The sequence below is a fragment of the Tiliqua scincoides genome, chromosome 4, assembly GCF_035046505.1.
Source record: "Tiliqua scincoides isolate rTilSci1 chromosome 4, rTilSci1.hap2, whole genome shotgun sequence".
NCBI lineage: Eukaryota > Metazoa > Chordata > Lepidosauria > Squamata > Scincidae > Tiliqua > Tiliqua scincoides.
Genome location: NC_089824.1, coordinates 30,019,755 through 30,091,843, shown reverse-complemented (window position 1 = coordinate 30,091,843; position 72,089 = coordinate 30,019,755). Strand labels below are relative to the sequence as shown.

General features: G+C 44.1%; 1 protein-coding gene across 1 annotated transcript; it reads right to left on the bottom strand.

Moving 5' to 3' along the window:
• Positions 1–36,358: 36,358 nt before the first annotated feature.
• TMEM64 (transmembrane protein 64) lies at positions 36,359–61,676 on the bottom strand. Its single transcript, XM_066625284.1, has 3 exons — positions 60,933–61,676; positions 43,822–43,977; positions 36,359–39,531 (listed from the first exon to the last, which is right to left on the bottom strand). Exons 1-3 carry the CDS (start codon positions 61,674–61,676, stop codon positions 39,340–39,342), a joined length of 1,092 nt encoding a protein of 363 aa, XP_066481381.1. The 3' UTR covers positions 36,359–39,339.
• Between the last annotated feature and the right edge of the window lie 10,413 nt (positions 61,677–72,089).

Genomic DNA, 72,089 nt, shown 5'->3' with positions numbered 1-72,089 from the left:
GCATATCTCCACACATTCCATGTCGGGTTTTCAGAGCCAGTTCCCGGGCTAGAGAGTTAAATCAGCAGAGCGGTCCTTAGGGACTTACAATTGCAACATGGTAAACATTTCTTTGTAACTTTACTTACTTACTTATTTACTTACAGCCCAGTCCTAAAGGTGGCGCTGCTGCCAAGTGCCTCGACACCAAAGCGGCTACCACTGCATCCTGCAGCCCCGCAGCAGCTGCCAGAAGTGTCCTTGGGGAAAGGGAACTCCCCCCTTGTAAGGGTAAGTCTTGCCTCACAAACCTTTTAGAATTCTTTGAAAAGGTCAACAGGCATGTGGATGCGGGAGAACCCACAGAAATTAAATATCTGGACTTTCAGAAGGTGTTCGACACGGTCCCTCACCAAAGGCTACTGAAAAAACTCCACAGTCAGGGAATTAGAGGGCAGGTCCTCTCATGGACTGAGAACTGGTTGAAGACCAGGAAACAGAAAGTGGGTGTCAATGGGCAATTTTTATAGTGGAGAGAGGTGAAAAGCGGTGTGCCCCAAGGATCTGTCCTGGGACCAGTGCTTTTCAACCTCTTCATAAATGACCTGGAGACAGGGGTGAGCAGTGAGGTGGCTAAGTTTGCAGACGACACCAAACTTTTCTGAGTGGTGAAGACCAGAAGTGATTGTGAGGAGCTCCAGAAGGATCTCTCCAGACTGGCAGAATGGGTAGCAAAATGGCAGATGTGCTTCAATGTCAGTAAGTGTAAAGTCATGCACATTGGGGCAAAAAATCAAAACTTCACATATAGGCTAATGGATTCTGAGCTGTCTGTGTCAGATCAGGAGAGAGATCTTGGGGTGGTGGTGGACAGGTCGATGAATGGGTCGACCCAATGTGCAGCGGCAATAAAGAAGGCCAATTCTATGCTTGGGATCATTAGAAAAGGTATTGAGAACAAAACAGCTAATATTATAATACCGTTGTACAAATCTATGGTAAGGCCACACCTGGAGTATTGCGTTCAGTTCTGGTCACCACATCTCAAAAAAGACATAGTGGAAATGGAAAAAGTGCAAAACAGAGTGACTAAGATGATTGCTGGGCTGGGGCACCTTCCTTATGAGGAAAGGCTATGGTGTTTGGGCCTTTTCAGCCTAGAAAAGAGGCGCCTGAGGGGGGACATGATTGAGACTTACAAAATTATGCAGGGGATGGACAGAGTGGATAGAGAGATGCTCTTTACACTCTCACATAACACCAGAACCAGGAAACATCCACTAAAATTGAGTGTGGGGAGAGTTGGGACAGACAAAAGAAAATATTTCTTTACTCAGCGTGTGATTGGTCTGTGGAACTCCTTGCCACAGGATGTGGTGATGGCATCTGATCTGGAGCCTTTAAAAGGGGATTGGACAAGTTTCTGGAGGAAAAATCCATTACAGGTTACAAGCCATGATGCGTATGTGCAACCTCCTGATTTTAGAAATGGGCTATGTCAGAATGCCAGATGCAAGGGAGGGCACCAGGATGAGATCTCTTGTTATCTGGTGTGCTCCCTGGGGCATTTGGTGGGCCGCTGTGAGATACAGGAAGCTGGACTAGATGGGCCTATGGCCTGATCCAGTGGGGCTGTTCTGATGTTCTTAACTACAATTCCCAGAATGCCTTGCAGGTCTTCTTGTTATCTGGTGTGCTCCCTGGGGCATTTGGTGGGCCACTGTGAGATACAGGAAGCTGGACTAGATGGGCCTATGGCCTGATCCAGTGGGGCTGTTCTTATGTTCCAACTTTCGTCCCCTTCCCCTGAGGAAAGCCCCAAGCCCCACAATGGGGCTTCTCAAGTCTGCCCTAGCTATTTTGCTGGCACCAACTTGAGAAGCTCTGTGTTGGGCCTTTCAGCCGACATGGAGTTCAGGATCCGGTGGAGTAGGGGCCACTCCCCAGCGGTCTCACTGCCATTACAAGCTCCACTGCTGCCAATGGGTCCATGTAGTGGGTGCAGAACCTAGGAAACGTATGCCAAGCGGAGCAGTTTGGGAGGGGGAATTGGAATTGGCATCAGACTCTGCTGCCATCCCCACCCCTTCCCAGGCCCAATCCAGCTCCAGTCCCTCCACCCAGTTCCACCCTCCGACCCTTCCCCTGCCCTCCCCCCACCCCAAAAAGCCTCTCTACCAGCCAGTGGGGGAAGTTACTGCTTGTCACTCCAGCGTCACATCATCCTGGCACCGATGCCCAGCACTGACTGCACTGAGCCTCTCTGACAGCTTACTGCTGGCGGTGTTGTGCCTGACTGCACGTTTGTGACAGCCATTGCTGGGGCAGTGCACTGTTCATTGGCGCTGCCCTGGTTTAGGATTGGGCCCTAAATCTGCCCCCCTTCACCTTTTCTAAAGAGTAGATAAGAGAACAGTCACCGGAAGGAAGGAAGATGGACCCTGCTCTCTTCCTTCCCTCCTCAGGAAATCAGGAGAAACTGGGAAATATTCGTGTATTTCCCAGATGCAGACATATGTAGAAACATTTGACATAGTTATAGTTTTAGGGTTTGGAGTATCTTGCAAGAGCCGTCATTAAATACATCCAATCCAAGTGGGTGCTTGGAGGTGAGACCCTGAATTCATAGCAGATACGTAGCAGAACATAGAACTGTTCTTTTAACCACTATGAAAATGAAACACGTTTACTGTGTGCTGTATTCTTTTTTCTCCAGTTCTCTTTATTAGCAGCTAAGACACCAGAGATCTCTTCAATTAATTTAAAACCTATTTTCAGTGGCCTGCCAATGACATTTGAGAAATCCCATGGTGCTCGCTGTGTTGGTGATTGACGTTATCACTTTCCAGTGTATTATTCTGTTTGTAAGCAGGAAATCCCAGAGCTTTCATGCCACAGAAATTCTCGAGACTTATGCTGCTATTCTCTTTGAGCATAAAAAATAGGTCTTTCATTGTTCCTTCATCTGATTGACATACCCATACTGAAAAGGATTACTTAAAAAAAGAAAACCCAAAGCAATGAGTCCTCTTTCTCTTGTCAGTTTTGAAAATTCCCACTGAATAAGCATCAAGAGCAACCTGTAGCCAGCATGAAATTATGAATATGGTGAAAAACGCAATGAACCCTGGAATCTATTTGGAGTGCTGGGTGCCATCTGAATGAATTCCGATGATTGCATTACATTTTCATAAACAGGTGTTTAACTATTCGGCTGCACCTTCATGCATTTTAATGGACAGCTTGTGAGATGCATTTTCAGACACCAATAAACGGGCTGCTATAATAGCAGTTTGAGCTCCCCATTAAATCATTTTTTCCTTTTCTGCAACCCAGTGTTTTAGGGTTTTAATGTTTTTTTTATGGCAAAGGGCAGAGGAAGCTTAGTGGTAAACAGGGGTGACCCACCTATGCGACTGGTGGCGTAGCTGGAGAGGGGGCGGAGAGGGGCAAGCGGCCCCTCCTTTTGGAGCCGTTCCCGGCGAGGGGAGCAAAATGGAGCCATATGGCTCCGTTTTGCTCCCCCCACCTGGAATGGCTCTGAAGGGAGGGGCCGCTTGCCTGCCCCACTGAGCCTCCCCACCAGACTGAGTGCTCTGCCCCTCTCCAGCTATGCCACTGTATGAGACCAAGTGAAGCACTTGCTTCAGGCAGCAGTTTTGGTGGGGGGTGCTCCTCTCTGTCCACCTACGTACCTCCACTGCTCTTTCTCCACTTGCGGCTCCCTGGATTGGAAAAGGAAAGGGGGGGATAGAAAGGAAATTTGGAGTGGAGTGCTGAACTAGAACACTGGAGAATGGAAGGAGCAGAGGCTGGTGCATCATCAGATGGGAGGGGGGAATTTGGAATGCTGCCACAGGTGTCAGGAGATCTTGGGCTGACCCTGGTGGTGCACAAGGTTAGACCATCCCTGAAAATACCTGAGGCAATTGTCTCAGGTGGCAGACTGACTGTGGGCATCCATCTCCATCTATCTGCCTCCACTGTTTCTCCCCCCCACACACACACACACACACACTGGATTCAAAAAGGAAGAGGGGAGCAGATTGGACAAGTGCAGAGTGGTGAACTAGAATGTCAGAGCAGAAGAAGAAGGAAGAATGGTGGAGATTGACATTGGCATGCCCGCACTGAAGAGCTCAGGATTGGTCTCTTAGGCTCCATCTAGCATGCAGGCTGGTTTAGTTGCTCTTCATTTCAGCAGCAATTTCACTTTGTATAAGGAAGAAACACAAAAACTAAGACAATGGAATCGGTGCCAGGAGCACAGTACCAGCCCCTGGATTCATGGATAATTAAATCCATGGATACCTGATCGACAAATACAGAGGCCAGTCTGTAGGTTGTGTGTGTATGTGTGTGTGTTCCATCCATTCAGTTGTGTCCAACTCATGGCAACTTTATAGGCAAGAGCTCTCCATGCTACCCTGTCAAGCATGGCTTCTTTCAATTGTTGGATGTTCATGTGTGTATCTGTTTTGATGGTATCAAACCAGCATGTTCCTTGCCTGCCCCTTCTTCTTGTTCCACTGAGGGTGCAATCCTAACCCCTTATGTCAGTGCTTTCCAGCACTGACATAAGGGTCATGCAGCTCTGAGGTAAGGGAACAAACTTTCCCTTACTTTGAGGAGGTCTCCATGAGTGACACCCAACTCCAGGATGAAGCACACGTCCCATTGGCACTGCTATGCCAGTGCTGGAAAGTACTGATATAAGGGGTTAGGATTGCGCCCTAACAATTCCAACATTACTGACTTCTCTAGTGAATTCATACACATAACATGTTTTATGTATGTTGTGTGTTGATCTTAAAATTAATATATATTAGTGCATTTTTTTGCAGTTGCATTTATTGCAGTGGCTTTTTTTAACATGGGTTAAAAAAACTAATCTGTATAAAACTGTGCCCTTCAAAGGTCAGTACAGTGTCCCCAGAGGTCTGCACCCTAGGCAGCTGCCTAGGTGTCCTAATGAGAGCACTGACCCTGGTCACATCTTTCCTCAGTTGTGGCAGGTGCAGCACATTTTCAGCTACGGAGCCCCTGACAAAAGGCAAGGAAGCAAACAAGAGAAGAACGTTCTCTGCAATCCAGAGCTTTCATTGTAGCTAGTCCCTTTTCCTGCACTACCAGTCAATCTCTGGGAGGCTTCCTACTCTGTAGGAATCCCAGGAGCCCTTGTAGCAAACAGTGTGGGAGCTTTCCTCTGAGGCTTTGCCCCTCTGAATTAGTGTGCCCATAACAGATTCCCCACTCCGCCTTTCAGAGGGGAGTTCTTCCCCATCTTCTGCACATCAGGTTTTCAATCAAGGAAGCGGGGTTCCTCTAACAGGAAACACTTTTTGATAGGATGTATTTCCCAACCCTGGCTTCTTGCGAAGATGTTTCCCAAGAATTAACTGAAGCTGGAGTCTCACTGCTGCAACCCACTGACTAAATCAATCACTGTGCAGGTATATCAGCCACCACTCAATACATGTCTCTGCTTCTTTCCAAGTGTCAGGAGAGGAAAGTAATAATGAGATAGATCTGAAGGGATGATGCGGGGGGTGGGGGGGAACCAGCAATGGTAAAACTAAGGAACAATTGGCCTGTCAAGCAGAATGGAAAAGTGTGATACAGGGCACAATCCTAACCAGGTCTACTCAGAAGTAAGTCCTATTTTGTTCAATGGGACTTACTCTCAGGAAAGTTATGATTATGGTTATGATTGCAGCATAAGAGGAAGAATATTTATGCAAGAATGAGGAGAGAAAAGAATGGACAGGAGATGTAAGACAGGAAGGTGTGGCCGTAGGCACAGTGTTCTGGTTTGACCCAGAATGAATGAAATGAGTGCAAATAATCATGGAGGGTTTGCTTATACCTAGAATTTGGAAGGCTCATGCCATGTTTCCTTGGAAAGAGAACTCACATGTTTGATTCGGAGGCGAATTCCAAATATCGCAGCAAGCACACGCTGTACTATTTAAACAGGAAGACATTTTTAACAGCCCAGCCCTATCCTCCATCCCCCAGTAGTGGAGCCGCACCAAAAACGAGTGTGCTGTATCCAGTGGAAATGAGGCAACTCATGAGGATTTAGAAGAAAAGCCTCCAAAGGGGATTTAAGCCCCCTTAAATGTCTGTAAGCCTCCTGCTTTGCAAAGAGTCTCCTCGAACCTGTGCCAGAATCTACTCTTTGAACCTGCAGGGATGCTGGTCCATGAAATTTCTAATTCCTATTGAATTATTCATTGACAAGCTCATATTTAGGTCCCATGACTCTTTATCTGGAGCAAATCCAGATATAATTGGAGATAAACTGAAGAAGGGGTATATCTGTGTGCATCCATAGTTGTTGAGAGCAACTCGTTTAATGAACAGTGTATGATGGTGGTTAACTGTGAGTGTTGCCAGACTGGGATCTGAGATGGTGAGTGAGCATAGCGCAGAGTCAAATCCTGGGGCAATGCTTAGCCTGGTTGTCTGAAATTGACAAAAGAAGGTTAACAAATGTTAACAGCCCAAGCAACTTCTTAAAAGGGGGCCTCCAACAGTGATCCTCGTGCATCCACCTGACAGGAGGGCTTAAAGGCAAGGTGATTTCTTCTGCTCTGATAGTACAATCCTATGCACATCTACTCAGAAGTGCATGCCATTGAATTCAACCAGACGTACTCCCAGATAAGCGTGCGTAGAATTGCAGCCTGAGTTAGTAACAGCCCAATCCTAATCAACTTTCCAGTATAGCCATACCAAAGGGGTGTGTGCTGCATTGGGGGGGGAGAATTAACAGAGGCCTCCTCAGGGTAAGAGAACATTTGTTCCCTTACCTCAGGGCTGCATTGGTTAGGATTGGGATGGTTAGGATTGCACTGTAAGACAATAAAGCAGCAAGGTTGGTGATTGGGGAGTGAGAGAGAGAGAGAGAGAGAAGGATTACAGTGGAAGCCAAGAGAAGGAACTGGCACTGTCGGCTTAGAAGAGACATGTAGCTGATGCTTTCAGTTGCATGATACCTAAATCTAAATGCTCAAACTTGAATATTTGAAAAAAATAAAATACTCCAAAGACACCCCAAGTCTCTTGTGTTGTCTCCTGGATAACATTGTGGCCCAGGAGCTCCTCACTGCTCAGAAAACTGAGGAGTGCAACTGAATTCTTTGCTAAGAAAACTTAGATTGTGTCTGTGCTGAATAATACTCTAAAACATAATATTATACAGTTGTTCACTAAATCATAATATTTATGATCACTAAAATCACTAAAACATAATATTATACAGTTGTTACACTGAGTGTCTCAAAACTGCACAGACAAAAAGCATCATAGTTCAGAAGCCTGGATTTGGTTTGAAAGCAAATGTCACCCAGCACAAATCTGCAGAAAAGGTGCAAGACTTGACATTGGACTTAATGAAATGCTAAGAAGCATGCCAGATGAGTGTGGATGAGTGTAATTAAGGGCGCAATCCTAACCTACTTTCCAGCACTGGCATGGCTGTGCTAGTGGGGCAGGTGCTGCATCCTACAGTTGGGGGGCAGTCAGGGAGGCCTCCTCAAGTTATGGCAATGTTTGTTCCGTTGCCTTGAAGTTGTATTGCCCTTATGTCAGTGCTGGAAAGCGGATTAGGACGGAGCCCTAAGCCAATCGTTCATTCTCATTAGCAGCAACAGGTCTTTCTGCCCCTGCCTGGGGGTGACACTTGCATTTGAGATTTCATACTGTCCTGAGGTCCCTCGCTGGCCAGTGCAGAATGGATTCGATGGAAAGTCAACTCTCAATGTTTGAGAAAATGTACAAAAATCCATTTCCATTCATTTGGCAAAGCAGATCACATGTTTCCTGTCTACTCACACGGGAGATAAATTTAACTCACTGCCTTCTCTCCACTGGACCTTACAGTGGCATTTATTTGTGAAAGGGTACCGTTTATAGATAAAGTGAAGCACTCCACTTCCAGCAACATCTGCAATTACTCTGTTGATGGTAGAGCCACTTCCATGTCGGTAACAGATGACCCCCCAAAACTCAGCAATGTTTTCTACCACCTGTAGTGTTAATGATTTCTGTCAAACCCACCGTCCAGCCTGTCTCCTTTAATTACGAGAGGCTGACTGTTAGGCTCAGTTGTAATTATGGCTGGATGGAAAGCATATTGTGCGCCATTTCGGTTCCTGGTCAGTAGCCATGGCAACGCCATGTAATATAGCTTGCAGCAAATGATGGTCATGCAAAGAGCAAAAGAAGGGGAGGAGAGAGAAAGTGGATCTTTTTTTCTTGGGGGGAAAAACCAACTTCTACTGTTTGGACTAGGTTTAAAGTTCTATCTGAACTAAAGAAGTTGTTCCTTTAATAGAAGAGTTTTATATTGCTTTTTGTTTGCTTGTTTGATTTCTTTTCCTTTGGCGCTTCGTCAAACAATATGAATGGAACACAGAGCTATTACACTGCTTGGTATTTCTAGTCCCCAAAGCTCAAAGTCCCCAAAGTTTGAACCTCAGTGGTCAACAGGAGCTGTTTTCAGCCACACATGTAGGTCTGGGCTTGATAGCATGAATCAAAACCCTCTCACAATGCTTTCTACAGTACATCCAGAATGCTCGGCAGAGAGAAAAAACTAATCTGGTATGGTTTAAGTGGGGACCTCCAACTATGGTTCCCACCCTGAGTTCCACCAATGGGACTGCAAACTGGCCTGACTACTACCAGCCCCAGATTGGTCATAAGCAAAGAGGGCTCCAAAGACATTCCTGGAGTGCCCCAACCTATTCCTTCTCAACCCCCTGAAAGGAACGGTTGTACAGGGAAAGTAGAGGCAAATCATCCCTGCAGAAGACTCTCCTGAGGGATTCAGGGTATTTATTCTTCCAAAGCCCAGTCCTATCCCCCACCACTAGCGCTGATGCAGCTACACCAAAAATTCACATACTGCATCCAGTGGGGGGTGGGAGTGAGCAGCCTGCAAGAGGTGAGTGGGGAAAAAACTTTGCACTTACCTCATAGTAGGGTGCCCTATCTCTAATGGGTCGTCTTGGACATATGCCATCTATTTTGGTGATGTATGTCTGAGGAGAGAAAAAGGGTGGGAAGAGGAGATAAAATCCAGCATGCACTATTGACTCCCAGTTCATCCCCTCTCACCTCCACTCTGCCCCAGTTCCTCCCCTCACCACTTAGAAACTCCCCCAGTCCCTTCTCCCTGCCCATGGTCCACTCCTGATACTGACTTACCAGTGCTGTGGGCTCCAGGGAAGCTGCTGCCACAGGGCAGGCACACTTGCTTTTTTCCAGCAGAGGCCCAGTGATGCTATAGCATCACATCCTGCAGCACTGTAAGCAGTGTAACCTACACTGCCAACTGTGTAAGCTGGGGTATACAGCAGCACAGCCTGATAGACTGGGCTGCCAGTTCTTGATTTTCTTCCCCCTTTTTAGTTTGGCTCCCTCTTTGGTTAAATAGATCTGATCCTCTTATTAACAGACATTCTGCTTTAGTGTCAGGGTTAGACAGAGTTTTCAACCACTCCACAGTAGTGAGGTGGGCCCTCAAACAGCTTTATCTCACAGGAAGCAACACTCTCCTCTCATGGCTCCCTCCAGCCTCTGCTAACACACTCCAGGTACGCTGGCACATAACCTGATTGTAGTAATATGGTGATTAATGAGTTAAACTTTCTGTTATGGAATGGAGCTAGAGTCCACCCTTAGACTTCTCTTTTTTGTTCTTTTCAGTTTCTATCTTGGTTGTGGTCTACTGTACAATAAAGGAAGTTACTTTTTGATTGCAATAAACACTTTTCTTCTGGGACATGGGGCATTATACAAAACCGATAACAAAAGAGAATGCCCCCTTTTACTTTGTACAAATTATTCACAGCTCTACTGTTGTCTCCTTTCCATCAGCTTCTTCTGGGATTAAATGATTCTGCTCTATCTCAGCCCTGCATGTTATGAGAGTATTCAATCACTTGTAATACTGAGACGCAACACAGATGCCCACCCGAGGAGCATGCTGTCTGGTGCGTCTGTTTGTTCTGGACTTGTCTCCTTCCAATCAAGAGGATCACTCAGAACAGAGGTCCATGAAAGGGGGGATCTCATCAGGTGGGGGAGGGTATTCTCTCAAAATAAACCCTTTCTTCAGTTATGACTCCGAACTTCCCAATTTTAACTCAAAATACAGAGGGTTGTATCCAAAGTAATGCAAGTGAAGCTCACCTGTGCAATGGGGAGTTCACATGCTTTTCAAAGGAACAAATTTGTTCTCAACTGCCTCTAGATCAAATGGGTACAAACAGCAAGATTGGAGATGCCGGTTGGGCATCTGAAAGACTTCATTGACAGTAAAGGCAGTTTGGCAGCAGAACAAATTACCAAATAGGTGATGATGGATTCTCCTTCACTGGAGAGCTTCAAGCAGAGGCTTACAGGCACCTGCTGGAGAGACCCTAGGAGGATTTCCTGCTACAGGCAGGGGGTTGGGCTAGATGACCTTGTGGGCACTTTCCAACTATTATTCTATGATTTTATGATTCTTTTGACTGCAAGTCCCTGTGATTCCTTGAAAACCTGTTCATTGGTAAGGGATCCATCAGAACAGGTCACTGGAAGCACCAGAGATTGCAGTGGAAGAGAGGACATCAGAAGCCTGTTTTGCTTCAAGCATCAAAAGACACTTGTTTTTTCCCTATGCAGCCGTCTGCATGCATAGGGAGCATGTATGCATGCATGCATATTCTGTTTCCCTATGCAGCCTCCCTATTCTGCCTTCTGCTTCAAGAATGCCCTTCTGCCTTGAGATATTTTGCCTCTGCTGCATGTTCTGATGACATAATAGCTTGCTGTAAACCTGAGCCCAAGGTGATCACCTCTTGTACAAAACACATATTTTACTGTTCTCTTTTAAGAACTGCATTACCATTTTTTGGCCACAGGCTTTTTTTCTGATTTAAACCGGAGGGATATTGCCCCACCTCCCAAATTAACATCAATTCAATCATATCTCTTTTGTGCAGCTCTGCTTTCTCTAATCCCCAAGTCATTGGGAATGTTAAAGTAACAACCCAAGTTAAAAATAGATTTTAAAAAAACAACTTAGAAGTACTCTTGCTTTTTTTGCTTTCATATAACCATTTCCGTTCTGAAATGTCAGCGGGCTGCCTGAAGTGTCACTGCTCAACTCTTTGAATGCTTTGTGAGCCATTTCTGAGATTTTTTCCTTTTCTGATGGTGCTTTAAGAATCACACTGTTTCCCTTTGCTTGTTTTAAAACCTAGAAGCCATTTTTGCATAGATCTAAGATACCGTGACCTACTTGAAGATCTCTCATTGCTCAAACCCCACCACACCTTAACTCAAGTTTTTCACAGGGTTTTAATTGCTATAGTTCATTCATAATAAATCAAACCAATTAATTCTAGCTACTCCAGATAAACACAACAAACAAAGACCTGCTGGGAACCATCCCTGAGTTTCTCTGCTTTGGAAGCACTGAGTTGACTCTGGGTACAGAGGAAGCATTTGTACATTTCTAATTCACAGGGAAAGTATAGGGGACGTAAACAAAATGCCAGCAATGTGGAAGCCATTTCAATCTGCTTTCTGTGGACTCAATCCTATCCAACTTTCCAGCACAGGTGCAACAACAAAGCAGCCCCAAGATAATGGAACAAACATTCCCTTACCTTGAGGAGGCCTCCATGACTGCCTCCCCACCAGAGGAAGCAGTGCATGCCCCATTGGCATGGCTACACCAGCATCCCAACCTGTATGTTTGCAGAGAAATTCCCCAATGTACACATTGACCTGATGCATAGTAATGGCTTGCCAGATGGAGACAGGGCAGGTTCAAGAGCAGAAGTCTTTAGTTGAAGTAGGGCATGATCTAATGGCACATAAGGCAACCATCTTGCTGAAGCTAAGTGTGTCTGGGTTTTGTCAGTTCTTGGATAGAAGCTGCCTGGTAACCCTAAGTATGCCCTCATAGATTGTAATGGAAGTCAACAACTGAATGCTGTTGGTATCCAGTCTTGGAAGACTCTGGTATCACGCTCTGAATGGTGGTTCCGGAACAGAGTGTCCTCTCCAGCGCGTGAAGCCTGGGTAAGGTAGATATGGAGGATAGACTGTTACACATACAGCAAATCCCCCCTCTCCACGTCGCTGAAATGGTCCAATGGAAAGGCAGAGGCCAATATGGTTGGTTCCAGCAGCGTTGCAGGAGTTGCCAGAGCGTGACTGTGTTCAGCCATGAACTGCCTCAGGGACTCCGGCTCTGGATTTTGCCTCAAGGTTGACTCCTGAAGCCTTTTCCATAACTGGATGTAGCCACAAGGCAGTGGAGGTTTGGGATCAGAGTTTTCCTTCTCTCAGATGAGCTGCCTTTCCAGGCTGACGAGTCCCATCTACCCGGTGGCTGTTTAGTCGCCTCTTACGACAAGTACAGCCAAACTGAGAGCCTATTCTTATCCCCAGCCATATCAATAAATAAAATAGGCAGCCCAATCTGACCTAACTTCCTTGGTACTGATGCAGCCAGTGGGCCACGTGCTGAACCCTGCTGGAGGAGTTTCGGGTTTTGGAAGCCTCTTCAAGCCTCCATTCAATTGTTCTACCATTAGGGAACCACCACCAAGAAGGCTCTATCTCCAGTCATCACCCACCTAATTTAAATAGTAGAACATCCACAGAAGGACTTCCAATGAATGTCTTAGAAAGTGAGCATGTTCAGATGTGAGCTGGCAGTCCTTTGGGAACATCGTTGTTTTGTTCAGCTACCATGACATGGCATGGCCATCATCTTCCTTGTTCCTGTGTTTCCAATGTTAATATTTCTTCTAGGGAGTGCAGATTTGCTTAATTTCCGTTACCGTATCATTATTACCTTTCTTTTATTCTACTTTCCCTGAAATAATTATTGAATAAAAAAGCCACCCACAAGGAAATGCCACATCTGTGAGGAACAGCCTGTATGCATTTAGTCAGAAGGTGAAAGATTAGTGGATGTGAAGGTCAGAGATTAAGGATTTGTCAGCAGGAAGACAATTAAATAATATTTATTTTGCCTGGAATGCTAGAAAATCCAAGGAGGATTTGCAATAGTGCCAAAATCATGAATGTTTCAGTTTATCAGGGGAATGTTTCTGATGTGTTGCACATCCAGAAGTACATTTCTAGGCACTCTATCAAAACTTTGAATTAATGTGGCAAACCTGATTTATTTACAGTTGCTGGCATGTACCACTCTCACGAAAGGTCCTGTGTTTTGACAGGGAAAACATCTCTATTCCAATGACACGCTGGCCAATTTGATCCTAAAATAGTCAAGTTGAACCTCATGGTATTCTGTTTTTATTTCTACATATTCTCTACAGCACCGGGACCCACTTTTTAGAATGAGGATCTGTTAGGACCCACTGGAAGTGATGCTATGACCAGAAATGACATCATCAAGCAGGAACATTTTTAACAATCCTAAGCCGTAATCCTTCCCACACTTACCCAAAGTTCTATTTAATATCATTGTTAAACAAATATACATAGTAGCTTGTTAAAAGTACAGGTCTGTAACATTTTCCCAAATGCAGTCACATACCATGGTAGAATCAAGTCAAATATGTTAAAAATAAAATATTGAAATGAATGGGGACCCGCCTGAAATTGGCTTGTGACCCACCTAGTGGGTCCTGACCCATAGTTTGAGAAACACTGCTCTACAGAGATTCTGCATAATATTGAGTGTTGTGGGGAAGAATCCATCCCAGCATCTCAATTTTGTTAAAGATTCTCTTTCACATGAACCCAGAGAGGATTGAAACAACTGCCACAAATGTGTGTGAAACATGTGCATCTTCTGTCATTGTGTTGGTGTTCAGAAAAGGGAACATCACTTTGCTGGAAGGACTTACATTTTTGTATCAAGAATTCCCTTATCTGCAAATTACTCTTCTGCTGTTTGAGCCCAGATGGAAGCATCTACAACTGCTTCTGACAACTGATATTAAAATTATTTTTTAATTGAACAATGTCAACCCCAAATGAGTGAGGACCAAATTACTGAAGTTACAAAGCCCTCAGCTCTACCCCACTTGGGAGCCAAGAGACCTTCCTGGGCTACTCCAATTTTATTGGAAGCTACTGGTCACATGGAAGGAGTCCATAACACTCCTCCTTCCCACACCAGGAATATCCTTCCTGGTGCAATGCAGGCCTGAAAGAAAACTACATTGTATGCTCTTCCTATATGGGCTGGAAGTTCCCAACATGAAGAAAAAATCCCTGCACTGGGCTAAGGTGCCCCTTAAAATGGTGGTGGTTGGACAGCCCAATTGGGCTGCATGTTGGCGGAATGCATGTTCCACCAGTTTTGGTTGCTGAAAAGCAGCCATAAAGCATGCTCCAGCAGCGCTGGCTGCTAGACCGCCAGAAGGAAGGCCAGAGCTTTCCCGTGCACAACATCAGAGTGTTGGCCACCTGCTAGAGCAGGTAAGCCAGCATGGGAGGTGTGGGGGGTGGCAGAATGGGACAGGGAGGGGCAGGCATGGGAGGCTGCTGGAAGTGATGGATCCAGGTCAATGGCGAGCACCAGATTCTCTTTCCCTCCAGCAGCAGCCTCCACACCCTTTCTTTGATTGGACTTGCACCAGTGAAATCACTGGTATAGAACCAAGGAGACTTACTGTGGGGTGGTCAGCTTATGGAGGGAAAAGGAGATTCAAATCCCCTTTCCCTTCTGCAGCCTCCAGCTCCACATCCCTCTGATTGTGGGATTGCGCCCTGTGTGTTCTGTACTTCTTGATTTATTTAAGTGGACCATGTGAGGAAGGAGGAATGCGAGAAGGTAGAGGGCTAGATTGCTACAGGCTGCATGGTTTGGGGGGGGGCACCAATGGGTCAGGGGCAGCATCAGCAGGGGCTTCAGGTAGGGCAGCGGATCCCCTTGGGCTGTCTCTGTTGTGGCACAAACCAAACAGGATAAATAGGGGGGGGGGAGAAAGAAATAGGCACACAGTGTTTCGGAATGAGTGAAGGGAACAAGTGCTTTGTAAGCAACATGGACCAAAACCTCACCAACTATATAAGCTATCTTGCAAGGCAGATGCTGTTTTCTGTGGATATTTTGGAAGCAGTGCAAAGGGAGATTAATGGAGAACGTTTTGTTCCACAGAGGAGTAAGGTTCAGTTCTTGTCCTGCTCGCATCTCACTGCAGTAGAGCTGAAGTTCATGCGCAGCAGAACCTGGCATGGCATGACATCCCAGAGCTGGCAATGCCTGTGTTAAATGGTAAAACTGGCAAATTATCACTTAGGTTATTTAGAAACCAAACAGTGAAGCCAAAAGAGAGCAGAGTTGCTATTTAGTGATGTAGGGTTTATGAAGCAGGATAAACACATGGGTTTTTCAACAGGGACGTCTTCTCTAAGGGCTTCAGCAGATGCTAACCTATTAGTAGGGGCTAATACCCACAAACATTCTGAATATTTGTACTTTGAACCAAAATCCACTGCTCAAACTATTCTCTTCAATAACACAACCAGACTTCAGCAGCATAGTCATTTCAGTTTTCCATACATCCTGTCTGTCCAGATGCTGCTTCAGACACTTGTCAGATAGTATCCCCAGCCATCAAGCTCTCTGTCTTGGTTTTTATTTCACATTCAAGCTACCCAGTTTACCAGCAGTGTGGTCTTCCATGTGCTGGTGGATGGCCAAAGACCCACTGGAGTAAGTAAGGCTGTGCAGTGGGTACAGCAAGGCGGGGGGGGGGGTGGAACAAGGGAGGCTAGGCAGAATGGGGCAATGACAGGGCAAGGAAGAGGGTGGATCAAGCCTGGGAGGGGCAGAATCAGCGACAGCAGCACACGCTGAATCCTGAGCCCCCGACCAGGCCTGATCCGCCTTCCCTGGTCAACGGGAATTTGTACAAGCAATTGAGCTGGCATAAGTTCGAGTTGACCCATAACGGCTGCTGGGGCTTATCCAGGGAGAAGGGCCTCCTTACCCCAAGGAAACTTCCAGCAGCCAAAATTCCACTCATGGGTTGCCGCAGAAGCCATGCTAGTGCTACTGCACTGCTGCAGGGAGAGTTGGATAGGATTGGGCCATTTGGACACACTTACCTGGGGTAAGTCCCTTTGAACCTAATGGGGCTTACTTCTTAGTAGATACACATGGGATTATACCAGTGTTTCTCAAACTGTAGGTTGGGACCCACTAGGTGGGTCGTGAGCCAATTTCAGGTGGATCCCCATTCATTTCAACATTTTATGTTTAATAGATTAGACTTGATGCTCCCATGGCATGTGACTGCATTTGGGGAAAGGTTGCAGATCTGTACTTCTAACAGGCTACTATGTATATGTTTTGAATAATGATAGTAAATAGGGCCAGCAGGTCCACCACTGATATGGTATTCTCCCTTAGACAACTGCAGGAGAAATGCAGGGAACAACGACAGCCACTCTTTATAGCCTTCATAGATCTCATGAAGGCTTTCGACCTGGTCAGCAGGGACGGCCTCTTCAAGATTCTCCCCAAGATTGGATGTCCACCCAGGCTCCTCAGCATCATCAGATCCTTCCACAGGGACATGAAGGGCACTGTTGTCTTCGATGGCTCCACATCAGACCCCTTTGATATCCGAAGCGGCGTGAAGCAGGGCTGTGTTCTTGCACCAACCTTGTTTGGGATTTTCTTCGCTGTCCTGTTGAAGCAGGCCTTTCGAACTGCAACAGAAGGCATCTATCACCGGACCAGATCAGATGGAAAGCTCTTCAACCTCTCCAGACTGAGAGCAAAGCCCAAAGTCCAGCTGAAATGTCTTCGTGACTTCCTCTTTGCCGATGATGCAGCTGTCACTACCCACTCTGCCAAAGATCTCCAGCAGCTCATGGATCATTTTAGCAAGGCCTGCCAAGATTTTGGACTGACGATCAGCCTAAAGAAAACACAGGTCATGGTTGAGGAAGTGGACTCACCTCCCTGCATTACAATCTCTGCGCATGAACTGGAGGTTGTCCATGACTTTGTGTACCTTGGCTCAATGATCTCCAACACTCTTTCTCTCGATACTGAGCTAAACAAACGCATTGGTAAAGCAGCTACCACGTTTTCCAGACTCACAAAGAGAGTCCAGTACAACAAGAAGCTGACAGGACATACCAAGATCCAGGTCTACAGAGCTTGCGTCCTGAGTACACTTCTGTACTGCAGCGAGTCATGGACTCTCCGCTCACAACAGGACAGGAAACTGAACGCTTTCCACATGCGCTGCCTCCGACGCATCCTCAGCATCACCTGGCAGGACAAAGTTCCAAACAACACAGTCCTGGAACGTGCTGGAATTCCTAGCATGTATGCACTGCTGAAACAGAGACGCCTGTGTTGGCTCGGTCATGTCATGAGAATGGATGATGGCCGGATCCCAAAGGATCTCCTCTATGGAGAACTCATGCAAGGAAAGCACTCTACAGGTAGACCACAGCTGCGATACAAGGACATCTGCAAGAGGGATCTGAAGGCCTTAGGGATGGACCTCAACAAGTGGGAAACCCTGGCCTCTGAGCGGCCTGCTTGGAGGTAGGCTGTGCAGCATAGCCTTTCTCAGACACTTGGCCAACAGTCTGAGGCAGAGGCAAAGAAGGAATGCCCATAGCCAGGGAGACAGACCAGGGACAGACTGCACTTGCTCCCGGTGTGGAAGGGATTGTCACTCCCGGATTGGCCTTTTCAGCCACACTAGACCCTGTGCCAGAACCACCTTTCAGAGCGCGATACCATAGTCTTTCGAGACTGAAGGTTGCCAATACAATATAATAGTAAATGGGGCTTACTCCTGGGTGGGTAGGATTGCAACCTGGGATTGCTGAAAATTTTCCTGCTTGATGTCATTTCTGGTCATGACTTGGGGTGAGCCTGACACCCAAGTGATCCTGGTTCCTGACAGATTCTCATTCTAAAAAATGTCTCCCAGTGCTAAAAGTTTGAGAACGCCTGGATTACATGGTAAGCTGTGATCCAGGACTTCCTTGGTTTGAATCTTGCCTCTGCTATGAATGTACTACCTGGCCTTATGCAAGCTGCTCTCTTTCAGCCCCAGCTGTAATACCTTTATAGGCTACTCGGGGCAACATCAAAATTAATACATGTGAAGCACACTCAGAAAGAACTGTTTGAATGTGAAGGAGGATTGTTGGGCAATACAACACTTCTCTGTCCATGGTATGTTTGTTATGTGATGGCTCCGTCTCTAGTACACAAGCTGCTACTTGATGCAGTAGCCATCAGGCAATAGGCTTTCTGCCAGTATGAACCAGCCTTTGATCTCTTTGATCTGAGCCAAAAAAAGTTCTGTGAAATAGCTGAGAAATCTAAAAAAGGGAGTCGACTGCTAAGAATAGGACCATCTTGTAGAGTGCTGTGCTTATTGGTTCCACTGCTGATTATGGATATGAAGACCAGTGACCCTGACACAACCTTAGCGGAGTACCTTCTTCCTGCTGCGTTCTGTTCTACTGTGCCTCCATTCCCAAGAGATGTCCTCATCACTTTATACTGAAATGTGAAGGGATTTTTTTTTAATGATTATTCTTTCTTATCTAGGGTGCAACAGACATCAGACTGTGAATAGATTGCTTGCATTTAATGAGCTGAATGTGCCATTTTTATAAAAGGAAAGGCATCTTCTAGTAAATCCACTGCAGAGAGAAACTTCTTCATGACTGTTGGAGATAAAACCTGGTATTCGAGCAGCTTGTTATCAGAATAAATGAGAGCAATTTATGCATATGTATACCTGAATAAATGAGGAAACATTAAACAAACACACACACAAAGGTACCTTGAATGTAGGGTTGTTTTTTCTTGGTGTGGGGGACCCTGTAATTCTAGTCACACTTATAGGGGAGTAAGTCCCATTGAACACAGTTAACTTTAATTTATCTGTTGATCAGCATTTCTCAACTGATGATACTCATATCACCAGTGGTACTTGAGGTGGTATTTGGTGGTATGTGTGGGCCCACTGACCCCCCACTGCTTGGCAACAAGACCAGCAACGCAACATGACAAGCAGAGGTTGGAGGCTCGGCTCAGCAGGCAGAGCTCTAGCATGTGCCTTTTTGCATACTCAAAAAAGCCCTCTCACCTGCCCTGAGCCTGTTACCAGTGTTTGTTACGTTGCATGTGGCCTCCCTATCCAGAAGTAACTGGTGATTACATCATTGACAGTTACTTCCTGTGGTACTTCCAATAGGTGGACCATGCAGAATAATACAGCAGGTGACAAATGGTGAGAAACACAGATTAATTGGTTAAAAACTAGCAAAAGAGGCACACTGGATTAATCAGGCATCCCTTTAAAAAAGAATTGTGATTTTTAATATAAGTACTAATAAAACTTTCATATATAAAACAATGCCTCTTCTGAGATAACACCTGCTGCAACATATACAAGCACCACTTTGCTGCCCACTTTGGTGGTTCGTGTGATTTGCTTTCCCTTGTATGGATTCAATAAGACTGTTTTTGCTGCCTGCATCAGACTGTAGCCATAACAGCATTATGAAGCATCTTCACTAGCAGGCTTGCTGAATCATAAGTTGTAAAATTCAGAAAGTGCTACAGAAAAAAGATAGAGCACATGCTTACCTCTGAATCCCAGTTCAATCTTTGCAATCTCCAAGTAGGGCTAGGAAACTCTGTTTGAAACCAGGCAAGTCTGAGCTAGATGGGCCAGTGGTTGGACAGCACAATCCTTCCCTAGTTCCCGGGGCTACAGCAGTACCAAAATGGCTAACGCTGTATCCTATGGGGTCAGGGAAGCTGTTGCAGTTCTCCTCAGGGTAAGGAAACAAATATTTTCTTACCCCATGTCGATCTACAGTGGCCCCAATGGGTCTACTTGGATCTGCGCCCACCTTTGAGCGGGCACAGAACCTAGGAGACCCATGTCAGGTCTCCTCTTGGAGAGAGCATAGGATATGGTGGCAGTCTGCCACTGACTCCACCCCACTCACAGGCAATTGGCAAAGTGCCTTTGGCACTTTTGCAACACCCGGAGTCAGTGGTTACAGCATACTGCTGGCACTATGGGGGTTAAGATTGGGCTCTAACTCAGTATAAGTCAGCTTCATCTACTGAGGTCTTATAAACAAATATATTCTTCTAATGGGACAGACTCTTCTTCTTTTTAGGAAGTAATTCCAATCCTGTTCTTGAGCTGTCCACTTTGAACATTTTCTGAACACAAACACAATTAACAAAGAGAAAAAAGAGAAGTACCACAAACGCATCTCGTTAATAGCCTTCTTCAACCTGTATAAAAATACTGGACAGAATGGTTTTTTAAAACGTAATGAGCCTGCCATCCTCTGGTACTAATTGTTACTGCAGGTTATGTACACATCTGGTACTCATAGAAAGCACGGTTGCAAAACTTGACTTGCAAAAGAGGCTGCTAGTATCCCAAAATTGCGCACGCCGAGAAGAGTAATGCATTTAATCCTTGCAGAACATAATGGTCCCACAGCTTTCATTTAAGTCCAATGCAGGAAATCTTCAAGACGCTAGATACATTTAGCTCCAGTTCAGATGCATACATTCCTTCCAATTATCCTTAAATAAGATAAATGAAATCAGTCATAACCACATAGTTTTTAGTTTTGGACTCTATCATTTAGAAATTTGCGAGTTTCAACTTTGATCAAGCTTTGCCGTTTTTTAATCTGCTACTATTAATTTTTGTGTCTATCGAAGGGCTGATTCACACCCTGCATTCTGACACAGTTCAGTAATCCCAAGATGGTTTTGGTCTCATCCATTTCATGGTGAATATTTCTTGTGGATAGGCCCCCAAGTGGTGACCCTTAGTATTTAAAGGCCTGGGACAGGCTTAAGAACTAAAAGGCTTTCTGATCCAACTTTCAGTCAGAACTTCAGGTTGGTTCACACAACTGTGGAAAACAATCTAATTTCTTCCATTGCACAAATGCCCACAAATTCCTCATTGGAAACACCAGGTTTTACCACAGGATAAAATATAAAAAATGCATTGCCATGAAACTTTATTAACATAAGATGGGATGCTTTCAGCTGGACTGTCTCAAGTTGTGAGAACCACAATTCCTTAAATTTAAGAGAAGTTGTAAAGGCTTACTTTAGTAAACAGGATGGCAAAGGAATTGTGTTGGTACAGCTTCATGATGGCTAGAACGTCATTAATTCTATTGTAATTTGGGGCCACTTCACATAGTTCCCACCCCCCATGTGAAGACTCTGTACCAGTGATTTCCAACCATTTTCATTCACGGCATACTGACAAAGTGCTAAAATTGTCAAGCCACACCATCAATTTTTTCTGACAATTGACAAGCCGCATGGGGCATGCCGCATGGCCAGTGGGGGGTTCACATCCCTCAACAGCCCTACTAATAAATGTTAGTAACTCCGCCAAACTCTTGTGGCACACCCGCAGACCATTTTTGGCATATCCATGTGCCGTGGCACAGTGGTTGAAAACTTGCTTCTCTAGATATACTTCACTTAACAGGAAGAACATTTTTTTGTGACTGGTGCATTGTCCTATAGGTACAACCCATCTGCCACCAATGGGTTTATGTTGCATATACAGGCTGTGTATTTAATGCATGCACAGGTTGATCACACATGACACTTACATATAAGACTTACACTTGCATGTAAGTGCAAGATGCACTCTTGCTTCCCAATATGTAGTCTAGCATCCAGGAGGATGACATAACTCAGTCCTTTGACAACTCGCAATATGTTGACGCTTTCATTTCCTTTGTCTGAAACTTTAATGATATACAACTACTGTACTGCTGTTACATTCAAATCCCAGACAGTGAAATTGCTGATCTAGTTCAGTGAAAGGGGACCCTCCACATACACCTCTTAACTTGCTGCAAAATCATTTACCAGTTCATGCTGAGACAAAACATAACAGTAAAAGCATTTCCATTTCAACATTTAAAACTCTGGGGGCTTTCCTTTTGTGGTCAGAAAAAAAGATTATGAGCTACTTCCAACAATTATTGATTTTCCTTTTTCTCCATGATGGATTCCAACTTTTAGTTCTGGCTTCTCTACAAAGTTCTGGTTTGAAATCCTTTAACCATACAAGTTGAATTTCATAGTACAGTTATATTTCATATACAGTACCAACCATGACTGACTGGGGGGTGATTATTAATGAGCCATAATTATTGCACGTGCATTTGTACATTTGGAAAGTGTATTTAAACGTTTGCTTGCCAGTAGGTCATTCTATTTGCTTACACAATCTTATTAAGTGATGCCACCATTTAATTTATTTTAGTTTCTCAGTGCCGTTTATGGCATGAACCTGTTAATGTGAAGGTGGCATTAAGTTCTGCACAAGGAAGAAAACTGCAAGATATTTTAGGTTCCCTTCTCTTCAATCACCACTTTTATCACTTATCATTTTGTCTGAAGCTCTGTGGAGCTTAAAAGTCTCTGCAGAAGAATCTGCCCAGTGTAAGTTGCCAGGTTTTTTACACAGACATTTAGTACAGCAGAAGCATAGAGTAGTAGCTGAAAACTGGCAGACTCTATCCTACCACAAAGCTCATCAAAGTGAATGATCTCATAGCTCTCTACAAGGCCATAAATTTATCAGATCCTGCACTAGCAAAGAACCCATCAGAAGGCACTTAGAATTCAGTGGGGAGCCATCAATTCGCTGTCATGTACTAAAGTGGGAAACCCATCTGGGCCACTCCTTGGCTAAAAGGTTGGTTGTAAAATGAATCATTTGGGAGGAGCTGGCAGTTTTTTCCTTTAGGGGAAAGAGTATCTGAAAGGTGCAGGTTGTTACTGGTAAATTGTGTCTTGCATTAGCTTACAGCTTTAATTTCAAGTGTATCCAATCATTCCTTTATTTGGGCATTTTGCAGTTGGTATAACTTTTAAACATTTTGTGCATGGATACAGTAATATTATTCTGTTCTTAAGCATGGGACCTTTTTTGGGGGGGAATTATTAATCTGCGTTATTCATTTATTATCATTAGACCTGCCATGGGTACCTTGTGATGAATGCCCTATTTCAGGTCTTAGTGGTATCAAAGGGTGCAACTGGGGCAAGGCTCCCTTCATTGCTGAACCCCCACAGTAACTTCAAAGAAAGGCCACTTTTTCAGAGTACTTTTTATCATCAATCCATATGAGAAGCATCTATATATTTATAAGATAAAAAGAGTTGGATTACTTCTCTTTATGTTTAGGATAGGAGCATTAATATGAAATATATTATCACAGAACCATTCATTTGGAAGAGAACCAAAAGATCATTTAGTCCAACCCGCTACCTGTAGCAGGCAATCCTTCCAAATCAGGGTGCTCCAAACCGCAGTCCACAGGCCAGATCCAGGGCCCTGCCTTTTCTCTCCCCCATGTGAGCAGAGCTTACCATTCCACTGGGGAGACTGCCATTGTTGCTGCTGATTCCCCCCCCACACACACACACACACACACTTGCTCCACCCCACCACTTTCATGTTCTGCTGCCTCAGCAGGCATTGCACCAGAATTACCTGGCAGAAGCGGCAGGGTGGAGCAAACATGGGGGGAGATCTGCGACAACAATGGTAGCCTCCCCAGCAGAACAGTAAGCTCCTATTGTGCCAGGGAGCCTGTTTGCAGCACACGGTGGTCTCCAGTTTGGAGACTGCTGTTCTAGGGCATCTCTAGCAGGTATCTGTCAAGCCTCTGCTTGAAGAGATCCAGTGAGGAAGACTCCACCAACTCCCTCGGAAAGCTGTTCCATTGCCAAACCGCTCTGACTGTCAAGAAGTTCTTCTTGATGTCCAACTGGAATCTCTTCTCTTGCAGTTTGTACTCTTTTGATCAGTTCTACTCTCAGAGGCATTTGAGAACAAATTTGTTCCTTCTTCCACATGACAGCCCTACAGGTATCTGAAGTGTGCTATCGTATCCCCTCTCAGCCTTCTCTTCTCCAGCCTAAGTTCTTTCAACCTTTCCTTGTAGGGCTTGTTCTCTAGCCCTCTGATCATACTTGTCACTCTCCTCTGAATCCACTCCAGTTTGGCTGTATCTTTCTTAAAGAGAGGTCTTTTACATATCAAACATACCCCTTCTATGTCCCCTCCAATATTTTCTTCCTGTTAGCACTCCTGTTTCAGACCATGATTTCCTACCCTGACCTTGAAATTTCATATACATTCAGATTTTGCTGTAACTCTTTATCTGGGCCAGCTGCCTGCAGGATACTGTCTTATGTCATCTTTATGAATAGGCTCCTCATACGTATTCACTGTTGTTTTTATGCTGTGTTAAGATAAAATATTAAGACGTAAGCCCTTTTTTATTTTTAAAGCCCTTTGCAGTACTTGCATTAAAATACATATAATATAAATGTGGAAATTAAAACACACACACACAATTGCACACAACAATAAAAATACCTATAAATCTCAGTAACAGAAAACCAATCATCATTCAGCCATTTAGCAACCAGTCAAACAGAATCTGAGCAACTACTACAGATTTCTGCCCAATCCCAAATGCCTGGCAGAAGAACTAGGCCTCAAAATGAAATACAACACATATACAAACCACTAATCTTTAAAATTTGGTAAAATGAATCTCAACTTTCAGGCTGCGCCATTAGCCTGTATACCAATGATTTTCAACCTTTTTCATTTCACGGCACACTGACAAGGCACTAAAATTGTCAAGGCACACTACCAGGTTTTTGACAATTGACAAAGCACACCATGCTGGCAGCAGGGGCTCACATCTCCCATTGGCCCTATTAATCAATGACCTTCCCCCAAATTCCTGTGGCACACCTGTGGACCACTCGCGGCACACCAGTGTGCCACGGCACAGTGGTTGAAAATGGCTGCTGTATACATACGGCAAGTTTGTTGCTCTCTGTATTTTAATGGATGTATTTTTAATTGCAGAACTCTCTACGTAATTCAATGAAAGGATGTCAGATTAAAGAAAACCCAAACAGCCATTTCCTCAGCTGGGCTTTTGCTCCTTCCATTTGGCAAGCTAGTTTTTTGCATTATGATATCCCAGAAGCAGGAGATGTATTAAAAAGTATCCAAATGCCAAGACTGTTGAATTCTAAAAGGTATACTTCAAAATCTTGCAAGCAAGCACAATCCTGGAGGACTGCTCAAGGACTGGCAGCAGACCAAAGCACCCCGCGCATCTGAACACAGAGGAAAGAGAGATGCTGAAATCACCCTTCCAACCTACAGACTTAAAGGCATCTAGATGTGCCTTTAATCCAAAATCTATCCACCCAACAGCCAGTTCACACATTACAGGCACCAACACATGATCAACTCAGGCATGCTTGGAACCATCAGTGAACTCACCGCTGGGCTATGTTCACATGGAGACACAACTTGAGGGGGTGCCAATAGCAGAGTGGAAGAATGCATTATTTGCATGCAGAAGGTTTCAGGTTTAATCAGAGCATCTCCTTTGGAAAGTATCAGGTAATGAGGAAGACTTGGCCTGAGATCCTGGAAAGCAGCCACCCATTAGAGGCAGACGATATTGGGCTGGTTGGACCAATGGTCTTACTCTCAGAGTATGAGGCAGTTTCTTATGTTCAGTCTGGGTGAACAAGCCCCAAGTTGGTGCTGTGAATGCTGCAGCCATTTTCACTGTAGCAAAAAATGAGAACTGCAACTGGGCTTTTTAAAAGCACTGCTCTGATGAGTCTCTTCTCAAATGTTCTTGGTCAAAATGTGTTGGTGTGAGGATAAAAGCAGGAGAAAATAACAATATGTGCCACCCTGACCATTTTGGAGGAAGGGTAGAATATGAATAAATGCAGCAGCATACCACCCCAGCCATGGAGAACAGCAGTCTGCGTTCAGTTTGTCTCAAACCAAACATACTCGTATTATGAAGAAAAAAGGTACATCCTTAATAAAGACTCATGAGAGCTCAGATCAAAAACTGTAAGAGTGTCAGAGTATGTGTGTGTGAACTAGAGTCAGAGCTATGGTACTCTATCACCTTGCCTCTAATGTTCTGTTTCTGCTGCAAGCCTGGCAGACTTGAGCTGAATGCCTTAAGGGAACCACCCACCCAGGCTACGTGAGCAGCCAGCTGCCCCAAGGGTCAATCCTTGTTCAACAAGTCCTATAAAGCCTTAGCATGACCGTCTTGTCGCCCCTGCAAGAACACTGCTGAAACATTTGCTCCCTGATAACTGTTTAGGGACTTGGCCCCTGCATCGACCACTGGCCCCCTCTGATCCTCTTCTGCTGTCTTGGGGATTGACACCTGCCTTGGAGACTGACACTTCTGAGCCACTTGTACTGACAGCCAGTTTCTCCTGGATTCTGAAATTCAGCTGCCTGGAGTATGATCTTTGCCATGGCCTGACTCCATCTACACATTATGTAAAGTGAAGTAATAAGAAAAGGTGGTATACTTGTAGACCATTTGATTTCTGAATGAATCTGGGGAGTCATGTTTTTAATCTTCCCCCATGGGAAAAAAAAAATCCTGCAGAGAGAGATCTGCACTAAGCCTTCCCTTCCATGTGCTCCTTCCATAACAGGGGGGGGGGGGTTGCACAGGAGTGAATTAAACAAATATGATGTCCCACCTGCAGTCTGAAAGTAGAACAGAATTTCTCCAAGTCAGTTTAGCAGCTCATTCTTCCTAAAGTCTTGACTGGGTCAAGGACACAATCTGGGCTACAGTGCAGAATGTACCGGCTGCTGTGTTTAGATCAGCAATTTTCAGCCTTTTTCATCTCAGGGCACACTGACAAGGTGCTAAAATTGTCAAGGCACACCATTAGCTTTTTGACAATTGACAAGGCACAACATGCTGCTAGTGGAGGGGGCTAACATCACCCAATGGCCCTAATAATAAATGGCCCTCCCCCAACTTCCTGCGGCACACCTGCAAACAATTTGTGGCACACTGTACACAGCAGGCGAAGACCCCATCCCCTGGTGTGCGACCGAGCGCGAGGGGTTTACCCTGTTGATGGAGGGCAGTCGTCGACTGAGAGAAGGACGGGAGACAGACACGGCCGCTTTGCACAGGCGGTTTACTTGAGTCAGACGTTTAACATTCATGGGACCTGTTACGTCACAGGCCCTTTTGGCTTACATGGACTTGTGCCGTCGGCACACATTAGGATAGTTCCTCAACCCCTTGAGGTTCCAGGCAGAGCTCACCAGCTGGTGCCTGTTGCCCTGGGATATGGGCTCCTGGGAGATCGGTCGCCTGCAGTACTGGTGTTCGGGGTCAGCCCAGATGTCCTCCGGAGGATCCCAGGTACCTCAGTGTTTGGACCTCAATCAGCTGGCCACTGTTGGGGAGAGTTGGCTGGGAGTCCTCCGACCTGTAGCCTTGCTTCTCCTGAGGTCACCCCAGGGGCCCAGGCGGGTCCCAGATCTGGGGGCTCCCAGTCCCAGCTCACTCTCTCAAGGACTGAGGCAGTCAAATTCCCTTTCAGGTCATGGACCGGCACAATAAGGCCAGGGTTGCTACCCCCTCTGGCCTTCCCTCCGGCACGGCTGCTGCTGCCTGGGGAGAAGCAACCTCTGCCTAGGCTGCTTATGAAGCCAGTGTCTGGCTTAGCTGGCCCCACCCTTTCCGGCCACATGGCTGTTTGATGCTCCCAGGAGGCCCTGGGCCCTACTCCCAGGGAGATACCCTGCCTGGGGGCCCAGTCCTGGCAGTACTTGAGCCTTACCCCCAGGAGGCCCCTATCCATGAGGAGACCCCTGCTCCTGAGGAAATCCTGGCCACCAGGCCGAGTCCAGGTGACACACACCAATGTGCCACGGCCCACTGGTTGAAAATAGCTGATTTAGATGGAGGCTCATGCAGACATCTTCCATGTATGGATCTACGCAACTGCGGTTTCATAAGCTGTTGGCAAATTTTGGACTTTTGTTTTGACATCTCAACATGGGCTTACATGTTGCAACATTAGATCACTTTAGCATCTGGCCATCACAACTACGTAACCCAAACACTTGGTTTCCATTTCTGGTACACTAGATCTGTCCAGCCCTCTGAGGGCAAGTATAGGTGGATAGAAAAAAAAAGCTAGACTTTTCTCCTGAGCATCACTGTGACAGTAACAAACAGGAGTGCTATTCTTAGAGATGTCAATTAACAATCCCTGACAGTGTCATATTAAGTGTTTCTCTGCATATTTCTCCAGTCTTGCTATGAATGTTGTTCTTTCAGTCCCCAGATAATGAAACAGGTTTAAAAGCCTTGAAGTCATGCGTACAGTCCCTTAGCACCGGGAGATGCTGACAAATCTAATTGACAGCCTTTTTCCCCTCTGAAAATGGCAATTGAGCTTTCAACTCCAGCAGTGATACCAGGTGCAAAGGATAAAAAAAATGACAAAGTACAGTAATTCCTGCAGATAGTTTTCTTTCAGTCCTAATTCACTGTGTTCTTTTAAAGACTAAGTTTCTAACTTATTTTAACAGTACGGGTAACATGGCCTATTGTTGTTTAAAAGCAGCTGAGAGGCCAGCAAAATGGGGTGAAACCATGCTGTGAGGCTTTAGAATTTTGTTCCACACAGTTTTGATCCCAGTTGTATCCCTTCCCCACTAACTATTTCAATTGAGGGGGAAGGTTCCATTGGTTTTCAGTGGAAAATATTTCCACCCATTAAAACACCACATGAGAGGGCACGATCAGGATTGGAACCATGATGGGGCAAAAGACTTAAAGATCCCTTACCACCACAGCAGTTCCAAATCAGATTGTTTCCCCACATGCTAATTTTTTTAAAAAACCAAAACCATTGGGCCATATTACACATTGCATGTAATGCGTAATTTAGTGTTTAAAAAACAAACCAGATGGTTGCTTCTGTACAAAATAAAGCAGGGCAAGCAATACGCAGGTATATATTAGTTCAGAAAAGGGGGTGAGAAATGGACACTGTGGAGGGAATTGGAGTCCAATTCTACCCACACTTACTTAGGAGCAAGACCCATTGACTCTAATGGTACTTACTTCTGAGTAGACATGCATAGGATTGGGCTCTTGATTACAGTGAATTTGCATTCTCTCTCAAAATGCTAGAATTTAGAAGTCATCCCTTGAAATTTGTGACCAGTTAGTTCCAGTTTTCAGCCAAGCAAAAGGGACTATTTCTTTATGCAAAGCATAATTAATGGATGGAATTCCTTGCTACAAAAAGAGATGATCACTAGCTTAAATGCTTTCTTAAAAGGATTAAATAATCTTATGTAGGGTAGCACTATCTGTAATTATTACCCACGACAAACTGAACCCTAACTTTAGGTGCAGTATCTCTTAGATTACACAGGCCAACACACATTTTGCTCCCTTAAACGTTACGCCAATTCCTGGGTATATTTGGGGTGCTGATTCCAAAAACGGCATCCGTTTTGCCCTATCACGTCTAGTTTTGGAAATATAATATAGCATCATTAGTGAATGGTTCACTAATGATGCTTCCTCGTGAGGAAGCCTACACCATGGGTTCCGCATGAGGAAGCAGGTTGAACCATTCACTAATGAGGCTATACTATATCTCCAAAATTAGACGTGATAGGGCAAAACGGATGCTGTTTTTGGAATCGGCACCCCAAATTCATATCAAACCACCATCGAGTTTGGGGAAAACTTTTCTGACCCTCAATTTTGTAGGCCTGTGTTATCAGATCCTATGGGGGATAAAGAGGTATCCACATTATATCACTATTCTTAGAGATGAATAGTGATTCATTTCCGCCATCTCTGCTATGTTTTCCAAACCTCTGCTCAGGAATGTTCCTTCCCTCTCTGTCTACAGATAAAACATGCTTGCTGTGGTTGAGCACCGTCTGGGAGAGACTTGGACTTTGCTTCCAACAGTTTGCTCAGACAGTGGCTGTTTGAGGATTTATAGGCAGTGGCATCTTATTGGTCTTTTTACGTCACCCCACAACAGCTGAACTCAAAGTTGAACTACTGTCCTCGGACATCCTCAGCATTGCTGCAGCAGACAGCAGGCCCCCTTTTTTCCAAGCTGCAACAAAGGCAGGGTCAGTCCAGCCACAAGTCTGATTAAGTGGCCATTTTGCATAGCAAATTGGGAGAGAGCAGAAAACTAATGAGGGCTTATTTTTCTCCTTCTCCTGTAGCCAGACGACTACATTTAGAGCCCAATCTTATCTTTTCTCGCCCCCACCAATGCAACTGCAACAAAAAGGCACATGCTGTATCTAGCGGAGGGGGGGGCATAAACAGTTTGGGAGGCTTAGGAGGGAAATGGGGAATTATTTCCCCTTACCCCTCAATAAGCCTCCCACTCCACAACGGGTCTCCTTGGACCTGCACCAGCTCTGCAACTGGCACAAGTCCAAGGAGAAGAAAGGGGCTGAAAACCTTGAAAAAGAAGATCCAGCATGTGCCACTGCAGCCGGATGCTCCCCATCCCACTGCCTCCCCACCCCCATTTCACCCCATCCCCATTGCTGCCTTAACCTGGTCTGGTGGGGTTCAGTAGCAGAGCTAAAGTGCTGCTGCCTATTACAGCAGTGCTCTCAAAATGGCCATCAACTGAGTGCTGTGCACTCCACCAGCAGCCATTCTACAAGGGCAGAATATTGTTCTGCTGGGTAAAGTACTGCTTCTGATAGCCAGTCCTGGATAGGATTGGGCTCTTAGTTGCTACTCCTCCATAGGGCTTATTTGGGTAGCTTTTGTTTTGCTTTTGCTCCTTCTCTGAGCTCCCTCCTTTCCTTTTCTCTCTCTTCTCTATCAAATCTTTTCAGTTCATCACAACCGTCATTCCAGTCACCCACTTCTCACTCTCCCCCCCCCCCACTCCCCACCAATCCGGACTCTCCTCCCTTCTAAATCAGGCACAGGGCTCCTCAGACACCACCCACCTTAAAGGAGTTCTAATCCCTAAACCACCTGTAACAATGGTGGGGGTTTGTACTGCCATTCTCAGAGCTGTGCTTTCACCTCTCTAATAATTATGTGGTATTTCTAAAGAGCACATATCTTCAATAGAAGAAAAAAAAAAACATAAGCCGTTGGTACATTTTGTAACAGTCGCCTTGAGAAGGCTCACTTTTGAGTAAACATGTGCTGGCTGTGTGAAGGCCAAGAGACACCAGAATAGACTTCAGGTTAGAACTCCCATGTCCTTCAATCACTCAAGGCCAAATGAAAAGAGACGCCGCTCTGTGAAGTGGCATGCCTTACAAAGATAACACACATAACTATGGTAACAAACATGCATTCCCCCCTTTCTTTCCACACGGTGCATACCAGAAGCAAAACATTTTCATCTTGCTCCGGTCAGGCTGCCTCGCAGCGACTGGCTGTACTTCGTCTTATACCTTGTTAGTATTCCTCATTATGAGATTCCTGAATGGCAGCCAAAACTGCTGAATATTTTGGTTCACAGACTGTCGACAGCTGCAGAAAGTAACTCCAAAGCTTTTACAGGAACGCCGATAGCGAGTCTTACATCTGAGACCCCTGCATTATTTAGCATTTTTTTAAAGCCTAGCACAAAAAAAAGACACAAGTATTAATGTCTCTGGTTTGCATTCAGCTTTCTTTAGTGGTGCTCCCTTTTTAATCTGAGCGCGTGAGTCAGCAGCTCACCAACACCTGGTATCTCAGCAGCATACTTTTCCAGATCAAACTGCTGAGGTGGAAGACAAATAAGACACTGTTGCATTGTCAGTGTGAGCAAATATGAAGTTTGGTCTCCTCCTGGCTGAACAGCTGAATGTTTAAAACTACAGAGTGTCATAAATGTTTATTGCTTGATTCCTTTACCCTATTCCTTGCCAGATGAAACAACCAGTATATTGTGTGTTTGGATTGCATTGGCTTGCTGCAGACAAAGGTCTGGGGCCCAGAAGTGAGTCAAGACTTGACTTTTGTGGGTCTTGGTTGTCCTTTTGTTGCCATTTTGTTTTAAGGTTCAAACCTGCAGTTCTAGGACTGGGGGTCCTAGATGAGGTAAATTCCACCAGAGGTTTCAGCACATGCATTGCCATCACTGCCCAGAATAGCTCTGATGGTGAGTGGGAGAGGCCACTTACACAATGCATTGCAGAACCTGCAATACTTACCACGCCAGCCCCCATATAGCTATGCTATTGCAGGGCCCATGAGAGGGTGATGCAGGGGGTAATACCTGGGCCCAGGGTCAAAAAGAGGCCTGAGAGCCAGAGGGGGCCCAAGAATTTCCTGGAACCTTACATTTTCTGATCTCACTATGGCCCATAAGAGGGGAGTGCAGATGATACATCATACCTGGGCCCAGGGTTAAAAATAAGAGGGCCTGAGAGCCAAAGGAGGGGAGCTGGAAATTTCCTGGAATCTCAGAAAACCTCTCACTGTCTGGTGAACAAAAGGTTCGGGGGATATTTGCAGTGAGGTCAAATGCAATACTTGACGTGATGTCATTGCTGAACACATGACCCTTTTCCCTGAAAAGGATGCTCCACTAAATGGAGAAGAAACATTTGTGCCTAATTACCCAGGATGTATGTAGCACCACATCTTCTTCTCCACAAAATCTTATGCCACAATGAAACTCTTAGCATTTAAAGATGCTGCAAGACATTGTTCTATTCCCTGCAACAGATCAACATTTCAGCCACTAATTGTTCCCGAAATTAGTCCCACTCAGTGCAATTAAACAACTGTTATCAGGAATGTCCCCTAGTGGCCAAATTGCTTGCTCAATGCTCAATTGCTTGAGTCAAACACTTAGAAGACTTGGTTTCAGTGAAATGACTGCATTCAGGAGACGGTAGTGGCATCGTCATGGAATTCCAGTACACAAAGCTGCCTTAAAACGTCAGAAACATCTGTAGAGTTAAGATTTGCTAGAGTCAAACTAAATTATGGTTACTAGAACGGTTATACATAGTGCATCATTTAAATAGTTTACAGCTTGAAAGCACTGCATACAACTTCAAAGTAGCTCCGCATGGGGGGGGGGAAGAGAGGATACATTCAACCAAATGAAGACACAGTCCCAGTTTTGCCAGTTTAATGAGCTATCAAAATAGCACTGCTTCAGGAAAAGAACGTGAGTGGCGTGACAGTCACTAGGGGGGGTGCAGGGGTGCAGGCTGCACCGGGTGAGGCGCACGGGGGGGGTGATGCACACTGGGGGCATGATGCGCTAAAATCACGGTGGTTGGGGTAACCCCATCATATTATATACCATTGGATGCGGAATTTTGAGTGGAATGCAATGCAAAAAAAACAGAGTGAAATATCTCCTTTCTGTCAAATGTTATGGCCAAAAAACCAGAGAACAAAAAATGCATGGATCCCTATGGAAAGTGAAAGTGAGCCGTATCGCGCGTTTACTTGTGAGTAGGCAAACATGCCTTAGTCCGTCGGAAAGGGCAGGCTGAGAGGAATCCAGTGACACCAGAATGGTCCTAATCCACTGAAAGCAGCCCAAAAAAACACCTGAGAAGGAAGTCCCTCCCTCCCTCCAGATGAATGTATTGATCCCTATGAAAAGCAAAACTAAGCCTCATGGTCACAGTTACTCATGAGTAAGCAAACATGCCATGGGTGGTGTGGAAGATCAGGTGAAGGAGAGTGTAAGGCTACCAGAATGGTCCTGATCCTATGCACCTGCAGCTAAACAAGTGCTCCAGAAGGAAGCCTCCCCCCCCCCTAAAAAGTATCAAAACAGAGGCTTCAGCTGATAAGGTGAACCTTTTTGAGACTTGCAATGCCAGGTGCATCCTGACAGTGATCTGGTTTAAACAGAAGTTCTTAAATTGAACTGGGATCTAAGTAGGGCTAAAAACCTTACTGATTTTGGAGGGTGGAGTGTTATTGCAGGCAGGCTAAAAGGGAAATTCACTTGGAGGAAGAGGTCTGGCTTCTGCTTATTTATTTGTTTTACTTTATTTATACTTTTTTAATTTGCCCACTTATTTATACAGGTATTTATATACTGCCTTTCTTTGGACGTCAGATTTCTCCTCAGACTTTAATCCAAGGCAGTTTACATAGGCAGGCTGTTGTAAAACCCCGTAGGGATTTTTACAATTGAATAGTTCTAGTCTTTCATAGAATTCCAGCTAGATTCCTTCCTGGTCTAGCCTCTCTCTGGCCCTTCGCCTCACACGCTCCACTTGACGGTAACTCCTCTCTGCCACCAAGGGTCAGCTCATCAGTATATCAGCATGTCATCAGTTCTCGGGTACTTCCGGTTGTTTCAAACTGGCAGCCTCAGATCTTCAGGCATACAAGGCGGCAGCTCTACCAACTGAGCCAGACCTCCTGCCCTGACATCATGACTTCCTGACATCATGACTTCCACCATGACATCACTTCTGGTGGGTCTTGGACAGATTGTCATTCTAAAAAGTGGGTCCCAGTGCTAAAAGTTTGAGAACTGCTGTAATAAGGTGTTAGTAAGTTGACCCCCGGGGAGGGGGTGTGTGACAGCACTAGTGACCAAAATCACTAAAATCATAATTTGGAAGAATAATACCATCATGTTATATATCAATCAGTGCATAATTTCATGCATAATGTGTTCTATCTTTCTATAAAAAGGCACAGCCAAAAAAACAGTGGGGGTGGAGTGATGGTACATCACCACACCCACCACCTGGGGTGTTGCCCCGCCCACTGCATGGGGGGGTGACGTGCTGGCATCCCGCACCAGGTGACGCGAACTCTAGTGACGCCACTGATGTGACACAGAATTGCTGGTTTTTAGACACAAGTTTGCTTTGAAGAAGTTTATTAATGGAAGCATGTAAGGTATATTTTATACACATTTCACTAGCTCTATTAGAGTACTAGGAAAATACGTATGAAAAGGGGTGTCAGTGACTTTCAAAAACATCATGGACCAAATAGGCTGACTTTGTTCAGCTCAAGGGAATGAGACAACTAAAGCTAAAATTGTAGATTGAATGCAAAGGAACCTACATAAGAGTTGGCAGTACAGATGGGAGGAAAAAGGACAGAGGAGCAAAAGGTTATGATATAAGGGGAAAGCAAGTAGGTAACATCTCTCTAATGCACACACAGACAAAAATACTAGAACTCAAGCTGATTTGGATTAAATTGAAAGACTTAATGGAAGGCATAACCATAACAGGAGGCTGTGGATGCTTTTTAAACAAATATGATTTTAAAAATTAATTTATTTAATTTTAAATTAATTATAATTAAAAAAATTCAAAGAACACGAGTCTATTGATGGATAGCCATGGCAAGCCCAAAAGAGGCTCCACAGATAGAGGTAGTTCTGTTTACCTCTGATTGCCACTTACTAGGAACAAACAACAGAGCATTAACCTGTTTGCAAGCTTCCCAGCATCAAACCATTGCTGAACTAGATAGAGCCTTGGTCTGACCTAGCAAGGCTATTCTCAATTCTTATGGAAGCAACAGATTTTTACGTGAATGAAGTCTGAAACAACTTATTGTAGTGTTAAATGAAATACATTCCTAAACCATACGTGTCACTGTATTGGCTGCAACAGTATGCAAGTGTTCCTACTCCCTGTTGTCATTTTAAAATTAACTACTTTTCTTTCTGAAAACATTAAAATGCAAATGTAATGAAAACCATGACATTAATGTTATTGTTTTGTCTCAGGCAAGTTCACCACTTGACAATCAAGTAATGACTTGCATGTGACAAACAACAATTACAAATCAAGAACCACAGTTCACATCCTCCAGCATCATGTCAGACACAATGTTTCTATAGAGGCAGTTCCCACACTTTATTGCTTGCAATTAAGTGATGAATGATTGACTAGTAACCTATGCAGCATGCATATCCATAAATCATCCCTACCTTCTGCAAGACTCCTTTGGACCCCAATTTTCTTGCCATCACTCACGCACATCCCTTGGCAACTGAGGGAAACACTTCATGCACCTGATAAAGTGAGCACTGCTCCATAAAAGCTTAATAAAATTGTTGGAAAACAACTGCACTTATTACATCTGCATGGACCAACACTGGTCCATCAATAAAGACATCATTGTTAATAAGACCTTGCAGTGAATCATTGACATCTTCATTTACTACTGAAGATAAGTTACTAAACAAATAATGAGCCGTTGTTGGATGACTTTTAACTGTATAATAATTACATAAGTGGGATAATTTCTGCCTTTGTCCATCTCAATTCTTTCAGCATCTTTACTTGCTACCAGAAGGAAAATTAAGTCTAGCACATTTGAAACATATTGGATGTATTTATTTAAGTAAAACAGAGTGGATCTATTGTATAAAACAATTGGCAAGATACAAAAAAGTTCAATGCATATTTTCCATTAACTTGTACATAACTTCTTTTTACTCAAAATGCAAAAAAATGGAATTAATGTTTTTGTCCTAATAAAAAAATGTTCACAAAGTTGAATTACTCAGGTTACAAAACATAAAGAACTACAAGCACTTTGTGAAGTGTCCTTTATTTTTGTTACCAAAGGAGCCCCAAAATACATGTAATTGATAAACCTTTAAGTAGAATATCCAGGTTACTTTTGCTTACTAGAATTACTTTTCAAATTAAAAAATTGTTAATAAAAGGGACCAGCAATCATTCACTATCAAACAGTGCCCTTAAGAGGTAACCAAATTTCCTCATTTGTAAGAAGCCAAAGCAACACAGGTGCCAAAGACCAATGCTAAACTCCCCAAAACAATTACTTGAAAATACCACCAATGGGGCTACATGAACAGCCATGTAATCAAGTTGCACAAATGCAGTATGCAGGTATATACCAACTGCTTTGTCCTAAGCAGATTTTCAATATGATCTTTCAAACTTAACTGTTCAATCCTATTCCCCACCATTGGCACCAATGCAGCCAAGCTGATGGAGCACATGCTGCAACCAACTGTGGAGGGGGCAACTGGACAGCCACCAGGAGGCAAGTAAAAATGTTTTTACTTATCCTCCACAATAGGCTGCCCAATCGTCTTTGGGTCTCCTCAGACATATGCCAGCCATTCTGCTGGTGTAATGTCTGAGGAAAAAAAAAAGAGGTGGGACAGCTTGAGAAAGGGGGGATAAGATCTGGTGCGTACCAGTGCCACAGGGACCTAACATCTCCTTCCAAACCCTCCCCCCAACACACCTCTGGAGCCTCTGCTGTCTGTGACTCATAGCCAACCGTTTATGACAACAGTCTAGAAACACACAACAGCTTCCATGCTGCTGGAAAGTGCCCTATGCTGCCAGAACATGAGTTCTGGCACATGAGCACAGGGTGACCATATGATTGGGCCCTTAGTTTCAGAGTTCCATGTTTCAAGAACTACTGGTGAACACCAAAAAGATTCGGTATATTCTAGATAGACTACCATCATAATCCTGGATAAAATACAAACTCTTTGCCACAACCCAAAACCTGTTTGGTGAATAAGCCCATTAAAATCTATAGGCTTAAATGAACCTGAGCTTGCACTGGGATTGTGGCTCTCACCTTCTATAACTAATAATTTCCTAATTATTGGAGGGGAGAAATCCACTGCATCCTGATAGTGACCTTTCAAAACAGAGCAGATACTGGAAAAAAAGCTATCAGGAACATAAAACCAGAATAGTAAGAGGCTGAATAGTACTTTATTGTTCGGAATTAAGATTTCAGACAAAAATAAGATTATTTGAGTTCAAAGTAGGTTTGTGCTGGTTCCAACCGCTGTGAAGCATTTTTGCGAGTATGTAACTCAGTACACAAATATGCATCTTTATAGAATTACACACACACACACACACACACACACACACACACACACACACACAGGCTTACTCCAGCCCATTCATCCACGAACAAACAACTGAAACTCTCTGCCAAAGGATCACCATCACACCACATGAAACGTATTCTTTAAAAACAGTTACAGATTCCTGAGCCTTAAAGACATTTCTGCCCTTTTCTAGTCACTTTTGATGGAAAACCTGTCTTTTCCTAATTGTTGCAAATATTTTAACCAAATGCAAAGACGAAAGGGACAAATGCGATCTCCACAGCACTCCACTGGTTAAAGTGCTAAAGTACTGCACAAAACGTGTACCAGAGAGCATCCTTCAATGATCAGAGAAAAGTATACTAGGGAGGAATTGTGTTGATTTTTAAAGCTTTTATTAAAGAAACATCAAAAGCTCTTCCCTACAAAATAAAGGCCACATGACACGTTAGTATCGTAGTGTTTTCCGAGAGATTTTTTTATCTTATCTTATCTCGTATTTTATCTTATGCTATACAGAACAAAGTGAAGCTGATCTACTTTCCCCAAAACTCTTTTTGATAACTAACTAGAAACAGGATTGTAATGGAAGAGCCCTTTTGTTACTCACAAGGATGGTAAAGTCAGTTCAAAGATTTGTATTTCACCTGCAAGTTCACCTTCAGACTGTTTGACACAATGTATTAAGTACTGTAGTTTCCCTTTTACTTTGCATATTACACAGTGTCACTTTAAATGTTATATAAGAGCACTTCAGTCCCACAATGTAGGATTTAAAACTTATGTCAAAAGTTATGAATGGCTCCACAACAGTTCAGTGGCTTACAAAAATACATTCAACAAAAGATTTATATAAGGTGTTCCTCTCTTCCCCACCCCAACCAAATTATATTTAAAAAGCAAAAAGAGATAAGGGAAGCCAAATAGTCCCTGAAATAGACAAAATGGACCCTCCCCCCCCAGTTTATTTTCAACTAGACTCAAAGAGCCATGGGAAAACCCTATATCCTGTCGTGGACAGGTAGATATGGAAGAGACTCCTCCTCCTTATCAGGAAGCATCTGTCCTGCCTTCCCAGCCTTAGAAGCAGGACCTTCCATGCTCTGGACACTCTCCTGCTTGCAGGGTGAGAACATACTCCTTTCTGGAAATATTTTGAAAGCTAAGCACATTCAGGAGTACTGTAAATGAAGCGGCATACTTGATACTCATTCACCAGCATGTAAGACCTACTGAATATTATTAGTCAGCCTTATAAATAACGCTAAGCAGAAAAAATATTTGCCTCAGGGGTATTCTTCTCAGTCTGTAAAAGTAAACACAAAAATAAAACCTAAAGTGCAGGCTACAGGCCATGACAATATAATAACAACAAAAGGTGCAGCCAAACTTGCACCTACATTTACAGTTACTTAGCCACTTATTGATCCTTGCAAAAATGCATCCATTGTGAAATTTTAAAAGTGGCAGGGTGGGTTTGTACCACAGCACATCCTCCAACTGTTTGGGATTTTAGTCTTGTCGAGTTGTCCACAGAACTCTCCAGACAATAGCTTAGGCTGTTCGGCTTCATAACATAATACTTTGGAAGGGAGAAGGGGAAGTCATACAATATTGACTCCTCCTCCAGAAAACGTAAGCGTCCTCTTGTTGCAATATGTTGACCCACTGTTGCTTGGATGACTACTTTTAACAAGTGATGTTTTCATTTCCATTTCACATGCGACGATGGCTGCATTCAGTTCAAGTTGAGCCCGGTGAACAACATAGAACAACAGGCCGATGCTTATTATAATCTGTGAATGAAAAAAAAATATATACATATATTCCAAAGTTCAGAGAGAAAAATAAATAGACTTTTAGGTCATTCAAGCAGAGTTTGCATTAAAAGAAAATATAAACCCACTCAGCAGCAAGGCATTCACCCAATGACTACCTGAAGCGGGGGAAGATACAAATTATGTGTATGTACAAATTCTCTCCCACATATCTACTGCTTTTAAAATTGCAAGGAACCGACCGTCTGCCTCCGTCTTTGGTGCAGTCTGAGACACATACAACTGTATCTATACTATGCACTGTTTCCATTTTCAACTTCCATTTTATTTTGAAAGAATATCAAAATAATATTACATCCAGCTTTTAGTTTAACCATTCAGAAATGACAGGTCTTTTACAGTGAGAGCTGCTATACTGCAACAGCTAAGAAAATGAGCAGTGATCCAGAAGGCTGTCTGTTTCAACTGTGTCTCTCCCACAAACTCATTAGGTGGCCTTGGGGCAAACACAGTGTTTGACCCAAGAGCCTCAGCACATACATACTCTTTGCTACTCATAAGAACTCTTGTTGTACAGATTTTCACTTATACACTGTTGTTGGCAACCTTCAGTCTCAAAAGACTATGGCTGCGGTTTTCAAACTTTCCGGGAGTTTGAAACCCGCAGCAAGTCTTGGCAGGGGGAAGGCAGCGAGGAGATCCCCAGGATCACGTCGCTCAGGCGGCTGCAGGGACTGGGATGCACTCACCAGTCCCTGCAGCAGCCATCCCTGTGTGCGGGGAGGCCTGCACGAGCGCCTACAGGGCGCCCCAGGTCAGGGAAAGGGGGAGTGGAGCAATCTGCTCTGCCTCCGGAAAAGCAGAAACGGAGCGTGATCGCCCCACTCTCCCTTTCCTGACCTGGGGAGCCCTGCAGGCACTCGTGCAGGGCTCCCCGCACACAGGGACAGCTGCTGCAGGGACTGGAGGGTGCACCCCAGTCCCTGCAGCCCCATCCGAAGGGAAAGCGGAGCGATCGTGCTCTGCTTCCAGTTCTGCGGAGCGGGGCGCGATCGCTCCGCTTTCACTTTTCCTGACCTGGGGAGCCCTGCCGAAGGTTGTGTAGGGCTCCCCGCACCCCTGGGAGGCTGCAAGAGGCTTAGGCAAGTGCACCCAAGCCCCTGCAGCCCCCCGGAGTGGCACGATCCTGCGGATCGCGCCACTGCCTTCTCCGTCTCCTGGCTGCCCCCGCCCCTTAAGGGGGCAGAGGCCAGGACCCACAGGCTGGGGCGTCGCAACGCCCCAGTTTGAATACCACTGGACTATGGTATCGCGCTCTGAATGGTGGTTCTGGAACAGCATCTAGTGTGGCTGAAAAGGCCGATTCAGGAGTGACAATCCCTTCCACACTGGGAGCAAGTGTAGTCTGTCCCTGGTCTGTCTCCTGGGCTATGGGCCTTCCTACTTTTCATCTATTGCTGCTTTTATGTCATTGCTCTTATGTTGTGTTGCTGTTCTTTATTTTATTAATCAGTTCCTGTATCATTTTTAATTGTTTTATCCATATGTTTTATCTGTTGTATTATTTTTTATTCTTATGTTGTACACTGCAGCGGAAAGGCAGTATAAAAAGCTTTTAAATAAAGTGACTCATTCCTAAGTGCCAATCTTTAAAACAATAAAATTCTAATTTTTATAACAGAAGGGTCCATGTGCTCACACAGAAAACAGTGTAATGCACCTCTGCAGACAGATATTCTGTTCCCCTTGACATCCCCAATAGTGGAGGTGACCTAGTTTTATAAAGCATAAGGGATATGGGTCAGTTTCATTGCAAGGGTGTTACTTTCTTCACAGGAATGAATGACAATGATTTGTTTTTGTGTGGGAAAGGACACTGCTTCCCTCCTGCCCATTTTGATTCCACCCTGAAGTCTGTCCCTAGTACCAACCTATGTATTTTGTCCACAAAATTCAATGAGGCTCATTAAGAACAGAGTCCATATTTACTTCAGTTTCTTGGTCATGCTAGGGGGCCTTCTCCCATTTACTTGGGAGTAAGCCCCACTAAACTCAGCTGGACTTATTTCAGAATAAATATGGACAAGACTGGGCTGAAAGAGATGAAATCCAGAATTCACTTTTACAAGATATTAATACCGCATACAAGTGACAGACAAGCAGCAAATAGTCATAGGGTACTCTACCCCAATGTAAGAAGTTGGATTCCACTAAATACAGTTGTAGCAGTATAATTCTGTGTACACTGAAGGAGAGTACAGGGTTTCCAAGGTTACATTTTCCTAAATCAGTCACATCTCACAAAGTCACAAAGAAAAATCATGTATGGTTAAAAGAATTAAAAAGCAAGAAATATTATCACTGTTTCTCCATTTATGAACACTGTAGCCCAGGCTTCCTTAAACCAACAGTCAAGACTCAGTGCCAACGCGACGGACAGGCCTTTCCGCTAGCACCACTTACTTGCAGGTTGTTAGTAAGTGCTTTACAACACTCTTACAACACCCAGCATGGGCCCAGCACTACTGTATCGGCACTCACCGAGGTTACAATTGGTCTCTAAGTTACAAAAAGCCATTCTAATTACCTACTGAGTATAGAGCCTGTTTCTATGCACCTCTAAATTCATAACTTGCTTCTAGTTCCAATTTAGTTTTAGTTTCATAATTTTCATTAATTCCCTGAAATAATTCTGCCCATGTCCCCATTATGCAGTGCCCTCCTGTCAATTCAAGACAGGGTGGGGGTGGGTGTCATTGTTAATACATCCCTAAAAAGTATCCAGCTGTCCTTGAAACACCAAATAAATGATTCAATTGGTTTACCAGGCAGCTTGTCTATTGCTTCCTTTCTACAATAGCAAGTTGTTTCCAAGATTCAATTTAAATCTAACTTCTTGTTATGTATTCCTTCTTACCTTTATACTTGAGCGTTCAACAAGAGGTATCCAAGTTAACCAAAAAGCAGAGTAGTTAATCATTCAGATTGACTATTGCAGATCAATATTAAGAAAACTCAAAATTCTTTCACTTTTTCTACAAAATACATCCAGTTCTACAGTTCTGCTTCAGTGAAAACTACAATAAACTGGGAACATGATTTGTCACCTGCTTAGCACAAGTAGTGATTGCCCCTGGGAAATCACAGAAGTGGCAAACTGTTAACTGTAGCAGGAATAAAGGCACAAGAGCTACCATGGAAGTTAACATTTCCCAATACTGGCTTGAACTAGCCACTAAAAGCCACACCAGTCAAGACAAACTTAACAGCATTTCCTGTTAACACACAATCTCTCTCTCCTGCCTCAAGAGGGCTCCTGGCTCCTCTCTCAGTAGTACAATGATCCAATCGTGTTTACTGCTTTGAAAAACTAATCTGATAGTAACGGGAAGTATTAATTTGCTTCTAGGCATGTCAACATGTTTCATCAGCTATTTAAAGCATTTGCCAGTTCTTAAAAAACAAAAACAGTACCCATTTTAAATACTGTTTTGCCTTCTGTGACACAAGAGAAAATATTCAATTCAAAAATTGTTTTAATGAGACTGTTTGCAATACATTTCTATTGGGTTCAAAAGCAATACACCTAACTGAGAAACTTCTTGAACAGAAGGTCCCAAATTTTATTGCAGTTATTCCTATAGCAAATCAACATTTTCTTGGGTATTTATGCACCAATATTTTGAATTGGACTCAATTCCCATTCTTGTATGAAGAAGTAAAGAACTGCACAGAGATCTTGTAATTATAACTTTGCAAAAACAGACAGGTAGCAGACTAAGAGCTCAATCCTATGCATGTCTACTCTGAATTAAGTCCCATTATAGTCAATGGGGCTTACTTCCAGGTAAGTGTGGATAGGACTGCAGCCTAATAGAATTTCTACATTTCCAAATTTCCTAACAAAGACAGGTACAGGGACTAACAGACAGGTAACAAACTAACAGAGTTTCTACTTTTCCAAATTCCAAAAGGCATTAATTAGATCACGGGTGTACTCACTGTTAAAAGAGTTGCTACAGATGACAGTCTGCAACAAAATAATGAACTGTTCAATAAGCATGTTAGCCTGTTCATGTTTTTAACTGAGAAAAGGAGATGGTGGATTTCATATATTTCTGCCTCAGATAATTTCTAACATTTAGACAATTTATAGAGAGGCTTTAAACTAGAAAACAAAAAGGTTGTACCCCAGGTTTACCTGTGAGTAAGTCCAATGGGACCCAGTAGACTTACTTCCCAGTAAATTGTTGCAGAATGGTTAGATGTCTAGCCAACAAATAGTTGAAAGAGGTCTAATACACTTACCTGTAAACTAAAAATGAAATAGCCACTAACACTTTGTTCTTCAATGACATCTTCCATAGTACGTAGGGTGGTGCCCAAGTAGGAGTTTAAGAGCTGAGTTGGAAGCAAACCGATGGAAGAAGCCATCAGGTAGTTTGGTAGTGAAAGATCTGTGATCTGTATAAAAAAGGAATATATAATATTTGATCAATAAAATAGCAAGTCTGATTAGTTTCTTGTTCAAACTACAGCAAATTCGCTAAAGCAGTGTTTCTCAAACCATGGATCAGGACCCACTAGGTGGGTATTGAGCCAATTTCAGGTGAATCCCCATTCATTTCAATATTTTGTTTTTAAAATACTAGATTTGATGCTACCATTGTACGTGACTGCATTTGGGGACATTTTACAGATCTGTACCTTTAACAGGCAACAATGTATATGTTTTTAACAATGATAGTAAATGGGACTTACTCCTGGGTAAGTGTGGGGGGGATTGCAGTCTAGGATTGTTAAAAATTTTCCTGCTTGATGATGTCACTTCCAGTCATGACATCACTTCCGGTAAGTCCCAATAGATTCTCATTCTAAAAAGTGGGTCCCGGTGCTAAGCATTTGAGAACAACTGCACTAAAGCAATCTGGGTTTCATGTTGAGAAAAAAAACATCACTCTTCTAGCTAACTGAGAAGCCTATAAGGCTAAAAAAGTAAAGAAAGGATGGCCAAAGTCTCTACTGAACAGAGAACAACGCTTGAAAGATATGCATGGTCCTTGACATTACATTCCCTTCCCTCAGCAATCTGAAATGTTCTTCCTTCCTCTCTCCCATTCTAGTGTTTACTTTAAAACAAATTCAACATATCTCAGACTATTGTATGCAATATATGCATGCCAGCTTGATTTGCACCATCACATATAGAAATAGACTGCATATATTGATTATAGCATGATCCTGAACTAGCAAATTACAGGAACTTAATGGAACAGAATCTAGGGCCCTTCTCTTCAAGGTGTACATAATGGTTTTGTCTTTAGCTCTTTACAAAAGGTCATACTTATCAGAGTTGACTTGAATAAGTCCGACCCAAAATCAAGTTGATTGAGAATATCTGTCTCCAACTGCTCTATATGTGGAAATGCACCACCTTAAAAAACTTCAAATTTTAAAAAATACAAAATCATACCACTGTGCATCTTCTAGCCCAGTGGTTCTCAAACTTTGAGGAAGCTTTACTCCCTCAGTAAGTTCTTGCAGGTTCTCTCTCAGTAACTTTCACTAAAAGTGGGCGCAAAGCACCTCCTGCAAATCGGAAGTGCCTTGTGCCCATTTTAGTGAATGTTCCAAGCCTCGGGGAGCGCTGTGCAGGGCTGCCCGCACCTCCTGTGGGCTGCTGCAGCTCTGCCTTCTGAAAGTAAGTGGAAAGCACCCCCTTACCCCGCCTCTTAAAGGGACAGGGGAAGTGTTACATGATCTAGTCGTAACACGATCTAGTCGATTAGCAGCTCTTTAACCCATGCTAATTGGGTAAGAGGCACTTTTTCAAGTGGGTGCTCCTTTTTTTAGCAGGGGGAGAGTAACTGGCCCACCTCACCCCAGCACTGTCTGTTCTAGTGGCTGTCTGCTGGTATTCATTTGCATCTTTTTAGATTGTGAGCCCTTTTGGGACAGGGAGCCACTTAGTTATTTGATTTTTCTCTGTAAACCACTTTGTGAACTTTTAGTTGAAAAGCGGTATATAAATACTGTTAATAAATACTGTTAATAGTCGGTCTCAACCCACCAGTTTGGGAACCACTGTTCTAGCCTGTCTTAGAAACACTAAAAGGCAACAAACTAAACCAACTAAAATACAGGTATAGTGGTACAAAATCTTTCTGGATCATATAGAACTATAAAAAGAGATGACAGGCAAGTATATAATTTACATTTTTAAGCATGCTCCATACAAAGGCTTCAGAATGGGGTACAGATTATCATATGCTGTTATCATTCATTAAACAAAAATGTCCCTGTACTGAAATTGCAACTACCAGCAGGCCACTACCATAAACAAGAAAATATTAACAGAAAACATAAAGCTTCAGACATTAGCAAATGTTAGGAAAAGAAGTTCCATCTTTCTAAAGGGAACCCACTGAGCATACATCCTACAGTGCAAGTAGGATTTCAGTGCAAGCAAGCTTCCAACTTGTATCCTTTATTATTGTGAAACAGTTAATTGAGACTATGCAAAAATCTGGATTGTGGTATTTGGAGAAAGAAGGACAGAGCATTACAAATAAACGTACTATACTGTATTTGTCAGTCTATACACCTTTGAGGAACTTCCCAATTAAAAAAGAAAATGGAGCGTGTTTTTACATAATTTTAGCAGATTGCAATGGAATGCAATACAGCAGCTGGTGAAATATGTAGGCAGGTATGTGTCATTCCAGTTATGTTCAGGAAATAAAATTTAATTCCAAATAATTAAAATGTCCATCAAAGTTCACAGGAATCATCACAAAGCTCAATAGACTAAACAGTAAAACCAGAGTGTTCAAGATTTGAGCATCTGGTAATTAAAATTTATTCTGAAGTGTGACTTCCATGAAAATATCAATGAAATCATATTAATTCTTTAGGAAAAGACATTTACATATTAATTACTTCATTTTTGAAAAATGGTTTATAAATATTAAGAACAAAAGGTAAATGAATATTTACACATTTTAGATTAAAATACTGTATGAATAACTTGTTTTGGGAAGATGTCCATGCTGTCAAGTAAGCAAGTAGCAGCTGAAACAGGAATTATTAAGGAATACTGCCAAAGACAGTAGAAGCTGAGACCAAGAGATTCAAACAGGCAATAAAGACAGCAGGCACTTAATTACACATGATTTCAATATGAAAGAGAGCACGCTCATTCATTATGCTGGAGGCTGGGCAGTATGCTGCTAACATGGAAAATTCCACTAATGTCTTCATGAAAATACACTGATTAGTTGTTCTAGCTAAACCTCTCATTTCAAAGATTTTGTTCATGTAGACTCAACTCTGCAGTAACAAGCAAGGATCTTAATACAATCTACTAAGTGCAGAACTGTGAGTGAAATCCATAACAATTTCCCTGATCTTTTGTGTTTGAGTAATGTTTTTTATGTTGGGAAGTTCCTCAAATGTGTACAGATTTACACATGATTGACCCCTGCTAATTGGGTAAGAGGCACTTTTTCAAGTGGGTGCTCCTCTTCTTTAAGCAGGGGGAAAGTAACTGGCTCACCTCACCCCAGCAGTGTCTGTTCTAGTGGCTGTCTGCTGGTATCCATTTGCATCTTTTTAGATTGTGAGCCCTTTTGGGACAGGGAGCCACTTAGTTATTTGATTTTTCTCTGTAAACCGCTTTGTGAACTTTTAGTTGAAAAGCGGTATATAAATACTGTTAATAATAATTAATAATAATAATTTACAGGTGTACATAAATATATTAGACACTTGTATTCAAAACACTCCAGTATCCATCATTCTCCTGATGTCACACTCCAAATTTTTGTATGTGACACTCCAAATTTTTGTATAATCTCAGTTAACAGTTTCACAATCAAGAACATAGCTTGAGTAAGTTCACAGAAAATAACCACAAGGCTGTATAATCTTGCACAATATAATGCAAGTAACGTGCAGAACTAGGACTAGGGAGATCCATGTACAAATCCTCCCTCAGTCATGAAACTCACTGGATGACCAAGTCATCCACTGCTTTTATCTTGGCCTACTCACATAGTAGTTGGGAGGATAAAATGGGAGAAAGAGACATCATACACACAGCCCCCTAGGCCTTGGAAGAAATGGTGGTGGCAGAAATATTGTAGTTTTCATTCCAACATTGATGCAGCTGTGACCCACCCCCTACTGCATTCTGCATTGGGGAGGATACCCATGGAGGATCCTCAAGGAAAGGAAAGTTTGTTCCTTTACCACAAGGCTGCACTGTAGCTGCATTGGTGATGAAAGGGTGGATAGGATTGGGCCATTTGCTTTCTTAGGGTAACTGCTGCTTTTCAGTTTATATAAACCACTAAGTATATTCAAATGCAATTGCATGATTTAAACATTTTAAAAACATCAATATGATTATACTTTAAAATAGATTAATGGAATGTGGACAAAACTAGGTTAGCATTATTAACTACTCAGAACAAGGTTAGTATTATTAATTTTATACTACCTTCCAAAAAAAATGAGTTCACAAAACAAAAGTTTACAGCAAAATAAAAGAGAAAAATGGTTTCCTGTCCTAGTTCATAATCTAAAAAAGATTAAGAAAAAACACCAGCAAACCACCTCCAGAAAAGACACTCGGTTGGGGGAACAGTACTACCACTGAAAAGGTGCCCTTCTGCCCAGTTAACAAGTTTTCTTGATAAGTCACATGGCGTGGATTAATAAAGAGCCTATCCATTAAGACAAAGCAAAATACTATTCATCCCAGAGACCTGTGACAACATATTTTGTTAATACTGTTGGTTGCCTCTGAGAAGAATCTAGCATGCCAGGCTTACTAGCTAGATTGCTGTCAGGGTTTTGCTTTCCATACACCCTCTGACATGGAAATGGGAATTTGCATTTTGTATCTAAAACTAAAGTTCTAAAACGTTAAGACAAACAAAAGAACACTCAAGTAAACAGCATCTATAGGTCTAAGTAAACAGTTCTTCTCTGTAGACTTCATGAAGTTTATCAAGTAGACTACAGTGACTCAAAACAGTATAAAGCAGTTACTTCATCATGTAACCCTATCACTATCTTAGAATAGCTTTAATGATTTGATTTTCAGATTAAACCATACAATCAAAAGGCATTTCTTGACAAACTTCTGTTAAGGACCAGCATTGAGCAGTTAGTAAAGAACACGGAGAACAACAAAAAGAACTTGGCTTTTCCAAGTTGCATTAAAGCATTTTCCATTATGTAAAAGATTATGTAAAACTCACATGTGCAAGTAACACAAATTGAACTTGTATGGATGATTAATGGTGTCCTTTTACTGACAAGATGACAAATATCTGTACTAGAGCAACATATCCAAAAGGGACTGACTGATGACTTTTGTAATTCTGTTAAAATCTGGGACACGGTGAAAGCTTACACAGAGGAGACCTATTTTATTGCTCGGAGGATTCAACTAGCACTCTCGCTGCCTTTTAAATATTAAATCAGAAACCAGATATGCTAAGTAGGGCACTCATTAAATTTGATCAAACTCTGAAACAATCACAAGGATTAGGTGAACGGCCCTGGACAGCAAACTTCTCAACTTGCAAAGCTCCAGTAAGATGGCTACCACCACGACAGAACATTATGGCACAATGCGCCATTCCTCTGCATCCACACGTAGGTCATAAGTCGTGCCTGCAACTATAATGCTGCTCTCCCACACATTCACTGTTCATAGTTAGAACAGTGTTTCTTATCAGACATGGTTTTTTTAAAGACACATTTAACATTTACAAATCAGGGAAATCTGTTTTATGTACATGGAGAATGAATGCAGTGGCCAATGGACCAGTTCAGGGAAATGGCATACAAGGAGGAGAAAGATGCGGTTAGAGGTGGAATTTCAATGTGTTGCAGAGATTATGGGGCAAGAGTGACAAGACACAGCAATCTCCTGCTGCAAAGGCTAAAAGAAATGCAGAGACTGACTCAACAACAAAACCAAGTGAGTTAGGTGGTAGCTTTAACTAGTTCCAATGAAGGAAGAAAGGCAAGGGAGCAAAAGCTGCCCCCCCCCAAGGGATGGGGTGCATAGCAAGATGACTCACAAAGAAAGACTGGAAAATAAGAGAATACTTGTCCTGAGTGCCAGCTAGCACAGTTGTGTTTGGGTAGCAGAGGGAATGGGCGTATTTGACGCAGCACTCTCAGTTAAAAGTAGTATGTGGAGTCTGTGATCTAACTTTTTATATCTAACTTTCTCATAAGAAAGCATAGGAGCTTCTGTAGGGTGAACTCATGAATTCGCCCATAGAAGCTCACCCCTTTTGCATCTTGATAGCCCTTGACTGCTCTCTCCCAGGTAGAGATGGGCAATTCTATTATTCCACACCTGCTGAGGTTACAGCATGGAACTCTTGATTTGCTGAAGAGGCCAGTATCTCAATTAACACACACCTCTTAATTAGATTTAGCCACGGAATTGATGAGCACAACTAGGGGTGGTAACACTCCTTTTGTGTTGGTAAGGACTCTGGGCCCAATCATATCCAACTTCCAGTGCTGATGCAGTGCCAAGGTATGGGGAACAAAGGTTCCCTTACCTTAAGGATGCCTCTGTGACTAAACACCACCACCACAGGATGCAGCAAACACCCCACTGGCACAGCTGCATCAATGCTGAAAAGTTGGATAGGACTGGGTCCTTAGTGTACTTCAAGTCAGGAAACTCCTAGAATGTGGCTTTTGTTTCTTGGTTCAAATTTGCTGTGCAAATAAGGTACAGGTGGTCACAGAATTTTCCAAAGAAAGGTAAGACTTCTCCCAAGCCAGCCAACTAGAGTGTATGGAGACACTGGAGCCCCACATAACTTCTGTCAGGGCGCTCCAGAGGTCATCATCAAGTTCTGCAGAGTTGCCCTATGCAGCACTATACAGTTCCACAAGCTCCCTGTAAAAATTACATGGAATGTTGGAGGGGGACCAGTGTGCAATGGCTGACATACAAAAGTTGTGGTCTTCCTTGAAGTCTGTGAGATTGAGGCCTCTTGCCCTCAGGCCAATTCAAATGCCACATGGATGGCATGGGTCATGTTCTCCTAGCATGCACCCAGTGCCACATACAGGTATAAATAAATGTGTCAGCAATAAAATATAGGTAAATAAAAGCTTGTTAAGCAACTCATCTATAAAGGGCTATATTCTCTTCAATTCTAGTAATCTCATCTACAGAGCCTTCACCACTTAGGGAATTTTTTTACTTGTTAGTCAACATAGTGAGATATTTTACATTCACCAAAAGAAACAAAAGAGATTGCTCCCCTTTGTTGTTTTTATTTTGGCATAAGGAAAACTCTGTTAAAATCCTTAAAGAGCAACACAGAATGAGGACACTGCTGAACTGTCTGTTTTGTCTTAAACTGAAGGGAAGTAGATTTTGAGGATTTGAGACTTTCTGAGGGGCCCAGATTTACAGAGTTTCATTAGAATACCACCAATCATTCAGAATGCACTCCCTCTGAAGGAGCAGGTTCGCAGCTTGGGGGTCCTCCTGGACTCACAGCTGCTCCTGGATTCCCAGGTGGCGGCTGTGGCTAGGGGGGCCTTTGCTCAGCTTCGACTGGTGCGCCAGCTGCAACCGTACTTGGATTGTGCAGACCTGGCCACGGTGATCCATGCCACGGTGACATCGAGGTTAGATTACTGTAACGCGCTCTATGTGGGGCTGCCCCTGAAGACGATTCGGAAACTACAATTAGTACAGAATGCGGCGGCCCGTGTGGTCACCAGAGCTAGGCGGTTTGACTCTGTCAGCCCGCTTCTCCGGGGGCTACACTGGCTGCCCATTCGTTTCCGGGCCCAATTCAAGGTGCTGGTTTTGACCTTTAAAGCCCTATACTGCTCTGGGCCAGGATATCTTAGAGACCGCCTACTCCTGTACAATCCGGCTCGTCCTCTCAGGTCATCAGAGAAGGCCTTTTTGCAAGTGCCGCCACCCAAGGAGGTCCGGGGGGCGGCTGCAAGAAATAGGGCCTTCTCGGTAGTGGCACCAACATTATGGAACTCCCTTCCCCTTGACATGAGAATGGCTCCCTCTCTTGAGAGTTTTCAGCGAGGCCTGAAAACACTGTTGTTTAAACAAGCCTTCTGATTTCTGGCCTTCTTAACTTTTTATACATCTTTTAGTTTTACAGGCTTGATTCCTCGGTGATCTGCTCTTTTACTCTTTTAATCTGACTACTGTTTTTATGGCCTCTGTAGTGTGTTTTTAAATGTTTTTATCTGCTTGTATTAATGTTTTTTAAAATCTGTTTTTAATATGTTGTTAGCCGCCCTGGGTCCCGTTAGGGACAAGGGCGGGATAAAAATAAAGTTTTATTATTATTTATTATTTATCAGTCTGACATGAACTAAGAGGAAACTAGAACAGCTCAGAGACCACACACAAGATTAAGCAGAAAAACTAGATTTTACAACCCACCGTGCAACCAGCGTTCATTAATGTGATAAAGCCTATATGTACAATCTTAAACTAAAATTATGACCCTTTATTAAACATAGTATGACTAACATATGAATAAACGTATATAGAATTGAGCTGTCAATGACTGCTATTTTATAAAATTCCTTCTGTCTTTTTTTTATTATGATGCTTTGTTTTGGAGCAGAGAATCAGTATTCATTTATTCTGCTTCGCAAACCACCTTTGTGAACTTTTTTCACATGCTGAAAAGCAGCATGTAAATATTTCTGAGAATAAAATGGGGAAAAATCTGAATTCAATATTATAAATGTGACACAGTGGGTCACATATTGTATTTATTAGAATGGGATTTGTACACTGAACCCAAAAACAGGCAAGTATAGATGGACCCTCATTATCCACAAGTGTTTCATTCCTGGAACCCTTGTGGATACCAAATTCCACATGAAATCAAATTGCATGGATTTGGGGGTCCCCTGAGCTCCAAATGTGACTGAAGCCTTGCTCCAGGTGCATGTGGAGCTGTTCTGAGGCCCGCAAGTCTCGGAGGTCAATTCTCCAGAGGCTCCTTTAAGACTTGTGGAGGCTGCATGTGGCCTTCACAGGTCTCAGAGAGGCCCCTGAAAGCACTGGAAGGCAACTTCCGGTTTCCCTTCTGATGCTTTCAGGAGCCTTCCAAGGCCTTTGGGGGGCCTTTCTGAGGGCCATGCAGTCTCCACGAGTGTCAAAAGGTCCTAAAAGGGCACTTTTGGTTTTCACCTGCAAACTAGAAGTGCCTTTCTAGGACCTCCGGAAGTCATTCTGAGGCTTGTGGAGACTTCAGATGGTTCAGGTGCGACAAAGTCTGGCTCCACGCAGGTTCAGGGGACCCACGTTGAGTCAGATCTGTGGAAATTCCACAGATAAACAAGCTCCACCTATAATTAATCCCAGGCACCATTCAGGATACACCATCCTGTTATTTCAGCAGGATCATCCACCAACACCGCCAGGGTGGTTTTTTTTAATCACCTGAACTACTCTTCAGCTATTGTCCTAATTCAGCTATTTGTCCTAATTGTCCTAATTCAGCTATTGTCCTAATTCAGCTATTGTCCATCTGCAAGAGGGATCTGAAGGCCTTAGGGATGGACCTCAACAAGTGGGAAACCCTGGCCTCTGAGCGGCCCGCTTGGAGGCAGGCTGTGCAGCATGGCCTTTCCCAGTTTGAAGAGACACTTTGCCAACAGTCTGAGGCTAAGAGGCAAAGAAGGAAGGCCCATAGCCAGGGAGACAGACCAGGGACAGACTGCACTTGCTCCCGGTGTGGAAGGGATTGTCACTCCCGGATTGGCCTTTTCAGCCACACTAGACGCTGTGCCAGAACCACCTTTCAGAGCGCGATACCATAGTCTTTCGAGACTGAAGGTTGCCAATACAATATTGTCCTAAATATTTAGAACTTTACTCAACAAATGAGGATATTATTTTCTCCCAGGAAGAAAAAAATTTGTCTAATAATTACTGCCCCTTTCTAGAACGTTTTAGGCATGTGCTGTGAATTCATATGCATGTTAACTCAGAAGTCCCACCAATGATCCACAACTACCTTTGCCAACCCAACAATACACATTACAGTTTGAGCTTACTTGACGTTGAGACACACTTGGCCCAAACAGACCCTTCTGTTTAGACAAGCCTTCTGAGTTCCTGGCCTTTTTAACATCTCTTAATATTTTTTAACATCTGTTTACAGGCCTGATCCTTTTTTAATTTGCTGCGCTATGCTCTTATCTGACTAGTTTTTATCTGACTACTGTTTTTACAATATGTTACAATATGTTATTTTTTATCTGTTTTAAACTATGTTTTTAATGTGTTTTAACCTTGTTTTGTAAGCTGCCTTGAGTCGCTTCAGGGAGAAAGGCGGGGTAAAAATAAAGTATAATAATCATCATCATCATCATACTAGAGGGAGGCTGCCACCACTGGTCCCAGGAACCACAGCAGAAGGTGCTAAAGCCCCAATGCAAGAAAGGAAAAACACTGCTGCCCCAATGAAGAGGAAGGACAAGTTAGGCAAAGAGGTGTGTGTCTCCCTGGAGCAAAAAACAGGGATCTGACAGAGAGGTTGCTCAAGCTCATCAGGGCTGATTACTGGCCTGACAACTATTACCTGTTCCTGCTGATCCACATGGGAACAAATGACACTGCCACAGATGGCCCTGAGCAAATCATAAAAGACTGTGAGAATCTCAGTCGAAGGTGAAGTAATTTGGTGTGCAAGTGCTATTTTGGTTGATAGTTCTGGAGGAGGGTTGAAGGATAAGGTTGGACAATGCCTGAGCAGTAGTACAGGCGTGCCCCTGCATCCATGACGGTTCCATTCCAGAATGCCCCACAGATAGAGAGGATGCCACCCCCATCCTCCAGAGGTGAGGAGAGCTGAGCTCCCTTGGCCTCCCCTCACCTTATAAGGCATTAAAAACATCACTTTCGGTTTTTCATCAAAACTGGAAGTCACAGTTTTTGCTTTAAACCTTCATTCTGAGGCCTGCAGAAGCCCTGGGAGGATTCACATGGTCTTTGCCAGGGTTAGAATACCTTCTGGAGGCAAGGGAGCCCTCCCGCATCCACGGATAAGTGAATTTGCGGATACAACCCCCCACCCATAAATGTGAAGAAGATCTAGGTGTCTTAGAGGATGATATGCTAAACAAGAGCTAGCAGGATAAGACAGTAGCAAAGAAGACAGATGCAATTCTAGGCCACATCAACAAAAGCACAGTATCAAGCATAGTAGGACTGAAGAATTCTGCCCTGGTCAGACTTCATCTAGAATACTGTGTTCGATTCTGGGCTCCGCAGTTTAAGAATAGATCCAAAGAAAGGAGGCTGGGAAGGCAAGGGGCTGGAGACCAAGACCTATGAAGAAAGGCTGAAGGAGCTGGCCTTGTTTATTTTAGAGAAGAAACACTTAAGAAGGGACATAACTACCTATAAATATCTGAGGAGTGATCATGTGGAATCTGAGGGGCTATCATGTGGAAGAGGTAGCAGATTTGTTTTCAATTGTTTTCGAAAGGTAGGACCAGGACAAATGGGTTTAAATTACAGTAAGGGAGATTTCAACTAAACATTAGAAAAGACTTCCTGATTGGCAACCATGGTTTGGCAATGTAACAGTCTGCCTCAGACGGTGGCAGGCTTCCATCAGTGGAGGTCTTTAAGCAGAGGCTGGATAACCATTTAGCACCACTACAAATGATACCATATTTCTCCTATGGTATGCTAGGTAGAACAAAGCAAGGGTACATAATTTTTTTAAAGCCTACATCATTATTTGCTACATTTGCTACTGAAAATCTTTTCCAAAACTAGCGGCTGTACTCTTAGGCCCTTGATCACACAGGTCTTTGCTAGCATTACTACCTGAGATCCTGTAATTGGAAGCACCGAGGATTAAACATGGGACCTTCCAAGCACTCTTTAACCATGTCTTCTATTCTTAACTTGAAAATCCTTCTCTGACCAAGTGGACTCCAGACTATAAAAAATCCTACCAAAAAAACAAAACATATATTTGGTTTTAAAGCTAATGCCTGCTTGTGGAAAGCTCATCATTCCTCTTGTGCTTTTGAAAGAAATTTTAAGATATTATACTGGGCCCTTTTTAATAGCAGGTATATAACTTTTTTTAAAAAAAAATCAAATACTATATAACATGCAAATTTTCTCATACAAACATCAGAATGTGAAGCAGTTACAGATTTTGCCTATAGTTCTGACTATAAAATCCAATTACAGGTGTGCATTACTTAACGATGGGGATGCGTTCCCACACCATCGTTGCCAGATGTTAAATGACACCACCTTCAAAGCCAAGGGGAGCTGTGCTCTGCTTGCCTATGGAGACTCCGAATGGCCTTTTAGGTCAAAAACCTGATGTGACATTTTTCGCCTTATAAGGCATTCTAAGGCCCGGGGAAGCCCAAGTACACTTGCTTAGGAAGAGCATGACAATAGAAACCTTGATTTAAGGCAATGACTTAATTCAGTCTTTTTTCATGGTGATACCAAGCAAAATTTAAAATGCATTGACAAAAATCAATCCACCTCTTGGCGAAAATCAATGAGATTACTCTCAGTGAAGGGAAAAAACCATGAACAGAGCAGTGCACAAGCTTAAAAATAAAGAGTTTGCAGTGGCGCAGCTAGGGCAACTGGCACCTGAGCCCATAAATTTTGACACCCCCATACACCCCCCCAAATGGAGTCTCCCCAAGCCTCCGAAGGCCACTGAAAGGCCTTCTGAGGCTCAGGGAGGCCATATCGAGCATCTGAAAGGCATTCCTTGAAATCCCCTCAAGGCAAGGTACCTGGGGCAATGGACCACCACCACCCTTAGCTATGCCACTGAGAGTTTGTGTTCTACTTGCCAAGTACTTGATGTTTGCCTCTCACAATCAGGAAACCTAGCCTTTGACAGCAAATCCAAATTCACTTACTGTGGCTTACTTCCAAGTAAACACATTTAGAATTGCACCATGTGTATCCAAAATTACCTTTTAAAAATCCAAGAAAAACAGCTTTATACCACCAGACAACTATTAACCGATTCTGAAAGAACATTCCCTTCCTTTTCCTAGAGAGGGTGCAGTTCTTCCAAAGTGCCACAACCTTTTTCTTTTTCTTTAATGATCACTTGGTCTCACGCACTATGTTCTGAATGTTGTTCATGGTAACAGAAGCCACAGAACAGCAATTTCCCCCATTTTTTCAATGCTACTGAAATCAGTAAATAATATAATTAATACTGATACAGAGTATTTATCAATAGGAAATATACATCACATACTTAAAAAAAATTAGGAGGTATCCTCAGAGATTGTTCCTTAAGCCTGTGTTGTTGTTTTTTCAAATATTCTAAGTAGATAGACAAAAAGTGAGGGCTGCAAACAAACCATACAGTCAGTTAAAATTCTACTGTACCCCGGCAGCCCTACGTAGACTGTTAATACTGTGCAGTCAATCAGAACAGTCAATCAAACCCCTAGTATGGAACTTCACATAGTTTCCCATACAAAATGATACCCATTTTTTGTGAGGAACTGCCTCCAAATATTAACAGAAATAAAAAAACTGTACTTAAAAAATTGGTAAAAAAAGATAACAATATAGAAGTATGCAGCATATTACAAAACATACTGGGTTTTCATTATTATGTTTTTGGAATGCAAGAGAATAATGCAGAGGTAAACTCCAGAAGACCTACGGAACAGAACAATACTAAAATTCCTGTGTATCTAAACAATATAATTCTCTTAAAATATATTATTCGCCCACAATCATACAACATCTCTAAAACATTCCACACTGTATAATCTCTTCCATTATTACTTGATTTCATTATTGGAGTACTAGTGTGACATTGTTACCCCATGGCACATACATACACAGCACACTTCATTCTTTTTTGTGATCTATTGTTGCTGTTTTACCCTTTTATATGCTTGCTTACAAAATGGTTATTGGACAAGACTACAATGCTGCAATTGCACTAATGCATAGTATGGCTGAAACCAAGGGTTCTCAAACTTTGATACTACAACCTCTCAAAAATATGTGTGTGTACAGACACATCCCCATATTACAACTAGTCACAACCCACACTTCGATAACAATTGGAGTAAGAAAACTGGTCCACCTAGCTAAGTTTTTTCTACCCACTGGCAGTGGCTTTCCAAGGACTGAATCTAATTCATTAGAGCTTTACAACCCCCTACTAAGCTACTTGCAACTCTCCTGGGGTTCACCCCCCACACTCTGAGAATGCTTGGTTTAAGCAGGAACTCACAGGAGGTTTCCAAAATCTACCAATCCTACAGGAGTCACTTATCCATAAAAAGCTTCCATGAGGCAGGAAGAATATTTTGACTGGACCGCATGGGTACTACTTGGTCCCTTGAGAGACACCAATGTGATCAGTCCCTATTCATGTGGCTGGATAATTTAGACAGTCTCCCATCTTCATGGAAGCCATTTATGGATAAGAAGTTCCCTCAGGGATGTAAGAACATCTAAAGAATACTACAAAATAAGAACAGAATACAGTACTGTACTTTTATAACCGCAAAATAAAAACTACAAAAGGCTCAGCAACACTGCAGTAACCACAAAGTAAGAAACTCAGCTACATACTTACTACAGAGTAAGCCCAACTGAAGACAGCAAGGCTTAAAGTCTTTGAAATAATATGCATGGAATACCTGGAAGTAACCTACATAGGATTGCACTGCATTACTCTAAACATCAACTAGTTTTTCAGTTAACATGCCTTAGGACTTTTCTTTTAAGAGCTTGCCAATATGCAGCAATTAAAACTGCTGACATTATTGAGCATCTGCCACATCCCTGTAATTTCCCCAAATTACTGGAAGTTTCAATGATATTTTAGCCCATTAAACTGAAATCTTTCAAGGATGTGTTTGTATCCTAGGAGAAAAAACAACAAAACCAAACTGCACTGAGCTCAGCTAAGTAAATTCCTGCATATTACTTGGGCAGGAAAAATGGAATAAAAATTAGAGCAGGCCACAGAATGCAGCTATGATTTAGCTGTGATTTCCCAACATGCAGCAAAACTACCATACATGTTTACAGTTCATATACAAAAATTGTTTTAATGTTTTAACTGATCCTAAAACCCAGGAGAGATATACAGAATCATTCTTTAAGTTTTACAAAGATGAGGATATGCTACTCCACAGGTTCCCAAAACCAAAACAAGAGTTTCTGTCTAAAATATGAAAGTTAGCCCTTCTCATGATAAAAGGATATACATGAGTGTCACTGGCAGAAGCACACCAGTGTCACAAAGAACTCAACCTTCAGAATCTCACTGAAACTTCATCTTCTTCTAACAGAGAAAAAAACCAAGGGTGGACTATGATCTTGGCATTTCAACTGTAAAAATTTTAACTTTCCTAAGAGGAATAAAAGGTTAAATGGAATTTCAGAAACACATCATCACAGACAAGTGCAAGAAAGAGCCAGAAGAAATTTAATATCTGACTTAGATCCAAAGTATATGTTGCAGTACTAGCCCAATGGTCCCTTAAGTAAAAAAAAAAAAGCCACATCCTGGAAAGTGGAATGGAGGGGTGTCATCAAGTAGGAAGAATGCATATATAGGCTTCTATGCTTGGGATCATTAGAAAAGATATTGAGAACAGCTCATATTATAATGCCATTGTACAAATCGATGGTAAGGCCACACCTGGAGTATTGTGTCCAGTTCTGGTCGCCACATCTCAAAAAGGACATAGTGGAAATGGAAAAGGTGCAAAAGACAGCAACTAAGATGATTACTGGGCTGGGGCACCTTCCTTATGAGGAAAAGCTACGGCATTTGGGCCTCTTCAGCCTAGAAAAGAGTCGCCGGGGTGGGGGACGGGACATGATTGAAACATACACTTTCAATGGGAGGGTTAGGACAGACAAAAGAAAATATTTCTTTACTCAGCGTGTGGTCAGTCTGTGGAACTCCTTCCCATAGGATGTGGTGACGGCATCTGGCCTGGATGCCTTTAAAAGGGGATTGGACAAGTTTCTGGAGGAAAAATCCATTATGGATTACAAGCCATGACGTGCATGTTCAACCTCCTGATTTTAGAAATGGGCTATGTCAGAATGCCAGTGCTAGGGAGGGCACCAGGATGCAGGTCTCTTGTTATCTGGTGTGCTCCCTGGGGCATTTGGTGGGCCGCTGTGAGATACAGGAAGCTGGACCAGATGGGCCTATGCCTGATCCAGTGGGGCTGTTCTTATGTAATGCATAACCCTTTCCTTATCAATTCCCCACTTTAAAGCATTCCTCCCAAACCGTTTCAAATGTAGGGAAACAGGCATGTAGAAAATAGGGGGGGAGGGGACATGCAATTTCAGCCAAGAAAAGATTGAGTGCCCTTACCAACTCTCTAGTTTTGATCACCCTCACAAGAAATTATTTTAAAAAGGTCATGGAGCCACCATTAAATGCATTTTCATGCATCATCAAGTTCGGCCTTCAGTAATCTTCGGTTCCCATATTATGCTTTACGCACAAACGCTTCCATAACAAGTTTTCTAAAACTATTCCAATGGAAGAAAAAATTAAATCAGGGGAGCATTAAGAGTTATTCAAGCCTCTTTCCACAAGTTATGTTTAAATGTTGCTTTTAGATTATTGCATATCCCACACCTGCAGATTTGACTGTGGAACTGCCCGAAACACAGGCTTGATCTAAGTTGGCTCTCCCTCATTTTCCACTCTGCTTTAACACCCTTCACTAGGGAGGCATCCAAGATCAAAAGGCAAAATCCCTGGTGCCACGATTTACACAATGAGGAGGTGCTAAAATGGTCAAGGCACACCATCAGTTCTTTGACCACTAAAGAACCAATCCTATCCAACTTTCCAGCACCTGTACAGCCACAACACTTACCCACAGAAGGGAACAAATCTTCCCTTGCATTGAGGCCTCTGTGATTGCCTCCCCACCACAGGATACAGCACATGCCCCACTGTGGCACTGGCTGCACTGGCACTGGTAAATTGGATAGGACTGGGCCCTGACAAGGCACACCATGCTGCTGGTAAGTTTACGTCCCCTAATGGTTCTATTAATAAAAGATTCTCCCCAAACTCCTGCGGCACAGCAGGGCTCACATCCCCCAATGGCCCTGTTAATAAATGACCCTCCCCAAACTTCTGTGGCACACTGGTGTGCCGCAGTACATCAGTGTGACATGCATGGCTCAGTGTGCCACACATGGCACCACACCGGGGCTCACGTCCCCCAATGGCTCTGTTAATAAATGACCCTCCCCAAACTCCTGTGGCACACCAGTGTGCCACGGCACAGTGGTTGAAATCGGCTGCCCTGGTGCAAAGGAACAAACACTGAGTCCAGCAAGAGCCACTCACGGAGAAGACGGCGTTCTGCAGCCCGAAGGGGATGGGGGTGAGCCGGGCCAGGGCGACCACCTTGAGCCCGCTGCCCCCCTCCACGACGCGGATGACGGCGCTGAGCCGCTCGCTGCCCTGGATCCGGGCCAGCACCCAGCGCGCCAGCAGCCTCCTGCAGACCAGGTGGGAGACGGAGGTGCCCACCAGCACGCCCAGCACCATGAGGCCCATGCCCAGCACGAAGCCGTAGAGGTAGCCGGCGGCCACGTTGAGCAGGATGTAGCCCCAGCCGCAGGGGAAGGAGACGGCGACGAAGCCGGCGGTGAAGAGCAGCGCGCCGGTCGGGCCGTGCAGGCTCTCGGCCCAGAGCAGCAGCTCCCGCAGGTGCCGGCGCACCAGGGCCAGCGAGGCGAAGCAGAGCGCGGCCACCAAGCAGGCGCTGAGGCAGCTCTTGCAGCAGCAGCAGGTGCCCGGCGGGCAGCGCCACGTCCTGCCCTCGGCGGGCCCCGTGCCCGGCAGCTGGCACAGCAGCAGCTCCGCCGCGGCCTCGGAGGGGGCGCGCGGGTAGGGCAGCCCGTTCTGCTCCCCGAAGAGCGGCCCTTCCCCGGCGGCGCCCGCTCTCCCCGCCTCCGCCGCCGCCTCGCCCAGCTCCCCTGCGGCGCCCGGCCAGCGGCCGCCGTCCTGCCGCGCTCCCTGGGCGAAGGCGCTCCTGGCGGCCCGCGAGAGCAGCTGCAGCAGCGCGGCGGCCCCGGAGCTCCGCATCGCCCGCGTCTGGCAGGAAGCGGGCGGAGGTCGAGCCTCGTCCCGACAGTTACAGGCAGCGGCGGGGTCGGCGGCCGCGGCAGCACGGGCGTCCCGGGGCGCGGCTCAGGCGGCAGCAGCTGCGGTGCTCCATCTCCCGAGGCCCGCCGCGTCCTCGCCGAGCCCGCCCCGCTCCGGGCTCAAAGCACAGCCGGCAGCCCCCCCCCCGGCGACGTTGATGTGGCAGAGCGGCCCGGCCGCGCCGTGTGGAGGCGGGGCGGGGCCTGCGGGGGGCGGGGCCGCCGGGATGGCCGCCGCCTCGCGCCTCAGAGGCTTCTCCCCGCAGCCCCTGCAGTCCTCTCCGCCCTCACCTGGGAGTAAGGCTCATTGGCCACAACGGAGCTTACTCCTGAGTAGACACGCCCCACAAGCACGTCCCTCACGACTCCAGGGCGGCAGGTGAGGCAGAGCCCCCCATTGCAGACCATGGAGAAGCACTGCAGCTGCTTACATCCGAGGAGGCTGGGGGAGCCTCCTCAGGTGTAAGCAGCTGCAGTGCTTCTCCACGGACTACAGAGAGGGGGTTCTTCCTCACCAGCCACACTTGCACCACACCATGTCCCTGCACAACACACACCCCTCACAGACACAACCACCACAAACTTGTGTCTCTCATGGAAGCCACCACACACAATCCCTCTCCCCCCACACTGAACACCCACCCCTTCCTCCCAGCCTGTGATTAGTCTGTGGAACTCCTTGCCACAGGATGCAGGGATGGCATCTGGCCTAAGATGCCTTTAAAAGGGGATGGAGGAAAAGTCCCATCACAGGTTATAAACCATGATGAGTATGCACAACCCCTCTTGGGTTTAGAAGTCGCCTACCTCAGGGTATCAACCCTATTCAGCTTTCCAGTGCTGATGCAGCCATCCCAACAGGGCATGTGCTGCTTCTTGTGGTGGTGGGGGCAGTAATGGAGGCCTCCTCAAGGTAAGGGAATGTTTGTTCTCTTACCTTGAGGCTGTATCAGCACTGGAAAGTTGGACAGGATTGGGCCCTCAGAAAACCAGGTGCTAGGGAATGGCAACAGGATGTAGATATCTATCTTGTTTTCTTGGTGCTATGTGCAGTACACAAGCATATAAGAGCCACTTCACACATTATATGTAACACACATACATTAGGACAACAATTTTCAGTCACTGCCATGGCACACTGATGTGTCACATGGTCCACGGGTGTGCCACAGAACTTTGGAGACAGTAATTTATTAATAGGGCAATAGGGGGATTTGAGCCCCCTACTATCAGCATGGTATGCCTTGTCAATGGTCAAAAAACTGTGTGTCTTGACAATTTTAGCACCTTGTCAGGGTGCTGTGAGATGACAAAGGTTGAATATCGTTGTATTAGGGTGTGAAACCTATTTCCTGGCCTTAGGCCCAAATCCTAACCCACTTTCCAGCACTGGCATAGCTGTGCCAATGGGACGTGTGCTGTATTTGGCAGTTGAGGGGCACTCATGGAGGCATCCTCAAGGTAAGGGTATGTTTGTTTCCTTACCTACCAGCTGCATTGTCAGTGCTGGAAAGTAGGTTAGGATTGTACCCTTAGGCACGCCTAAGCATAGGATCGGGTTGCAAGTAAGAAAGTGAAGCAGGAGTTTAAAATGACACTGAAAAAGGATAACAATCTACTCTATATACTTGCTCAAGGTCCAGCCTGTTGCCATCTGTGATACTGGAAATGTCTAACTGATGACCAGTTTAAAAAAAAAAAGCACCCCGAATTACTCTCCTCACCCATGCATTAGGCCAGGGGTGTCAAACACATTTCATACAGTGGGCTGAATAGCATTCATGGTGCCTGTTGTGGGCCGGAACTCATCAGCTGCAAATGACAAAAAAGAAAATATGCAAATTTTGTTCATATTTCCAAGATATTATTATATGCTACTTTTCAACAAAAACAAGTTCACAGTTCAAATAACTACATGGCTTTTTGTCCCAAAAGGGCTTCACAATCTAAAAAGATTCAGAACACCTACTTGGCTCCTACTTGGAGGGTCGGTCCCAGATGGTGGTGCTGGGGGATGCCTGTTCGACACCCTGGCCCTTGAGATGCGGGGTGCCACAGGGCTCAATTCTGTCCCCCATGCTATTTAACATCTACATGAAACCGCTGGGAGAGGTCATCCGGGGGTTTGGAGTGGGGTGCCATCAATATGCTGATGACACCCAGCTCTATCTCTCCTTTCCTCCAGACTCCAGGGTGGCGGTTGAGGACCTGGAGCGCTGTCTGGAGGCAGTGAGGATCTGGATGGGGGCTAACAAGCTGAAATTAAATCCGGATAAGACAGAGGCTCTCCTGGTTAGGAAATCCTCGATGCAGGTGCTGGACTATCGGCTTGCGCTGAATGGGGTTGCACTCCCTCTGAAGGAGCAGGTCCACAGCTTGGGGGTCCACCTGGACTCGCAGCTGCTCCTGGATTCCCAGGTGGCGGCTGTGGCAAGGGGGGCCTTCGCTCAGCTTCGGCTGGTGCGCCAGCTGCGGCCGTACTTGGATCGTGCAGACCTGGCCACGGTGATCCATGCCTCGGTGACATCGAGATTAGATTACTGTAACGCACTCTATGTGGGGCTGCCCTTGAAGACGGTTCGGAAACTGCAACTAGTGCAGAATGCGGCGGCCCATGTGGTTACTGGAGGTAGGCGGTTCGACCCTGTCAGTCCGCTTCTCCAGCGGCTGCACTGGCTGCCCATTCGTTTCCGGGCCCAATTCAAGGTGCTGGTATTGCCCTTTAAAGCCCTATACTGCTCTGGACCAGGGTATCTTAGAGATCGCCTGCTCCCGTACAATCCGGCTCGCCCTCTCAGGTCATCAGAGAAGGCCTTTTTACAAGTGCCACCGCCTAGGGAGGTACGTGGGGTGGCTGCAAGAAATAGGGCCTTCTCAGTAGTGGCACCAACTCTATGGAACTCCCTTCCCCTTGACTTAAGAATGGCTCCCTCTCTTGAGACCTTTCGGCAAGGCCTGAAGACCCTTCTGTTTAAACAGGCCTTCTGAGTTCTTGGCCTTTTAACATCTTTTTAACATCTTTTAATATTTTTTTACAGGCCTGATTCTTTTATGACTTGCTGCTGCTCTATGCTCTTTTTACCTATTTTTTTTTTACTCTGACTGCTGTTTTTAGTATGTGTTAATATGTTTTTATTTGTTTTTTAAATTGTTTTTAATATGTTGTAAGCCGCCTTGAGTCCCTTCGGGGAGAAAGGCGGGGTAGAAATAAAGTTATTATTATTATTATTATTTACACCACCAGCAAACATCTAGTAGGAAAGACACTGTGCTGGGGGGGGAAGGGACAGTTACTCTCCCCTTGCTAAATATAAGAGGAACACAGCCTCATGTGGGAGAACCCTATTATCATATGGGCCCAATTGTCATATATTTCAGCAGCACCACTTCTGCTGAGGCACCACTTCACCGCTCAGCAGCTGAGAGGTGCTCTGCAAAGTGACAGCGAAAGTGACACTGCTGAAAGGGTGGCCCACGTGATAATTGGTCTGTCCCAGCACCTTGGCAATTTCTTTCTTTCTCACCCCTACTAGTTTTCCTCTTCCTCCATAATATTCAAGGCCTCCTTCCATCCCCACTCAGGCCATATGTTTGACACATCTGCATTAGGCCATGTTATTTGGGGCTATGCAACTCAGGGCACAATACTAACCAACTTTCCAGCACTGACGTAGCTGTGGCAGTGGGGCATGTGCTGCATCCTGCAGTTGGGGGGCAGTCACGGAGGCCTCCTCAAGGTAAGGCACTGTTTGTTCCCTTACCTAGGAGCTGCGTTGCACTTAAGTCAGTGATGGAAAAGTTAGGTTAGGATTGCGGCCTTAGTTATCTGGGTGTGGAAAGCAATTGCCAGTTATAGGCCAGACGAGAGGATGCCAACAAATATTTGGATGTGGTAGGATCTGACTTTAGGGAAACAGCTGAATTAGATGACTTGAGTCTTTTCCTCCCCTGTATTTCCCTTGCCTCAGTCTTCAGTACTTGAGGACTCCAGGCAATATAATCTTAGCTGTTCCATTTTTTTCACTCAAGTACATAACTTGTACTAAAGACTGAAAGTGTGTATAACAGATTCTGCTAATAGAATGTCCCTCAACACAGGTCCTGTCTCCATATCCACAGATTCGGGACCCAACGTTTTAACTAACGGATTCTGAACCCACAGTGGACAACAGACCTGAGCTCCCGGACATGACCAGAGATGTTCTCTGGTCACATCTGGGAAAATTTCTGAGGCTCCCAAACATGGCGAGGGGGGGGGAAGAGGACTGGTTGGGATGGAGAAACAGACTGAGAGGGTGTAGGAGGGGCTGATCTGGTGGCAATGGTATGCACAGGATTCTATCCCCTCCAGCAGCAGCTTCCATGTCCCCTTTCTGTCCTTGAAACTGGCCAGTAAAATCACTGGAGCAAGTCCAAGGAGCCCCATCTCAACACAGGAGGCTTATTAAGGGGTAAGGGGATTCCCTTTCCCTTCCAAAGCCTTCTGATCCACTCCCCACCCCGCTGGACACAGCACATGTCTTTTCAGTGCAGCTGCACCATGGGTAGGAGGAGATAGGATTGGGCTGTAAATGACTCACAATGCAGTCCACATGATACTCCACAAAGAAGCTGTGAATCAAAGTGAAAATTGATTTATAAGAGTGCAAAAGGTGTAGTGTTCCTAACTGTACTTACTTGGACACACATCCCCTGGAATTCAATAAGAACAGTATGCTACAACAGTCTTATGTTTTGATCCTGTGTTGTGTAAGTAAATCATTATCCTTATGGATGCCTGCAGAAGTGGAGCTAGAGGGGGGCAGTGGGGTAAGTGCGGCATGCTCTGCAATGTGCCATGTAAGCGGCCCCTCCCTCTCGACGTTGGAGCCATTTGAGGCAGCAGTGGCAACATACCATTGCTGCCCTGAATGGCTCCAATGCCAAGGGGAAGGGGCCACTTACACGGCACATTACGGAGTGTGCCATATTTACCATGCCACTCCCCAAAATCCACTTCTGGATGCCTGTATATATGCTCTTCATGGCTTATGGTAGCTGGAGTGTGTGTGAATTGTATCAGAGAATAAGTGCAGGGCTAACACACCCCACCTCACACACACCACAGACTCAGTCCATATCCTCCCTCCCACAGCTGCTCGTATAGGTCTAGTTTGGGACCCTTATGTCCTCTTACCACAAGGACAAATGTCCCCTTACATGAGGAGACCTCCAGCCAGTGGCATCACTCGGATTTGCATTACCAGGTGCAGGAAGCCAGCACATCCTCCTCCCATGCAGAGGGCGGGACAACACCCTGGATAGTGGGTGTGGTGATGTACCATAAGAACACTGGATCAGGCCATAAGCCCATCTAGTCCAGCTTGCTGTATCTTACAGCAGCCCCACCAAATGCCCCAGGGAGCACACCTGACAACAAGAGACCTGCATCCTGGTGCCCTCCCTTGCATCTGACATAGCCCATTTCTAAAATCAGGAGGTTGCACATACACATCATAGCTTGTAACCTGTAATGGATTTTTCCTCCAGAAACTTGTCCAATCCCCTTTTAAAGGCATCCAGGCCAGATGCCATCACCACATCCTATGGCAAGGAGTTCCACAGACTGACCACACGCTGAGTAAAGAAATATTTTCTTTTGTCTGTCCTAACTCTCCCAACACTCAATTTTAGTGGATGTCCCTTGGTTCAGGTGTTATGTGAGAGTGTAAAGAGCATCTCTCTATCCACTTTATCCTTCCCATGCATAATTATGTGTCTCAATCATGTCCCCCCTCAGGCATCTGTTTTCTAGGCTGAAGAGGACCAAACGCCATAGCCTTTCCTCATAAGGAAGGTGCCCCAGCCCAGTAATCATCTTAGTCGCTCTCTTTTGCATCTTTTCCATTTCCACTATGTCTTTTTTGAGATGTGGCAACCAGAACTGGACACAATACTCCAGGTGTGGCCTTACCATAGATTTGTACAACGGCATTATAATATTAGCCGTTTTGTTCTCAATACCCTTCCTAATGATCCCAAGCATAGAATTGACCTTCTTCACTGCTGCCGCACATTGGGTCGAAACTTTCATCAACCTGTCCACCACTACCCCAAGATCTCTCTCCTTATCTGTCACAGACAGCTCAGAACCCATCAGCCTATATGTGAAGTTTTGATTTTTTGCCCCAATGTGCATGACTTTACACTTACTGACATTGAAACGTATCTGCCATTTTGCTGCCCATCCTGCCAGTTTGGAGAGATCCTTCTGGAGCTCCTCACAATCACTTCTGGTCTTCACCATTGTCCCACACCCGCTGGTTTTTTTGGCTATAACTTTTGATAGAATAGAAATATTTCAACACAGTATGTTTCATTGCATTCTGTATGAAATTTCACAAATCACAAGATGATTTGAAAGAACCCATGTTTAAAAAATTTTGGCGAGTAGTAGTGTCACCCCCCTGTGTGTGCATCACCCGATTCAGCCTGCACCTCCACAGCCCCCTAGCGATGCTACTGTCTCCAGCAATGTAAAATCCCCTGCAGGATGCAGTGTATCCCACACCACTGCAGTGCCACATGGGTATTTAGGTAGGATTGAGCTGCTAGTGTATATAACAGTGTTTTTATCTGAGGAGGGAGTTCTTTGTTCAAATTGTAGGAACAAGATAATTTCATGTGAAAACTGCTGAAGGAGTTGATACATAAAATTGAAGTCACCAGAGACTGCAAGTCAGACAGACAAGATGTTAATAAATATATAGTTCTGGTATGATTTTCTAAGATCAGAAAATTGCTAACATTTGGCACAAATCTCTAAGCATTGTTCCTGCACAGTTATTGTTGATATTAATGGGAATTGTGCACTTTATTTCACTCAAGAAAAGGAACAAAGGTGGATTTGGCAACTATAATCATATTATATCCTCAATTTTATGTAACACTCTATAATGAACTTTAAATAAAGAGAATGAGAGTAAGTCTAAAGGAAGATAAGTGCAAAGGATTTGTGAAATGCAAAAGATTGAAGGTGGCACTGAATGGTTTGTAGAAGTGCCAGTGGAGGAATGCAAGTAAGTTTTTAGTTGATGGGGATCAAACAAACAATAACTAGCTCAAGGCCTCACAAGTAAATGGCAAATATGGAACTCAATTTTTTAAAAATATGTATTGGGTTTCCTCACAGTAGTAGCAACAGGTGGACTGGGAAGAATATTCACTTCACCACTCTAAGCACCCTTCTTTGTTGTTTTTATCTTTCAAGGGGGCAGAAATAAGAGCCACATGATAGAATACCATGATTAAACACCATCAACAGCATCAGATATTATCTGTCTTTCAAGGTAAGGGCAATAGCATCTGCTTATAAATCTGATTTTATTGTTGTCAACTGCTTTGAGAATCACTGTTAGAAAAGATATGCAAGCATAAAATAAATGAATAACTCTCAAAGGCAGGAAAGAGGATATATCATTATCTCTGTATTGCAGAACTTCCCTCTCTAATTAAATTTCATATATCCAACTTCTGTTAAATATTTCTATTTGGAAATCTTATTGCCATCTCAAAGACTAAGCCCCCAACTTCTGCCTGGATATATTTTGGAGGTTTGTGCCTTCAAACAAACATAGATCAGTGCTATCACTGCATGAAAGCACAAGACCAGATGGTGGTGTGCCTTGCATCTTACCTAAAGGGTGGACTTTCCCTCTGCTATGACGTCTGAAGACAGAGAAGGGGATGAATTTGCTTTGCATGCCTAGGAAGGAGTTTCAGATCAAATTTTGGTTTTTGGCCCCTGGCAGCACAGAGGCCCTTTCTCAGGTGTGCTCTTGCAGACTTTGGGGGAGTGTTCTTCTGGGCCCTCTGAGGGTGGAGTACAGCTCAGGAAAAGGCACCTGCCTTGGTATGAGATGCACAGCCTGATGGGTTTCGTATAGCCACACTTTCAGAGCACATGCATTACACACTTTCTTTTACAGTGTATCTGTTGTTGTGCTGTGATCCTACACATTTCTGTGAATATGGGTCCTAAAGAACGGAAGAAGATGAAAAACTCATGGGAAAAGTGGGGCAACGTAGGAGTTACTCATACAGGTCCAGCCTATTTATACACTGATTTTTTATACACCGATTTGATTCAACACGAATGGCTCCTTCAAATGAGACAATGTGCCGATCCCTGGAGAAGGGGAAAAATGCATCCCTTTAAAATCAGTTTTAAAAACTGAACAGTCCTTTAACAACAGCAATGAGAGAGATAGAGGGCAGCAGGCTAACAATCCATCAAACCTTCTCTCTCCTTCAGAGCCCTTCCTTCCCCCAGCACGTGAAAGAAAGGTGATCATTTTGCATTGGTGGGGCTGAGTGAAGTAAGTGCTGATGGATTGTCTTCTTAATGACCTTATCTTAAAGTCAAAGGGTCAGCAAGGCTGGTTTTCAATCACTGGAACAAAGAAACTTTGTTTTTTAAATTGATTTACTATAGTGCATTTTTTTTATCCATGTGAGTGCTTGGAGCGCAACCCACACGAATAATTAGTCCCAACCTATAGTTTGCAATTAAAACTTGAGGTGCTAAACTTCATTATGTGATGCTAGAACTTCTGAAACATTTTCATTTTTGACTTTTAACATTGTATTGATGCATTATAATGTCAGTAACTGGTCTTTCCCTAGACATGGGGGCAAATGTCCCCTTACCACAAGATGCAGCGCAGCCCACACTGGCCTGTGGTGTTTTAAGTGCTTAAGCAGAAGCACACAGAAAGCCTTGGTAATATGGCAAGAGGCAAAGGCAAACCTTTCCCCCCATTACGGCACGCCGAAGGGGGTGCCTAGTTCCTAGGCCAAAGTGTGAAAATAGCTGATACGGCACTGAGAAAGAAGCACCCGTTCTTCTCACCCCTGTATGCGATTCCAATGTGGCACACTATCTGGGAACAGAATGTAACGGAATTAATGTTGCAATGTTCAATAAAAGAGCAGTGAGAAGGCTTGTACAAGCAGCCTCTCTCTCTCTGTACTCTCAACCCTCAATATGTCTGCTGTCTCTTGATTTTCTGTCTGACCATTCATTGCTTCTGCTCTCGCACCTATATCCAGCAACCTGACTCCTGGGCTTTGGTTGCTCCCCAAAAAGTCACTGCAACATCTGGCGCCCTGGAACAGGGACCCTCTGCAACAATCAGGTACAGTAGACAGGCTGCCTTGTTTTATTTATATATATATAAATAAATATATATATTTATATTTATATTTATATTTATATATATATATATATATATATATATATATATATATATATATATATATATATAAATGAATGGGCTACCTCCCATTCATTGCTTTGACTTTCTGCTGTTCTAGCCTCACTTCTACAGCCTTGTGTGCTTTCCAAGCAGCCTTGTATTGCAACTTCTGGTGGCTGCCTCTCTGACTTCTCACTGCATCTCTTCTTACAAGCATCCTGACTCTGAAGTCAAGTTGCTTCTCAACGCTGTTGTAGCTATACCAGGCGCTCAGACGTGGGGCCAGCCAAGTATAGCAGACAAGCTGCTTCACTTTTTTCTATATCAAGCAGCCTTTTCAGGTTGCTCCCCATTCATTGCTTCATCTGACCCTGGAACAGGGGCCACGCAGATCGCCACCAGCTCACCTCGCCCTGCACAGGTTACAGACATGTCAAACATCCTTCAGGATCCCAGGTGAGTATGGGTTCCAGCCTTTTGGCTGGAGCAAAAGCATCACAGCAATGATTCACTGTTTCTCCTTAGCAAAACTCAGCACTGTGTTTCCTCTCACGGGGTCACAGATTTAATTTACATGATTAAAGAACACTGCCCTTGGTACCCGAGGGAGGCACTCTTTTTGCTTAAATGCCATCCAAACTTTCGCTCTGCAGGCAGAGCCACAAAAGCAGTCAGAGGAAATAAACAGTGCTCTTCCTAAAAGCCCATCAGCTTATATTTCCCTTTTTCCTCCTCTGCACCAACTCAGCTAGAACAAGCAGCCATCCCATATGGAAACCATGGCTCAAAACACAATAGCATCAGAAAACTTAATAGCAGAGGAGTCTTTAAAGCTGTCCATAGTTCTCCCTGTAAAACAAGGCCACAATGCACGAAGGCAAACAGTTAAAAAACAGAAAACTCTCCCCCATTCTGTGCCAAAAGAGGTATAGATTACACTTAAAGATTTTAGCATCACTAGCACAGATGCCAGAGAATGACAGGAAGGTATAATAAACACATATCATCTAGTTTTTTTATAGCTGGAAGCTCCTAAGAATCCCTGCACAGAATGCAGTATAGCTCAGTACAGTTCCAACCACCTAAAAAGAAGGCCAGAATTATCATTAGCTAAGTTT

Coding starts and splice junctions, on each gene's coding strand:
- TMEM64 (XM_066625284.1), bottom strand. CDS start 61,676: ATGCGGAGCTCCGGGGCCGCCGCGCTGCTGCAGCTGCTCTCGCGGGCC. Junction 43,978..60,932: donor TGCAGAACGCCGTCTTCTCC/GTGAGTGGCTCT, acceptor TTTTTTATACAG/ATCACAGATCTTTCACTACC. Junction 39,532..43,821: donor ATTTCATTTTTAGTTTACAG/GTAAGTGTATTA, acceptor TTTCATTCACAG/ATTATAATAAGCATCGGCCT.